Raw genomic sequence first — 72,089 nt, forward strand, 5'->3', positions numbered from 1 at the left:
TTATTGTGAGGTAAGTGATTTAGTGATTTGTGAAAGGTATAGTTTAATGTTAGTCAGGGCCATTCTTTTGTAGGGATTTTTGAAAGTCAGATTGCGTTGCGCTAAAAATATTGTGTGTCAGTTTAAGCACAGTCGTGTATAATTGTTCAAAGGGGACGTTTCATATGTCGACCCTTAGCCTAGGATACCTCACTGGAATCTTCTGATTTTTCTTGTAGTTTGTGTAATTAGTGTAGATTTTGTTTATTGCTAGCGCGTAACTGTAGAGAGAATCTCCTTTGTAGTTGCAGTCTTTCATTGTTGTACAGTAAAACAGGTGTGGCATGCATGTAGATTTGCACCAAGTATTTCGCAGCTGCAATTAACTAGATATTATTTTCAGTGCTATGTTAATGTGTTCCCCTATTTTTGCTCTTCAAATTGTGTTCTTCTGTGTTGTCGTGTGAAATACTGTGACAATAATGGCGTGTGAAAAACGTAATACTAGGCTCCAATGTAAACTGAGAAATGACAGTGAAAACGAAAGCAGTGTGTTAGCGCCACCGAGTAATGAATTAACTGATGTTCAAAGTAGTAATTTGGTAATTGTGCATAGGGAAATGGAGCGGGCGGCAAACAATGGCGTGGACAGTGAAACAATTAGTGAAGAGGGACGCATTATCGATCGATCGGTCGGCAATAGCTCGCCTCAGGAAGCCGAAATGACACGACACGATCTCGCAAATATTGTAGATTCAGGTTTTGGATCCTCACCGTTTTCTCAAATAAGTCAAGACACATTTTCTGCTTGTCAAAATGTGAATGTTTCCGGTGTAAATTCACTGCCGAAAAGCACTGAGGAACATGTTTCAGACACCAATGCATTGTTATTACAATTAATACAACAAATGGGACAAACACAGCAAAAGCTTCAAAAGTTAGACACAATGGAACAAAATCAGAGACAAACACAGCAAAAGCTTCAAAAGTTAGACACAATGGAACAAAATCTTAAAAAGTTAGACGCAATGGAACAAAATCTTCAAAAGTTAGACTCATTGGAGCAAACTCTTGAACAAACATGTGAGGATTTAACTACTGAGTTACATCACATTGAATCGAAATGTCAAAAAGTCTGTAATGACGTAAAAACACAAATTTGTGAGCATTTCCAACCTATTTTTTCGCGTCACGAAAATGCACTACAGAATCACGAAGCAGCCATAAAAGAACTGCAAACTATTGTTCATGAAAATCATGAGACCTTGCAAGCAAAATTTGACTCAGTTGCATCTACCGATACGGTTATGCAACTTGCAAAAACTCAGGAAAACTTAAAGGACACAGTAGATACGATTTCAACACAAATGGACACTCTGAAACTTGGTTCAGAAAAACATACAGAGGAAATGATTTCAATATCGGATAAAGTAGCCGATCTTTCAGATCAGTTCACTAACTTATCTACAAAGGTAGATGATGATCTGAATGACACAACACCTGTAGCCTTCACGGACACTGAAGAGTATGAACAAATTAGAAAATTCAAACAAAATCAAAATCAAATCAATACACAGTACAAAAGACAAATCCGGGAAGTGCAAGATCAGTTGGCACAAGTAGTACAAGAATTACGTATTTCAGAGGACACTCGCGCCCCAATACGGGAAGAGGGACATAGAAATACGGAACAGACACAAAATAACAACACAGGGCACTTCGGAAATTGTGAAAGAAGTTGGCAAGGTACGCCGAATTTTGAGATGGAACCGCCGAAACGACGTAACAATGACCGACATGCGACTTGCCGACATGATGATTTTGACTATAAGCTGTTCATTACTACACGTGAATTCAAAATATTTAAGAATTCTGGCAACGACATTCATCCACAAGCATGGCTCCATCAATTCTCTCATTGTTTTCCTCCCAACTGGTCGTTAGAACACAGATTAGAATTTATGTGTGGCTACTTGGAGAATGAACCAGCTGTAAGAATGCGATCGGTAGTTCACGATTGCCACAGTGAAGGAGAGTTTTACCATGCCTTCCTCTCAGCATATTGGTCTCAAGCCACACAAGACCGAGTAAAACATAGCATCATAATGATGAAACGTTTCGAACAATCTGAGTTTTCCAGTCTTATGAAATATTTTGAAGACATGTTGCATAAGAATCAATATTTTTCAAACCCATACAGCCGCTCAGAACTCATCCGCATTTGCTTAATCAAACTGCCTGAACATTTACGACATATTATTTTGGTAGGACGTTGCAAAGACGACATTGAAGCATTTAAAGGACTCTTACAAGAACTGGAAATTGACACTGACAATCGCGGAACGCAGGAGCACAACAATTACAGATCACATCCGTCGCAATTCCGGGATGAAAGAAATAATAAGTGGACACGACAAGGCTATTCTTACAACGCAAATCGTGACCAAAACAGACACCACCCATATGACAACCACTGGCAGAGTAATAATAGTTACAGAGAAAGATCGCATTTCCGTAGTAATGAATATGACAGAGACAATCATAGAAATAGACAATATGACAACCAGAACTATTATTATCAAGGGAGACAGAATAACTTCAGACGCAACAGTTCAGCGCGCAGTTACGACTCAGGGAGAAATTCTCCACCACATGACCGACAAACAAGAAACTATGTAAACTACCGACAAAACGACAGACGTGAATTTCATCAGAACTGGCGGGATTCTAACAGAGCTGGGCCCTCTCGGCAAGGCGAATTCGTAGAAGTTAGGTCTCCTAATCCCAATAACAACGCGCGCCAACAAAGAGACAGACAATGACTCGCGCCGCAGGCACCCACGTGCGCCGGCTGGCTCAGAGAAAAATAACATAGACGCTAACCTTGTGAAAAATTCCAGTATTCTTTACTGACGTATACTGCATGATAATTGCGTTCAAGCTGAAATTCTGAGTACTTTGAAGAGTAAAAGATTGTACCACATTTCACATGTAAAACCGTTTATTGAAAGATAATCTGCCTTTTAACTTTGTCTTTCCCACAAAATTTTTCACTTCACATTTCTAGTATGCTTTGCCAGACTTAGAATCTGTTAACATGCAACAATGTTTGAAGTTAAATATCCAGTCAAGAACCAAGAGAACTTATTTAAACAGAAATTACGAATGCATTGTTATAGTGAACAGACGTCACAGTGTTATTGTGTGTGTACATTCTTGCTTGATAGTTGCACGACTACGTAATGACTATCAGGCTTACATACTTAGGACACATACTGGTACTGCTAATAAGATTTTAATGCAACATTTTGGTTTACTTGAAAATACATTCTGGGTTTAAAGTACTTTCTGTGAGATACCAAAGGACACAGTGGTTAGTTTATGTGACAGCTACACGATGTTATCACGACGCTACTAATGAGTGACAATTTACAATGTTGCTTTTGCAGTGTATCTGTTTTATATCTGCACAGTTTTCTGAATTCTTCTAGGAAGAAAAATATGTTTTAGTAGTAACTTTTGTGGTATAGCTACAATGAGACAGCCTTTTCGTAGCACCACAATACGTTACAGCACAGTACTTTCTTCATCACGCCAATAAGCATAATAACTACGATATCTATACGCAAAGCATTTCACTTTTGTTTATCATGTGGTAAGTACATTGACTTCTGCAGAACTTAGCTTTCGAGGACGATAACTACGACACTTCCACAGAGATTATGTTGCGACAAGATGCACAGTTTAGCGCTACAGTACACGCATTTGAGTGATTAATCTTATACTTAAAACACTTATTTTTCAAGATTTTTGAATTACAAAGAAAGTTTTCCGTGATACATTTCATTCCATTGCTGTAATTTGTAACACCTGGGAGTATAATTACATTTATCCTCAGGGGGGTACACGCTTACTTTGTGTACCATGTGTGTGGCAACCACAAGGAACCCTAGCTAATATGGTATTTGCTTATACAACTTTACACATCGGTACCATATTTCTCTAACACACAAATTACACAGCTATCTGATCATGTAACTGAGAGATAAACTTTTTTTATTACATCAGTGACAGATGTTTACGCATTTACACAGTTGGATAACTTCACACTTATGAAATTGTATTTTGTCTGTACTTTGTGAAATGCTCATATTTTTTCGGAACCATTGTGATACTATGAGAGCTTTGAATGATATATTTGGTAAGGGAGCATGATTTTAAAGTACGTTTGAGGCAGATGACACTTTTGACATGAGCAGAGAATTTTTTTAATTATTGGAGGAAGCTACGACGATTTTGAGAGTTGACTGAGGTGTTATGATGTTATTATTACGATGACTATGTGTATTATGCTGCTGAGGTATGTTTATGATCAATAAGCTGATACTATATGAGGAATTTGATTATACTACGTATGTTATGATGAAATATTGAAGAAGTGTCGACGAATAAGGTAAGGAATAATGAGTAGTGGTGACTCTTGACTTGTGACAAAGGATGTTGGAAACCAAGAATCGTACTTTAAGAGTTATGAAACGTGTGTAAATGCGTGAATGTATCACAATGCCGGCGAAAATTTTTTAGGACACTGTTATATTCATAGGATTTTGTTTCTGCACATTTGCAATGTAAATTCTCGACCTGTGAAATTTTTATATGAGACTGTCACTGTAGCGGAAACTACTGTCGTAAATACACTCCTGGAAATGGAAAAAAGAACACATTGACACCGGTGTGTCAGACCCACCATACTTGCTCCGGACACTGCGAGAGGGCTGTACAAGCAATAATCACACGCACGGCACAGCGGACACACCAGGAACTGCGGTGTTGGCCGTCGAATGCGCTAGCTGCGCAGCATTTGTGCACCGCCGCCGTCAGTGTCAGCCAGTTTGCCGTGGCATACGGAGCTCCATCGCAGTCTTTAACACTGGTAGCATGCCGCGACAGCGTGGACATGAACCATATGTGCAGTTGACGGACTTTGAGCGAGGGCGTATAGTGGGCATGCGGGAGGCCGGGTGGACGTACCGCCGAATTGCTCAACACGTGGGGCGTGAGGTCTCCACAGTACATCGATGTTGTCGCCAGTGGTCGGCGGAAGGTGCACGTGCCCGTCGACCTGGGACCGGACCACAGCGACGCACGGATGCACGCCAAGACCGTAGGATCCTACGCAGTGCCGTAGGGGACCGCACCGCCACTTCCCAGCAAATTAGGGACACTGTTGCTCCTGGGGTATCGGCGAGGACCATTCGCAACCGTCTCCATGAAGTTGGGCTACGGTCCTGCACGCTGTTAGGCCGTCTTCCGCTCACGCCCCAACATCGTGCAGCCCGCCTCCAGTGGTGTCGCGACAGGCGTGAATGGAGGGACGAATGGAGACGTGTCGTCTTCAGCGATGAGAGTCGCTTCTGCCTTGGTGCCAATGATGGTCGTATGCGTGTTTGGCGCCGTGCAGGTGAGCGCCACAATCAGGTCTGCATACGACCGAGGCACACAGGGCCAACACCCGGCATCATGGTGTGGGGAGCGATCTCCTACACTGGCCGTACACCACTGGTGATCGTCGAGGGGACACTGAATAGTGCACGGTACATCCAAACCGTCATCGAACCCATCGTTCTACCATTCCTAGACCGGCAAGGGAACTTGCTGTTCCAACAGGACAATGCACGTCCGCATGTATCCTGTGCCACCCAACGTGCTCTAGAAGGTGTAAGTCAACTACCCTGGCCAGCAAGATCTCCGGATCTGTCCCCGATTGAGCATGTTTAGGACTGGATGAAGCGTCGTCTCACGCGGTCTGCATGTCCAGCACGAACGCTGGTCCAACTGAGGCGCCAGGTGGAAATGGCATGGCAAGCCGTTCCACAGGACTACATCCAGCATCTCTACGATCGTCTCCGTGGGAGAATAGCAGCCTGCATTGCTGCGAAAGGGTGATATACACTGTACTAGTGCCGACATTGTGCATGCTCTGTTGCCTGTGTCTATGTGCCTGTGGTTCTGTCAGTGTGATCATGTGATGTATCTGACCCCAGGAATGTGTCAATAAAGTTTCCCCTTCCTGGGACAATGAATTCACGGTGTTCTTATTTCAATTTCCAGGAGTGTATTTCCGTAAGAAAGTTAAGTGACCACCTGCACATGTGTCGTGGGCACACAGCTGTGTCAGACACCTGGAGAACAAGCCATTAGGGTGTGCCTTTCCGGAAGCAAAGGTACAAAAAAAAAAAAAAAAAGGGAGGTCATTACCCTCGCTATTGACATTTCCTTGTTGAAAGCATACTGTGGAGCTCGTAATTTATGATATTTACTGTAATGCCTAATTAAATGACGAGAAATATTTTTACATCTGCACACCTGATTACGACAAGCGTCTTTCTACGAGAGTTGAGAGAATTTCTACTAACTTATGAAATGCCACATAGCTATTGAATGATGTTTTTATGCTTTGGTTTGCGTAATTGCTTATTTCATTTGATACCTGTTTTCCAGCTGTGCTGCAGCATTAGTTTTATAAAATAAACTTAGATGCATTTGCTAATGTGAACACTTTCTGTCAACAGATCTATTAAATGATAATTTTGTAATCCACATTCTTTAAAAAAAGGAGCACTTGGAAAGGAAAGAACAATAAGAAGGAACTAGTAACAGTAACACATAATTTTCTTTTCAAGTACATGGTAATATTTTTTTTACAATAAGTTGTTGTGGTGCACCACTTTAATTACTTAGACATTAAGATGTGATTATACATTTCCCTTATCTGCATTGTTATCTTTACTGTAATATTTTTTCTGCTTGAGCTATGTCATGTTTAGATATAAGCTGCTGTTTGCCAGGCATAGTGCTTCTGAACTTTAATTTGTGTTACTCTGCTAAGCCAGATTTATTTTTTTGTTTGCTGTGCATTGCCTCATATTAGTTGTAATGTTGAATTGCTTGGTAATTTAGATTTACTGTAGCTTGCTTTGCAATTTTCCATTTTTTTGGTCATTGCTGTTTGTGTTACTTATTTTGTGCTGCTGCATTGCCTCGTCCCTTAGTTTAGCATCTGAGCTCAGTAGATTTAAGGTAGCTTAAGAGGGGTAGACTATATAAGAAACTGACTATGGAGAGTAGGTAAAGAATGCGTTGCGAAGTTATATAAAAAAGATTTGGGCCAAAATGAGTATTGTACACTGAGAAATAATTATATTGAAAGAAATATGAATAGAATACAGAAAGCAGGTATAGATAGAACTTTTTGGGAATAATGATGAATGAAGGGAGATCTCCAAGAAGTAAAGAAAGTTTTGTTTGCAAAATACTGCAGTACAACAAACCCTGTCCTTTCCTTTTGTATTATCCCACTATATGTTTGTGTACCCTTGTGTATTTGTTTTCTTCCTGTCTCTGTGTAGTTTCATAGAATTTTTTTTTCTTTTAATATTAAACTACATTCACTATGATGAGGAATACTGTTATCCTCGAATATAATTGGCATTAATAATATGTTATTTACTTTGTAAAGATGTTATACATTATTTATTCTGTTCTGTCTTAATGTTCATGTGTGAAGTTGGTGTTTCGAAAGTTATTCTGATCTTTTATGTATGTACTCATGTCATAATTCCTGTAACACTGACGTATATGTCTATTTCTATTCTTTTGTAACGCCTGTTTTACTACAAATGTTATCTGTATTGTTATGTTTTTAATGATGTATTCTGTACCTTTGTTATTGTATTCTTATGCTATAAAATTGTAATTGTGACCAGTTCATGATATTATTAACTTGTTAGTTACATTTCACTGCACACGTTTCTGTTGGTCATAGTATATGGACAATATGTGAGAAGTAGGGACTGTTAGTGTTTGCACGTGTGTTAATAATTCAGCAAGGGACTGGATAAGAGCATTGCTGGTTCTAAGGACAATTTCAAAAACTTTGTGAGTGCACAAGTGGTGGTTTATGGACTTGCTATATTATCCGCAAGACTCTTCAATGGTGATTGTGCACCTGCACAGTCACAACAGGTGGCTGCTGGCTATCTCTACAAGGACTACAGTGGGTCTGCATCTTTGATGACCCACCAGTACCATTATCTCTACAAGGACTACAGTGGGTCTACATCTTTGATGATCCATCAATACCATTATTTCTACAAGGACTGCAGTGGGTCTGCACCTCTGCTGGCCCAACAATACCGTAATCTCTACCAGGACTACAGTGGGTCTGCTCTGTGATGACCTACCTACCAATACTCTTCAAAATTTCGACTGACTCTACTGGGGGTTTGCTCTGTTGTGGCCCATTACCAGTATGCATGTCAAGAGTCAGCACTGTCTTTCCGTTGGAAGGACAACACTACTTCTTCAAGACTGCATGGAAATCCACTACTTCCGTGTGCATTTTCTTCTACTGCTCAGACTTTGAGAAAAACACAACTATTTTACCGTAATGAACGATCAGGACTGTCTTTATGGACTGTGAGAAAATTTGAGCTTTTGACCAACATTGTATCAACAAGTGTGTGCATTTGATTTCTTTGTTATTGTAACTATGAAAATTTTTTTCAAATCTGTATTGGCCACTGCCCAATCCAATTTGTAAAATTTTTTGTGGGGAGCATGGGGGCTATGTAAGTAGGCTGTTTAGGTTTTTTATTGGTAACGCCACCTCTGTATGAAAATCTGTGCTGTGTGCAGTCTGTGGCTGCTTTGCATTGTTGTAATACTCGCCATTGTAGTGTTAGGCAGCTGGCTGTCAACAGCGCGTAGCGTTGCGCAGTTGGAGGTGAGCCGCCAGCAGTGGTGGATGTGGGGAGAGAGATGGCGGAGTTCTGAAATTTGTCATGAACTCCTATATTTATATATGATGATATCAAGGTAAATACATTGTTTGTTCTCTATTAATATCTTTCATTTGATAACTATCCCTATCATTAGTTAGTGCCTTCCATAGTTTGAATCTTTTATTTAGCTGGCAGTAGTGGCGCTTGCTGTATTGCAGTAGTGGGAGAAACGAAGATTATTGTGAGGTAAGTGATTTAGTGATTTGTGAAAGGTATAGTTTAATGTTAGTCAGGGCCATTCTTTTGTAGGGATTTTTGAAAGTCAGATTGCGTTGCGCTAAAAATATTGTGTGTCAGTTTAAGCACAGTCGTGTATAATTGTTCAAAGGGGACGTTTCAGTTTAAAATCGTGGGAAATTCAAAAACTGTCGGCGAATTCAGATTTTGGCAGGGTTTTTCCCTCACTCCTACGATGTCACTGTGGACGTAGGGCTATAAATTGGTGGGAAATTCAGAAATCCAAGATGGCGCATTATAGTGCTAGCTTACCTGGAATATTGGCACAGGCTCTATGACGTCAGAATGCAAGAGAGCTGATCAGGGCATTCTGGTGCAGCTCAATAACGTTATTGAAAATCATTGCGAAGGCAGGGTTCCTACGACGGTGATATACAATGCCTGAAGCACATATGTATCGACTTTATTATGAAAGTAGTAGATGCGTATAAGACATAAACATGCATGACGAAATTACATAGTTTCATTCACAACACAAGTAACACAACAAGGCGTTTGCATTCCCTGGGTAGAAAGTGGTGTAAAGAAAATTGGAATAAAGATAATTTCTGTGATGTTGTGTTAGTGCATTGTCAGTACTTCGTTTAACCTCTGTTCTTCCTAATTACGTCAAAATTCGCTTCAGCATTGATTTTGTCAGGGTTTGTAGCTCTTGCAGTGACATTGTCTCCAAATCTTTTCGAATCGCTCTTTTCAGCTCACACACGGCCTCAGATAGTCTTCCATTGCGACAAACATGCGTTGTTAGCATTCCCCAAGGGTTTTCCAAGGGATCCAAATCTAGCTACGTGGAGGCCAGGGTAAGCCATCGATATCTTTATCTTAAAACATGTTTTTGTTGTGCGGAAACCTGGGCGGATGCATTATCTTGTTGAAACATTAGGCTTTCGTCCCCTGCATTCTCATAGATTCTAATTCATTCGGTCTGTAGAACCTCGGTGTACATATTAGAATTTATTCCAGTCATCACCCAAGCAATGCGTGATTCACCTTCAGTGCAGAATGCTGCCCAAAAGCTTCCACTACCAAAATTTCTGCTCATTTTTACCTGCTGTTCTGTCTGGAGATCATACCAGTCATATTGAAATCCATCTGGACCATCTAAATTAAACTTCTTTTCATCACTGAAGACCACTTTATCCTGTTCTCGAGTCCGTGATATATGTTTCTCAGTTAACTCCTGTCGGGCCTGTTTATGTCCGGATGTTAGAGCAGGTTTCTGCAGTCATTTCTTGAATGCAAGATGGTTTCATTTGACAAAATTTGTCGTACACGTCTGGCAGTTACTGGCAACTGCAAATCAGCAACAAGTTGAAAAAATAACGATTCATGGCCCTTGCTTTGTGAAAACGTCACCGTTTACGAGCCTCAGATAATTTTTTTATTTGCCTATATTTTCCGTTCTCTCCACATCGTGCGTGGACATAGCGAAATTATACGTCACTGTACTTGAACGGTTCAACTTCTTGGCGATTTGACAACTAGAGAGCCGCCTTTCCTTCTACGTTCCGGTTTTGTTTTTTCATCACATTATAAATGTTTTCCACGTGGTTATGTCACAGTCGTGGTCTATGTACACAATTCGCACTGTCACTAACGGTGTCTTGTTTCCTATCTGCAGGGAAGGCACGTACACACACACGTGGTTATGTCACAGTCGTGGTCTATGTACACAATTCGCACTGTCACTAACGGTGTCTTGTTTCCTATCTGCAGGGAAGGCACGTACACACACACTAACACCGCACAGGGCCGACTGCCTTTACGCCGATTTCCATTGCCTGCCAACTGAATTGTTGATTTCTTGTTATATGCTGAACTACTGACATCAAATGCGATGCCATTTGACTGCATTTGTCAGTATATTGAACCTAACGCTCTTGCATATACGAGATTTTCTCATAAATATCCATACCTTTATACTGATTTCCACTACTATAGCCGACCGCTGCGGCCGAGCGGTTCTAGGTGCTTCAGTCCGGAAGGGTGCTGCTGCTACGGTCGCAGGTTCGAATCCTACCTCGGATATGGATGTGTGTGATGTCCTTAGGTTGGTTAGGTTTAAGTAGTTCTAACTCTAGGGGACTGATGAGCTCAGATGTTAGTCCCATAGTCCCTAGAGCGAACCACTACTATACAGGGTATTACAAAATGGTACGGCCAAACTTTCAGGAAACATTCCTCTCACGAAAATAAAGAAAATATGTTATGTGGACATGTGTCCGGAAACGCTTAATTTCCATATTAGAGCTCATTTTAGTTTCGTGAGTATGTTCTTCCACCTACGCTCAATGGAGCACGTTATCATGATTTCATATGGGATACTCTACCTGTGCTGCTAGAACATGTGCCTTTACAAGTACGACACAACATGTGGTTCATGCACAATGGAGCTCCTGCACATTTCAGTCGAAGTGTTCGTACGCTCCTCAAGAACAGATTCGGTGACCGATGGATTGGTAGAGGCGGACCAATTCCATGGCCTCCACGCTCTCCTGACCTCAACCCTCTTGACTTTCATTTATGGGGGCATTTGAAAGCTCTTGTCTACGCAACCCCGGTACCAAATGTAGAGACTCTTCGTGCTCGTATTGTGGACGGCTGTGATACAATACGCCATCCTCGCTAACGGAAGACATTTTGAAAATTTCCCGTAACAAAGTGTTTGAAGTCACGCTGGTACGTTCTGTTGCTGTGTTTCCATTCCATGATTAATGTGATTTGAAGAGAAGTAATAAAATGAGCTCTAACATGGAAAGTAAGCGTTTCCGGACACATGTCCAGAAAACATATTTTCTTTCCTTGTGTGTGAGGAATCTTTCCTGAAAGTTTGGCCGTACATTTTTGTAACACCCTGTATATCGTCAGAGTATCGTGAGACAAAGAGAAGTGACTTACCTGTAGAGACCTGTAGGGCTATTTATAGCAGTCAGGTCAACGTGTAATTCCTGTACTACGGGAAATAATTCCCCTCTGACGTCACTATTGAAACAGTTGTTTATGTTTGGCCACCACGTAAGTCTTACAAGATTGTAAGCCTACGTATTCCCGTAAGTTACAGGTGAAACTGTACGCTATGTAGTAGGAACAATAGCATATTTATTCAAACAAACTCCGGGGAGGTGAAACTCAGCGCCGCCGCCCTCCACGCTGCCCCTGAAGTCGGTCACTGCACCATCTGCAGTAGCCCACTAGGGGCCTAGTCGTCGTGCACCACTGGCATCAGCAGAAGGATGTGCAGGGCTGAGCCATCAGCCGCAGGAGTCGCCGTGCCACATGAAACACACGTGGGCGTTAGCCACGAGTCAGTCCTCCGTCCACCAGTGACAGCTCTGGGCACAAAGACCCACGCGCGTACTGTCGATTCAACTGCCTAACGCGAAGTGGAGGATAGAAGATCAGTTCTTCACCAGTCGTATGCTGCCTATGATAGTGCTACAGCCTCAGCCCACATGACCCGAATTAAAATGGCAATAAACTTGAAAAATTAAGAGATGCATTATCCTCCTGAGGTGGAAAAGTGGTGCAGTGGCACTGAAAAAAAAAGAACACGGGTAAACTTCAAGGAGTGAAGCGAGCTATTCGAGATCCAGCCCGTTAAAGAGGCAAAGCTCTATTCAGCTGTTCATCAGACAAACTTATAGTGAGGGAGATGGGGGATCCCAATTGGAAATAAATGGGAGAGGCTTACTAGCTCCTGCGTATGCATTACAACCAAGGGAAACTTCCCAAAAACTTTAGTCGGAACTGAGGATTGGAACCTCATTAATTTATTTCTGGAACATCGTCCTTCGTTGAGTACGTTGTCCCAACCAAAAATCAAACGTTTTGTGTGTAAATAGTCCATTAAGTGCAATACGTTTAAGACACTCGCTTCCTAAGAAACTGCATTTAGCAAGAGACACACTGTAAGGTGGCTATAATTTCGCACCTTACAAGCACTCATCTACATACTTTGCCGTGATCTACAACCACAATTAGGTATCATTTGATAGGTTGTACATCGTATATATGACTATTTAAAGAGACTGTCATTGTCACGTACGCCTTATAAATAACTGTTAACGCTTTTGCATGAAAGGCGACGGAGTGTCTTTATTATCAAAACAGTGTAATGAATGATTGCCTATACTAGTAGAGGTTGGAACGCCAGTGAAGATGAAACGGCAGGTGGAACTCAAGCCCGGGGTGGAAGGCCCGTACAGGTGTGTTGGTCCTGCTTAAACACAGGAAGTAGCAAGACGGACGTTGGAGCGCCTGAGCACTGGAGCACAATAGATTCGCGGCCGGCCGGTGATGTAGTCAGACCGGAAAGATAACCGGGAACTTTGCAGATCTTGGACGCAGCTGAGAGGAACGAGGAAGCGTCATCTCGGAAGTCACGCAGGCTGTGTTATTTCCAAGGATTTTTACTCAGAGGCGTACCATTGTACGATTATAGGTATTTCCTCGCAAACTTTCCGCTCTGCACGACAAAAGACTTGGTTTCGAGAATATGATTCGCCTTCTGCAGTTACGAGGGAGGGGAGCCGAGTGTTGCTGGGAAGCCAGCGGTGGAGAGGAAGGCTCTTCCGTTTTTGAGCGCCCATTTGTGACGGTCGCTCAGTATCAGCTTTGTTGGTACGGGTGGTCTTGCTGTCTTTGCTCTCAGGAGAGTTTATAGTTAGAACGGTTAGGCACTGTACTGTTGTGAAATTATACGATTCTGGACTTCGCCTCTGGGTTCGAAGTCGTCGTTGAGTACGTAGCGTTCAGTGATTGAGAGCACTTCATCTGCCTATACTTACGTTGAGACGTTATTTTAACTCGGGCCTTGTGGCTAGGAGTTCGGGTTTCTCGTCTGTAGAACACAGAGAGGGGAAGACAGTATTAGAGTATATTAGTCAGAGGACCGCCTTCTGCCATCCTAGTGTTTTAAACAGTTTTATTTTGTGGCTGGACTTCTTCCATCGTCGCAGACGTGTACGAGAACCATCACTCAGACGAACCAGACGCAGTACATGCGGTGACATTGCTAACTTCTTCGGCTTATTAGGGCTATAAAGCTAAACAGCTGTGATCACGCTAGTTTGTTTCCACTGAGGTTCCACACCACCGTAGATCATCTTTGAAAGTAGTGTCTTCTAGTGTTTGGTACATAGATGATTGAGCTGTGGTGGCTCATGTCGATAGTGCCACTCTGGTGGTTTATCTTTCCTGCCACGGTCAGGGCGGTAAGCAGAACCCTCTGGGGCCTATGCGAGGAGTAACGAGGCGAAGTCCTGTGGGGGGTGGGGGCGGGGGGGGGTGGGAGGGGGCTGGGGGGGGGGGCTCCGGGACGTGGTGGAAGACGGTTGTCGGGTTGACGCAGCGAGTATGGGACCGGACCTGTCGCATGGCGGTATAAAAGTTGGCTCTGAACGGAAGGCGCCGTAGCAAGCAGCGGGAAGCGGGCGTGCTGTAATTTGTGTGAAGGAGTAACGATTTTTACATTGGATGTCCCAGTGGTTCCCGAGAGTTGCGGTGGCTGCTTTCGGAGAAGAGAATTGGTAAGAGCTTGTGTCTACGCTCTTTTCTGTACGATGTTGCTGCCTGCCGTTATAAACAGGTGAAAATCAGGCGCTTGTATTGGCTATACGGGAACTGGTGATGTAAAATTACACTTGTGATTGAGTCTCACTTGTACTGTGACAATTTAGAGGCGAAAACTGTGGTGGTTTCATTAGGTCTGGGTCTTTGCTGTGCAACTAAGGGAGTCAGTTATTTGGGGTAACTGAGGGAGCACCATTATTTTGGTCTAAGTGATATGTCCTCCACGTTTTGTCTATGGCTTTGCGAATAGAAATCGTGGAGGAGTACACGTGTGAGTAATTTGCTATTGTATTGATGGTTATGTTGTAAAGACTGTTCTCTGGTGTGTTAAATCACGCGCTAATTTGTAGCCAATCTAAGCAGAAGTTACCATTGCTACTTGCTTATGTGCTACTTTCCTTATGATTGGCGTTGTTTGTCTTTTGATTGTGGGTGTGCTCACGTTTAAAAAAAATTACAACTACTATTCATAAGGGTTGTCTAGTAAGGAAATTGCTTAAGCTTTTATCATGCTGGTCTGTTTGCCTATCACATTGGCTTTCTATGCAGTAACTGAAGGAATGTGTATGGTGGTTCAAGATTGTTGGCTGACTAGTATTTGAACTGGTGTTGAGGTTAAGGGCGAGATGAGCATCCCGCAAACCCGCACGCTGCGCGTGGTTAAATGTTCCGCTATTGGGGAGCCGGCTCTAAGTTCTTGGATTTTGTGGGGATGCGTGATGAGTGCATCGCTGTAGTTTTTCGCGTGCTAAATTGCGGGGTGTCGGTGCCGTCCTAGGGCTAGACTTGTGATGTATGTTAAGTTGAACGGGAATTAACTGTACCAAACTTACAAGAGCTTTTAGTTTGGTTTAGGTCTGTACATGGAATGATGTTGATATTTTGTCGATTGCGGCAATAACTTCCCGTGTGGGGAGATCCTCTGAGGGACTTGTATTGTACTGTTGCAGTGCAGTCCATCTGAAATGTCCTGCTTAAAACTTGGGATTGCAGCTCTCTGTTGTTATATATTACTGTTTAATCTTAAATGTCTTGGATGTAATATGGTTGTTGAGGATTATGTAATTAATTTTGATGGCTGGTTCCTTAAAGGAAGTATTTCGTTTTAAAATATGTGCTCGGACAGAGCCCATTTAAACATGATTTTTACTCATCATTCAAATTTTCTAGTCTTGCTTTCTTAAAAGGCTTTCAGTTAAATGTTTGCTATTTGCCTGTTGAAATGTTTGAGTGACTTAAAGGAAAAGAATGTTATTTTGTAATTTGTACTGATTGTTCCTTTTGGGTAATACCTGACTTACGTGTTCAATAAATGAGTGTCTAGTCAATGGTGATGCACTGTTCTATTGCTACCCTACCCCTTCCACTCCACAGCCTAGTGAGCTGCTTTGTGTCGAAATTGTGTTCAGAACACCCCTCTGACCTGGCACCTCAATGGTGTCAGTCATTTCGCGTTATTTATGTCAGATCTCGTGGCCATAAAAAGCGGCAGAGTTGGACAATTGATCAGCAATATTTAGTCACGAAAGATAGACAACTGTAACATAAAGGGTTGTTTTTTTAATCTACAATACGTGTATAATGAGAAACAACGATTTAGTAGTATTAGCTGCCTTAATCATTAATTTATGTTAAGGTTGTAATTTATATGTTAAGGAGCATTGAGATCCTAAGAGCTCCTTAGGGAGTAGTCAGATAGAGCCAAATCATCATTTTAGCGTTCAATATTTTCCGTTGCGCACATGCATTTTACACTCGCCTGGAGTAGTATCTGCGTGCCGTTTTCAGTGAGAGCCAGAGATGCTCCGAAGTGCTTGACATCATCAACCTCCAGCCAACCGTCCTTCCTTGCCACCTAAAAAAAGATGGGAACTGACGAGAAACAATATGGAGAAATCGCAGCCCATCAATTGACTGAGTATGTCCTCTTTACTGTATAAAAGACTTATTAAATTCAAAAAGTATAGACAAAGAGAGTCTGTCTTCCATCTAATCATTTGGGGGGATTTTTTACTCTTTTCAGTTCAACAGTTAATATAAAAACGGTCTTAAAGGAAAGAATAAAATGGAAGGAGGTGCTGCCTCCTGACTAGCTTACATCAACGTAGGTTCTAAGAGCCCACCTAGAGACAAGAGAAGTCAGAAAGCGATACTTGTTATGTGTCCTCATGAGCAGCAGCCTTGCAGATTCTTCGTCAGTGATAAGTTTGCGTGTAGTGAAGAGCAGCTTTGGTGAGATGCTTCACATCCATTACTTTGCTCGAAGGCGATGTGTCTCCGTATCAGTCTGTTGCGCAGTCATTTTAACTAAAGGAATTACACTGAAGCGCCAAAGAAACTGGTATACGCATGCGTATTCATATACAGAAATATATAAACAGGCAGAATACGGCGCTGCGGTCGGCAACGTCTATATAAGACAACAAGTGTCTCGCGCAGTTGTTAAATCGGTTACTGCTGCGACAATGGCAGGTTATCAACATTTAAATGAGTTTGAACGTGGTGTTGTAGTCGTCGCACGACCGATGGGACATAGCATCTCCGAAGCAGCGACGAAAAGGGGATTTTCCATTACGACCATTTCACGAGTGTGCCATGAATATCAGGAATCTGGTAAAACATCAAATCTCCGATATCTCTGCGGCCAGAAAAAAAATTCTGCAAGAACGAGTCCAACGACATCTGAAGAGAATCGTTCAGCGTGGCAGAAGTGCAACACTTCCGCATATTGCTGCAGACTTCAACACTGGGCCCATCACCCAAGTGCCAGCGTGCGAACCATTCAATGAAACATCATCGATATGGGCTTTTGGAGCCGAAGGCCCACTCGTGTACCCTTGATGACTGCACGACACAAAGCTTTATGCCCCGCCTGGGCCCGTCAGCACCGACATTGGGCTGTTGATGACTGGCAACATGTTGCTGGTCGGACGGATGGACGTGTATGGGTATGGAGACAACCTCATGAATCCATGGACCCTGCATGTCAGCAGGGGACTCTTCAAGTTAATGGAGGCTCTGTAATGGTGTGGGACATGTGTAGTTGGACTGATATGGGACCCCTGATACGTCTGGATATGGCTCTGACAGGTGACACGTACGTAAGCATTCTGTCAGATAACCTGCATCCATTCATGTCCATTGTGCTTGCCGACGGACTTGGGCAATTCCAGTACGACACTGCAACACCATACACGTCCAATATTGCTACAGAGTGGCTCCGGGAACACTCTTCTGAATTTAAACACTTCCGCTTGCCACTAAACCCTCCAGATACGAAGATTATCTGTGAAGCCTTGCAACGTACTGTTCAGGAGAGATCTCCACCCCCACATGCTCTTACGGATTTATGGACAGCCCTGCAGAATTCATGGTGCCAATTCCCTCCAGCACTACTACAGACATTATTGGGGTCCATGCCACGTCATGTTGCGGCACTTCTGCTTGCTCGCGGGGGGAGGGGAGGGGGCACTACACGATGTTAGGCAGGTGTGCCAGTTTCTGGGCTCTTCAGTGTAGTATAGTATTTCAATTGTACTTCAACACAGCAGTTCTTTTTTGAGACGCTACACCAAAGTCATTGAGATGTTAGGAAGAAGAGCGACTGGACTGGTGAGTGTCTTGACAGCCAGGAAGATGGGCGCCCGAGCCAGACAGACGTCAGTAAGGCGCACAAGCTTAGCGGTTTCATCAGTAGGTGGCGACTCCCTTTGAGCCTTAGTGTTTGGTGGACACTCAGAGTATGAGAATTATCACGACCGCAGGACAGACAAAAACAGGCTCTGGCCGCGCGGTCGGGAAAACCAGACCGTTGGTATGAAGCATGGAGGGATAGCCGCTATGGCTGAATTCCATGCATAGAACAAACGTCAAATAAGACTAAATCCAATGAAACCCTAACCCTATTACTAACACTGAAGCCAGTAACACGGCTGCAAAGAAAAAATTAAAATGAGTGTGCGTTTGAAAAGGCGCCTTCGATACGCATTGTAATTTTTAAGTTACTTCATGTTAAATGTTTTACGTATTAAATGAATTTTAAAAATTAATATCTCGAAAATGCCTTAATGATTGTTACAAACGCATTGTCTATGGATAGGTCTCCTCGAGCACAATCGTACTATTACAGTAGGGCTTTTTGAAGTATTACCTGTTTTGCATTACAGGTCGGACTGTAAATTCTGCGTGTAAAAACACGAAATTTTACGTAAATAGTAAACGAAGCGTTAAAAGTAGCGTCAGAGTTACGATGTATACCACAAATACGGAAGTGTCAATGTATTCCGTGGTAACTGTTTATGTTTATTAGTTGGGTTGGGTTGTTTGGGGGAAGAGACCAAACAGCGAGGCCATCGGTCTCGTCGGATTAGGGAAAGACGGGGAAGGAAGTCGGCCGTGCCCTTTCAAAGGAACCATCCCGGCATTTGCCTGGAACGATTTAGGGAAATCACGGAAAATCTAAATCAGGGTGGCCGGACGCGGGATTGAACCGTCATCCTCCCGAATGCGAGTCCAGTGTGCTAACCACTGCGCCACCTCGCTCGGTTATTTATTAGTAACAAAACAATGTCAAAACCATTATTTGTAAAATAAGCTATTTCAGTTCGAGAAACACTAAGAACAGAGATTGAAAGCAATGGAAATTCATGTGCAAATTCATATATGATACATGTATATAACATTAAATTATAGTTTTTAAGTATGTTTCGGTAGTCGGAAGTGTGTGCACTTGACTCACATCAAGCAAGGGCTTAAATAGTGACAGCCATCTTGACATGGGACGCTTGGAATTAGTGCTGCTGTTGGGATTGAGATCTGGAACAGGGAGTCCATAGCAGCAGCAGTAGGTTGACTGTTGAGTGTGTCAAAGTTATTCTGAAAATTGAGTCATAGACTTGTATTATTTGTGTGTATCGCTAGCAAGTACTTAGATAATTTCACATCAGGCCAACTAGTCTCAACTCTAAAACTTCGTTGCAGTTATTTTTGTGAGCGATGCACACTCATAGTTCATAATTGTGGAACATTAACGTTCATCTTGCGCAGAAGGAACACTAATTACTTTCCATCATTTACCGAAAGTTTACACGAGCGTGAGATACTGTTTTGTTTTGTTTAAGTTCTCATTCAGACGTACATTAAGTCTACGAAAAACGATTACGTAACTTTTGATGTATGTATGGTATAGCGAATGAATAAAATAAATTTTGTTGAAATTGAAAATGCTGTGAGTAGCGAACATTATTTTCGCTGGATTTTTTAGGGTTAATGTGGCGTTTACGTTGGCTGACCCCTGGACTGTAGCCAACACTTAAAAATGCAACCATGCGTTCTGAGGCCCTATAAACAGTGACTTATTAATTTACAATTTATCATTCACGCAGATGCTTGTGGGGGCTCACGAGCTAGAAGTTTGTTGGCCAATATTTTGTGGAATCAGAAAGAAAGACTCAAGTGAGGCTGCTTCAGTGATGTAGGTTTCGATATTATTCCATTCTGTATCAATGTCTTCATTGACTGGTAACGAAGCAAGCTTTTCTTGGAGTCTGTACTGATGAAGTTTCCTAATACTATATTCCGACAGGAGATGTACTTTGAACAACTCTTGTTGTGGCTTCTTTAGGCGTTTGCCTTCTTTCACCTTGCTAGTAACCTTATCTTACTGCCTAGAAGGAAGTGGTCACTACCTATATGACTTCCTCTAGAAACACTTATATCTTGCATAAGATTCTTCATTTTATCATTATGTAATCAGTCATAGACCTTAATCCTCGTGCAGTCCATACAATCTTCTGACTGTCTTTCTTTCTTTAAAATGTGTTAGTAATTTTAAAATTGTTGAAGGAGGCCTATTATTATTATTGGAACATTAGCGCATTTTTATATTGCAATAAAAAACTCCACAAAAGTGGAAATGTAAAAAGAAATATTTAACAGTAACACTATACTGGGATGCGCATGTTCCAGTAATGCTGCTAACTGAAAAATGCTCCATTCAATATACAGCAAACAGCACTATTTAATCTGCAAACATCTAGCAGCCCTTAGATTTATATCATCTGATCATTCATACAACATAGTATTAATGTTTTCGTTCCCGGGTTCTTGTGCGCACGTACTGTTATGTGCCCGTATTGTTATGCGCTCTGATATTAATAAATCTGCAACTACATGCATACTGAATATCTGTAGTGGCGGTGTTAATGTGGTGTTCAGTATGTCAGTGAATATAAAGTGCTAAATATAAGTAAAGTAAAGGCACAGTATAACCAGAAATTTCGTGCTGAATGGCGACGCTATTGTAAATTCGCAAACTGGCTAGAAAGAATACAAGGCGATGACACAAAAGCATGATGTAAATTAATTGTAGTACTTTGTTAGCACGTTATGCCGACGTGGTAAGCCACACTGACACATAAAAACACTATTTCCTAGATAAGACAAACAAAAATACCTTCGAGAACCGTGAAAGAATCTTCAAAAGTGAATCAAGCTGTGGGTTCCCTTGCGTTGTTTCTTTCCAACTACTGTGCGATCATATCATGTGATCTCTTAAGTGATTTTTGCAAGAGTAAATTCATAGCCAGGGATATTGCCAGAAAACTTCAAATGCATAGGACAAGGTGTAGTGCAATTATACCGTACAACATGTACTAAGGCCTTATTTTGTGGAAAATTTGTGGCAAGATATCGGTTACAGCATGTACAGCATTCTAACAGATGAATCAACAGACATTAGCGTGACCAAATTATTAGGAATAACACTGTATATTGCAGTTCATTCCAACATTTCTGAAATCAGCCGACCTCAAGCTTTATAATCCACAGTCCATTGTAACAGCAATTAATGCCAAGCTTCAGGAATTCGTATTGGATCTAACACAGTGCACGGCATAGGCACAGACAATGAGAATGTAGTGGTAGGCGTTAACAATGGTATCCATCAAATTTTGAAAAAAGAGACATTCCGCGTTTGATCCTTGTAAAATGTGTATGTCACTCAGTTCAGCTCGCTACTTCTGCTGCGGGTGAAACGCTGCCAAGAAATCTTGACTTCTTAGTTAGTGAAACATGTAATTGGGTTGCACATTCATCAACTGGCCAACAGTTGTATCGCGATGATTATCAGACAATCAATGAAGGAGCAAAACTCCCAAAGTTCCAAACACATGTGACACGGGATGGTTTTTCATACAGCCTGCGGTAACCAAGAATTGCAGACCAGTGGTCAGAACTTGGAATGTACTTTGAAATAATGCGAATGAAAGACAAGTGTTACACTGGAGAAATGTTTCATGCAATGTTTTCTGGTAAATACAGGTTGGTGTATTTAATATTTTTAAACGCGATTCTTTCAGATTTGTAGATGGTTAATAAACATTTTGTATCCAACACAGGGGATCTGTACAAGCTGTTAAATGACCACCCTGTGCTGATAGAGTCATTAAAAAAAGTAGTTGCCCCACGTATCCTGTGCAAGGAAAATTAAATTTAGACTTTGAAAAGCACTCAGATCCCAGACCATATCTAGGATATGAATTAGGAAAAAACGTTGATGAACTGAAAAAATCTCAATTACACCTAGAACAAGAACACGACATTCGTCAGAGATGCTGCCAGTTTGTCTGCGAATTAATAATTCAGTTGTTCCAAAGACTTCCATACAACACTGACATTTTTAGAAGAACGAGAAAGAAGAAACAAAGTTGCCGCAATTATGAACTGTCAACAGGAGTGCTGAAGCAGATAGGAATTTTATGGCGTATAAAGCACCTGAATGTACTTCATCCGCTACTGTCTCTGCCTCCGGTTCTGGCGTTGATGATTCCGAGCTGTTTGTCTCATATTTTTGGTTACTCAGCGTACTCAATGCTTAAAAAATAACAGTCTAAAGGTTTAGTTAAGCAAACGACAAAAAGTCAAGTGGTTTTTGATGGTTTTGAATAAGCTTTTTAATAAGAAATCCCATTTGATTGTTGGCAACACAGACTGCTAGTGAGTGTATCTCTACGTGCGAAAAGATTAGTTGCAATCTCAAATAAAAAAAGTGCTGCCACTCTTAGAAATAGTAAAAAGAGAAATGAGTGGTGCATACAGTATCCCACCATAGTATTCCAGGGTTGAAAGTACTGTACAATCATGGTCACTTGGTTCGAAGTAATATTATTATTTTGAATTCAAAAGCGCTAACGGTTAATTTTCCCACGAAAAAGCCGGCCGCTGGTGGCCGAGCGGTTCTAGGCGCTTCGGTGTGGAACCGCACGACTGCTACGATCGCAGGTTCGAATCCTGCCTCGAGCATGGATGTGTGTGATGTCCTTAGGTTAGTTAGGTGTAAGTAGTTCTAAGTTCTAGGGCACTGATGACCTTATATGCTAAGTCTCATAGAGCTCAAAGCCATTCGAACCCACGAAAAATGATATGGTAGTTGCGGGGCTCTTGACAGTGAGTGGCCCATAGCGTATGCTACGTGACCTATATTGAGAAAGCGACTGATTTGCACAGAAATATCATCTTTACAGCTGAACTCCAAGTGCCGGACCTTCAGCTACCACCTCGACTCACAAAAATCATGTAATCTGATGAAATCTGTGGTGCATTTATGATGCTGTGTTTCATTTACAATGAGGTGACAAAAGAACATAAGAACGTATTATGATGGCGTTAGTACCGCGCACACAAGGTATAAAAGGGCAGTGCACTGGCGGAACTGACCTTTTGTACTCAGGTGATTCATGTGAAAAGGTTTCCAATATGATTATGGCCGCACGACGGTAATCAGACTTTGAGCGCGGAATTGTAGTTGGGGGCAGTTAGAGCTGGAAGAATGGGACATTCCATTTCGGAAATCGATAGGGAATTCGATATTCCGAGATCTACAGAGTCAAGAGGGTGCCGAGAATACCAAGTTTCACACATTGTAGTGGGCCGCGAAATTGAAGCGTCACACATCCATTAGTGTCAGCCCAGTTTCCAGGTGAATATAAATTTAATTTAGTGGTTTTCTATGAATTTTTGTAATCTTTGTAATTGTTGTGAATTATCTAAAGTTTTGTATTTATTTTTTATGTTTCACGTACGGGAGAGGGCGTCGCAACGAACGGAGACAGCATCTTCACTGCCGGGGCCAGAGAGAAAATTGCTGGCCACTATACGTCGCGGGTCGACAGCCAGAGAGCAACAGAAGATCCTGAAACCGAGTTGTTGCGTCGCGCTTCTAAAATCTGAAAAAATAAGAATTTGTAATGTTTCTACAACAATGACGCCACAGAAAGTTTAATCATGTTGTAAATGTTCAGTCCTATCTCGTCAAGGCTCAGGTTCACGTCTATATGTAGGAAGATAATAAACTAGTGGATGCTACTAAAGTTTAAATACGTGTTCCGAGAATTTATTTATGAAGAATTATCTTAATGAATTACGAATTTATTTGACAAGATTATTAATTTTGACAGCGTTCATCGCGAGTTTGAGTCTTGAAAGTTTATTCAATGTGGTTCTAATATTTATTAAAGCAGATAACTTGCATTAATATAATTTCTGAGAAGAAACAAACGACATCTAAATTGAAAAAAGTTAGCGCAAACCAATTCGACTGATTGACGTAATTCTGCGCATACGACTCAAATGATGATGTTTTACAGTTTCGTTCAAGAACCATTCAGAGACAATTTAAAAAGAATTTAAATAAGTTTGAAGTGTGTTGTAACTAACGTATGTGACGAAGTCTGCACACGGTCATATGTCAAAAGAGAATCATTTATACAAGACATTGACGTCGTTACACTACAACATTACCTCTCACCAACGACACGGCAGTGGCCGACGGCCTTCACTTAACGACCGGGAGCAGTGGCATTTGCGTGGTGTTGTCAGTGGTAACAGAGAAGCAACACTGCGTGAAATAACCGCACAGACCAATGTGGGACGTAACCACGAACGTATGCGTTACAACAAGGCGGCGAAATTTGGCGTTAATGGGCTATGGCAGCAGATGACATTGCCTGCAGCGCTTCTCCTGGGATCGTGGCCATATCGGTTGGTCCCTAGAGGACTGGAAAAACCGTGATCTGGTCAGATGAGTCTCGATTTCAGTAGGTAAGAGCTGATGATAGGTTTCGAGTGTGGCACAGACCCCACGAAGTCATGGACCCAAGTTGTCAACAATGCACTGTGCAAGGTGGTGGTGGATCCTTAATGGTGTGAGCTGTGTTTACATGGAATGGACTGGGTCCACTAGTCCAACTGAATCAAGTAAAACCATTTGCAGTTATTCAAGGGCTTCATGTCACTGAACAACGATAGAATTTTTATGGATGACGATGTGCCGTGTTATTGGGCCGCAGTTTGCTCGCGATTGGTTTTGAAGAACAGTCTGGACATTTCGAGCGGTTGATTTGGCCACCCAGATCGCCCAACACGAATTCCATCGAACATTTATGGGGTCGAGAGGCCAGTTCGTGCACAAACCCTGCACCGGCTATAGAGGCGTGCTCCGTCGAGTTGCTGCAATACGCAGGGTGAAAGGAAGTCCGACACGATATTACCAGCTTTCCCATGACTTTTGTCACTTCAGTGTATAAATTGTTTATTTATTTGCTTATTTAGCATGACCAGATTAGGGCCTTAAGGCCCTCTCTTACATCTGAGCAGGAATAACACATACAGATATATTACCAAAACATTCATGAAAATGATAACAATCTTAGAGATGATAATAAGCATATTAATAGTAATAACAATGATAATAGTTATAATAAGAAAGGATGAAGAACAAGAAAATTGGAATGGCTGTTAGGAGAGGAATTGATTTAAGTAAATACTCTGTAAGCGAGGAAAAGGGAAAAATTGTAGGGGTAGGGGGGATTGAAGAGTGTGGGCTGCAGACTGGTATGTGGGTGAGATAGCTATTGCGAGAGGTGAGCCATTAGCTGCTTTTTGAAGCCTGGAAGTGATTTAATTTCTCTGATATTTTGAGGAAGATTGTTCCAAAGTCGAGTTCCGGATACAGAAAACGATTTAGAAATCATGACGGTGTTTTGTGGTGGTACTGAGAGGATCTTACTTAGTTGGGAACGAGTATTTCTGTTGTGCTGTTCAGATAGTAAAGTAATGGCCAAAGATAAGCAAGAGGGAGTCTGATGAATGAGAAGACGATGGAGTAAACATAAAGTATGGTAGTCCCTACGTTTATCAGCACGTAGCGACGATAATTGTTCATAGGCTGGAGTTATATGATCGAAAAAACGAACGTCACAAATATATCGTAGGCAAGGATTCATCGCCAGTTCAAGCCTGCGAGAGTTTTCGTACGAAAGTCCTTGAAGAATGGCATCGCCATAGTCGAGAATAGGGAATGTTAGAGGTTCTAAGAGCATCTTCTTAAGCTAGGATGGAAATGCTTTTTTATATTTCTGTAGACAATGAAGGGATGCAGAAACTTTTTGTTATAGACTGCAGTAGTGTGTTCAGTCCAGTCTAAGTGGTGGTCCAGGATTATCCCCAAGTTCTTTGCAGAAGGAGAAAAGGTTATTTCGGCGCCATTTAAAATCAAGCATGGAAGAGATTCTCTGTGCTGTCTTGTAATAAGTCTTTTGTGGGCGACTAAGATTGGTTGCTTTTTGGAAGGATTTAGTTTCAGACCTAAGTTCTGCGACCATTCTGATAAAGCAAGTAAGTCAGCATTTACATGATCGATGGCTGTGTGCAGTTTTGTTGGACTTGCTCTGACATATAACTGAAGGTCATTAGCGTATAGCCGGCCGAAGTGGCCGTGCGGTTAAAGGCGCTGCAGTCTGGAACCGCAAGACCGCTACGGTCGCAGGTTCGAATCCAGCCTCGGGCATGGATGTTTGTGATGTCCTTAGGTTAGTTAGGTTTAACTAGTTCTAAGTTCTAGGGGACTAATGACCTCAGCAGTTGAGTCCCATAGTGCTCAGAGCCATTTGAACCATCATTAGCGTATAGGTGGTATCTGAAGTGGGAGAGAATAGTTGGCATATCATTAAATACACTACTGGCCATTAAAATTGCTACACCACGAAGATGACATGCTACAGACGCGAAATTTAATCGACAGGAAGAAGATACTGTCATACTCAAATGATTCAGAGCATTCACACAAGGTTGGCGCCAGTGGCGACACCTACAACGTGCTGACATGAGGAAAGTTTCCAACCGATTTCTCTTACTCAAACAGCAGTTCACCGGCGTTGCCTGGTGAAACGTTGTTGTGATGCCTCGTGTAAGGAGGAGAAATGCGTACCATCACGTTTCCGACTTTGATAAAGATCGGATTGTAGCCTGCGGGGATTGCGGTTTATCGTATCGCGACATTGCTGCTCGCGTTGGTCGAGATCCAATGACTGTTAGCAGAATATAGAATCGGTGGGTTCAGAAGGGTAATACGGAACGCCGTGCTGGATCCCAGGGCCTCGTATCACTAGCCGTCGAGATGACAGGCATCTTATCTGCATGGCTGTAACGGATCGTGCAGCCACGTCTCGATCCCTGAGTCAACAGATGGGGACGTTTGAAAGACAACAACCATTTGCACGAACAGTTCGACGACGTTTCCAGCAGCTCGGAGACCATGGCTGCGGTTACCCTTGACGCTGCATCACAGATAGGAGCGCCTACGATGGTGTACTCAACGACGAACCTGCGTGCACGAATGGCAAAAGGTCAGTTTTTCGGATGAATACAGGTTCTGTTTACAGCATCAATGGTTACACGTCTCGGTCACCTCTTGCGGCACTTTGAACAGTGGAATTTACATTTCAGATGTGTTACGACCCGTAGCTCCACCCTTCATTCAATCCCTGCGAAACCCTACATTTCAGCATGATAATGCACGACCGCATGTTGCAGGTCGTGTACGGGCCTTTCTGGATAAAGAAAATGTTCGACTGTTGCCCTGGCCAGCACATTCTCCAAATCTCTCGCCAACTGAAAACGTCTGGTCAATGGTGGCCGAGCAACTGGCACGTCACAATACGCCAGTTACTACTCTTGATGAACTGTGGTATCGTGTTGAAGCTGCATGGGCAGCTGTACCTGTACACGCCGTCCAAGCTTTGTTTGACTCAATGTCCAGGCGTATCAAGGCCGTTATTACGGCCTGATGTGGTTGTTCTGGGTACTCCTTTCTCAGGATCTATGCACCCAAATTGTGTGAAAATGTAATCACATGTCAGTTCTAGTATAATATATTTGTCCAATGAATACCCGTTTATCATCTGCATTTCTTCTTGGTATAGCAATTTTAATGGCCAGTAGTGTATAATGGGAAAAGTAATGGGCCCAATATTGATCCTTGTGTGACCCCTGATACAACATCCTTCCACGCGATCTTTTAGTACCTACCATTACACACTGCTGGCGGGATGTCAGGTATGAGTGGAACCACTGTACAGCGCTTGATGAAAAATTTTGACGTGTCATTTCAGCAAACAGAATGTCAATGTCAACAGCGTCGAAAGCTTTGCTGAAGTCCAGGAAGCATGTAATAGTAGCCTGCTGTTTGTCCATGGCATTAATTCGTCAGTCTCTTTTATTGGAGCAGTCGTTGTGCTGCGATTTTGCTGGAAACGACATTAGTATATGTCTAAGAGGTTATTCAGTGTTAAATAATTGGTAACCTTGACGTGGACTATGCATTCTAACGCCTTGGACAGTGCTGGTGTCAGTAATGTAGGACGGATACTTTCCATGCTGGCGAATGCCTCGGCACGTTTGTCACCTCAACGTCTGGTTGCGTGGCACTCCTTTGTTTACGGCGGAAGCTGTTAACAGACAGGTGCGCGCGGTGTGATCGGATCGCGCCAACACGTGGCTCGGCCACCTCACGCTCCGCATTGCTCCATGGGGCTGCGTGCCGGTGCAGATTCGGAAGCGTCAGCACGTGGCCGGCGCTTTGGCGCGTCTGTCGTGCGCATGCGCCGGGCGAACAAAAGAGAAGGGGAGGGCGGCGCGAAGCCAGTCCGACAGCGGCTTTCAGCGCGCGCACTCATACACGCAACGCAGCCACGGGCCCGCGATTTTCCACGCAAGGTAAGCCATCACCTCTACTACTCCCTCTCTAGGAACGGTACTCCACAATTCTAACAAATTTTTTTCCTGTTCTGTGTGCAAAAATGGTGTTAATTTGCAGCTTCTGTGCCACAGGAAGAAAATCTTATGATTCAGCGTAACGAACGCATTAACATCGAGCCAAAACGAATCGGATGGTGAAGAAATCGACTGTGGCCTCGTTATCCCCAAGGTCTTTGCAGAAGTAGAAAAGGTTATGTCGGTGCCATATAAAACCAAGCATGGCACAGGAAGGAAATCTTATGATTTAGCATAACGAACGCATTAAGATCGAGCCAAAACGAAGAAGACCTCGCTCCGAATATCAGTAACTACCATTTCGAGATTCATAACCGCAGTTTGGAAGACGATCTCACGTTCATTCAGTGGACATTCGTGGATGTGCCAACGTTAGTGTCAACAGTTAGTGATTATGCACCGTCTCTAGTCGCAACAACGTTTACATTTTTTTACGATTTCCAATCAATTTCATAATTAAAACTTTTCAGTCAAGGACCCAACATCACCAATTCCTCGTCTTCAATGAAGACTGCCTTTAACCGTCGTGAATAAAGCTGAACACGAACCACGTCAACCGCCGTGGAGACTTAAATTCATTCGTCTCAATGTTCTCCGGAAGCCCGCAAGTGTTTCTTTACTGATTTATATAATAAATATACTTTTATACTTAGCACGAGATGTTTCAGGAGTTAATTCGCTGTCTGAAACGCCAATATTTATGTTGGTATTGTACGTGATTTGTACGCAGTCAAGGAGGCGCACATCTTAAAACCACAGTTCGAGAAGGTAATCAGAGCAGCACACACGCGGGCATCACATATAATATCAATGTAAGTAACTGAACCTGAAACTGGGAATTAAATCCTGAAAACGCGTCGTTCCGTGAATGAAGAAACTTAACTGGCGCAGTGTATTATTACATGGCACAGAAAATAAGCGTTTCCTAGGGCGTCGTATGGCATCAGAACCTTAATTTAATATTTACTGCGTTATTCATTAATAATCAACAGTTTTTGTAGCCTCTCTATAATGCTTGTTTTGCGTCTAAGAAATGGTTCAAATGGCTCTGAGCACTATGGGACTCAACTGCTGAGGTCATTAGTCCCCTAGAACTTAGAACTAGTTAAACCTAACTGATCTAAGGACATCACAAACATCCATGCCCGAGGCAGGATTCGAACCTGCGACCGCAGCGGTCTTGCGGTTCCAGACTGCAGCGCCTTTAACCGCACGGCCACTTCGGCCGGCGTCTAAGAAATGTTTCGCAGCGTAGAATATTACAGAATTATTCATTCGCTTTGATACTACAAAACTGAAAATAAACAGTTTTCTTTCTTTTTTCTGTGCAATCACTATAAGCCGTTTGTTCAGAAAGGCAGCATTTTCTGAACTATTTTTCTCAGTTTGCCATCTTGAGTACATTATACGAGGCTGTGTGATTGTCATCTAGGATATAACAAAACATGTATGCTACTATCGTCATCTACAGGCGTAATCTGCAAACCCTTTGAAGTACATGACGGAGGGTACTTGCTATTACACCAGTTATTAGGGCTTTTACCCGTTCCATTCATAATATTTGGGGTGCGGAAAGGATGGATGCTTAAACACCTCCGTGCGCGCTGTACTTGATCTAGAATTCTCGAACCCTATAGAAGCGATTCGTAGGGGAGTGTAGTTATTTCGAGATCCATCACTTAAAGTTGGTCCTTGAAACTTACGAAGTAATCTTCCACGGGATAGTTACGTCAAGCTTCAAGCGTTTGCCTGTCCACGTTTATCGGCATCACCGTGACGTTTTTCCCGTGGGTCAAACAAATCTGTGATCAACTGTGTTGCCCTTATCTGTATAATTTACGTTCAATAAGTATGCTCTGTTAGTTCTATATTGTACGGGTCCTACACCTCTTGAGCGTTATACTAGGATCGGTCACAACGAGTCGCTTGAAGCAATTTCCTTTGTAAACCATTCTACTGTTTTACCTACGGCTGAGGCTATGTTATCGTTCTGTTTAACATCCGTAAAAATTGTCACACTCGGGTATTTGCAAGAGATGACCGATTTCAACTGTGACTTATTGATATAGTCACAGGATGCTATGTTTTTTCGTTTTGTGAAGTCCAAAATTTTACATTTCTGAACATTTAAAGCAAGTTGGCTATCTTTGTAGCATCGTTTTGTTCGCTCATTAATCTTAAAGTTGGTCTGATGCAGTTTTCTAGGCATAAGTTTCCCTAACCATCCTCTTCAATTCGGCAAAACTGCTGAACCCCTCACCATCGACGGTCTGCCTAATATCTAGGCCTGGTCTTCTGATTCTTTCCTTCCAATAACCCTTCAAGAACTGGTTTCAAGAACATCTCATATAATTCTACATGCCCATTCACTGTATCTCTTAGTTTAATTATGCTCTTTGTAAACCATATTTTTCTCATTGGTTCGTTACAGGATGTAGTCATTCCTTACTTCATCGGTCTACCTGATCTTTAACAGTCCCTGTACAGCCACATTACTATGGTTTCTAGTCGTCTTATCCCCCGTCTTCCACCTTCGTCGATGTTCCGCACTCATACAGATCTGTGCTACGAACATAGCTTTTCATGACTTTTAGTGTATCGAAATCCAAATTTCACGCGCAAAGCAATCTTAGACCTGTCTTTTATTTATGAAATAATTTTTACTTCTTCAGTCATTTTTTGCTAATATTTAGTAGCACGACACGTTTTGGCAGCACAGTGCGATCATCACTTGCATCGCATAAAATCTGCGGAAAAACGGTCTAGATCGCGATGGTTATTTTATTTAAAATGACCGGTTTAGTCTTAGGCAACCTTCAGAATAGCACCGTCAGCTGAAGTTGAGGATGTCCAGGACAGACAGTAGACCTCAGTCAGCGGTTTTAGCGACTGTGTTCTACAGACAGTTGACAACCTCAAGTTCAGCTGATGGTGCTGTTCTGAAGACGGCCTAAGACTAGGCCGAAACCGGTCATTTTAAATAAAATAACCAACGCGATCTAGACTGTTTTTTTTCAGTGATGTTATACAACTTACAAGATCGCTGACTCGCAAAAATTTTAATGCATTAATGTGAAGTATGATGAGATTTATTTGTTGGATGCGCAAGTGAGGTTATGTACAGAAATTTAACCCTGTACAGAAAGGATAATTTATTTCTGTGTATACCTGAAGAGGGTTGTATGTTTAGATCATTTCATTGCTGACTTTGATTGCATTCTGCTGGTAATTTATTTGTCTGGCACACAAAGCACAGTAATAAACACTTCATCACTTCATACTTTCACATTAAGATGTTTGTATTCCAAAGACTATTAAATGCTAAGATCAGCTTATTTCAGTTGCTATCATAATACAGACAATGAAAACACATTCGTTTTTACAAAAGCATATTTATGTCTTGGCACATATTAAACATTGTGATTATTTGGTTTATCTTGGTTATGAAAACAATAGGTTTTTTTTTAGTTTTTAGATGATCATTCGCAGTATTTTGGAATGGGTGGCCAGTATCCTTAATGTAGGTGTAGTAAACACTTACATGTTTGTTGAATCTTCCTTCGGAAGTATCTCCCAGTTCGGTACTACACATAATTTTGTAATTGCCTGATTGTGTGTGTTCATCTGTTTATCAGTAAAAAATGATTGAAGCAATGAAAATTAAGTTACAAATTTATGATACAGTCGCTGACCTCAAGCAATTTCAGAAAACATGAATCAATTGTAACTGTCTAATTTTCTTGTTGTGGATTTTGTGTTCGTCTTCTTCTTCTTTTCTAATTTATGTACAAAATTGCACGGCTAGTTATAGTTCCATTCAAGCTCCACTGTAGTGGGCTGGTTTCTATTTACGTAAAAGAAAAGAAAATACAAAAGCGCAGCACTTTGGGATGTATCATGTGAGGTTCCTTCCAAAATAGCCCGAGCACTCGACAGTCATAAACAGCTGACGCTGGCTGGACCCGTTTTAACGCACCGATCTGATTATAACTTGTTTTATGGCGCTTCAGCCAAACGCAGCAGGGCAAAATAGCCGCTAACAGGCAGATCTCTGCAATCGGCAAATGACAGCCCATTGGAATAATGCTGCCATTTCAGAAATCTATCCGTCTGCTGATGTAGGACTAAGAGGCACATAATGAATGCTCCATGATAAATGCGTTTGGTAGTTTCTTTTCCTAGCATTATCCCATAAAGTTGATTTCTTTTTTAGACGGTAATACGACTACTAAATACAGATGTTCGATGGTTGAATTCTCAAGCTACAAGAAACGATATACATCACTGCAAAATAACTGTGATAAAATATCAGGATTTCGAGATAAGAGCAGTTGAAACAGTGGTAAAGCGGAGCAAGTTATACAAATTTTTAATGAGCTCTGGTGTGAGCCCGTCACAGTAAGAAAGAGAGAGAGAGAGAGAGACGACAGGTTGAAATTTTAAGTTGTGCATGCGAGGTACAACTACACATGTTCGCGTGCAGACGCGGAAAATACCCGCATGTTATCATTCTGACATTAAATGCAATTGTTGAAGAAATGTACATTTGTAGTTTCTCCTCTGGTAACGTTTCTTACAAACCACGTCTCTTTACTCCTTAAATTGTCTGCTCATTTCATCTTCGCACAAAAATCCGTCTCGGACACATTGCCTGTGTGTATCATTTTTGAAAAGATTCCCTGTCAGACTGTCGGACATAGTGTTGTGATACAATACATACTTTCATTTCCCAACCTACTACAGTATCAATATGGAAAAAGTATTTTTCTAGTGACAATGTGTTAGTCCAAATTGGCTAAGACGACGAGAACGGGTTTACTGAATGACGAAAGGTAATTCTTGGAAAACAGGTAATGGCGTGATGTTTAAAAGATTTTATTTCCTTAGTAATACTGGCATAGGTGAATCGTAATGTTTATTACGCGACAAGATGAAACCTTACCGTCGTCCTGCTAGACCTTCAGTCGAGTAAAGCAGTTTTTTTTATTTTTCCAAAACCAAATTAAGATCACCGTATTTATTATGAGTTGCCGAAAAGAAATTAGCTCAGCATTAAATTAATTTTATTTTCTGCATTGTAAGCGTGACCTCTTCAAACGCTATTAGTGTGTTGATGTGAGTCAATCCACCATCGTACATACGACAGCAGATGAGTCACACTGTAGAGGGTGAGCCGCACATGCTGTACTGTTCTCTACACTCACACAGCATGGACTCTACATTGTAGTTCAACTTCCCATCTTGTGACGCCGAAGCGCTGTCTGTTAAGGACCTTCCAGACCGTCAGATCCTTTATGTGTCCGAGAGAAATATCCGGTTTCAGCCACTTGTCTTATTCTGGAGGACGACTGTTCACAACCCCGATCGACAATTCACATTTAGCTTTCCCCTGATTTTCATGCGCTGCTTCAGGCAAACGACGGGATGGTTCCTTTTAAAAGACCACCGTCCGATTACATTCTCCATCCTCCCCCCAGTCCGAGTTTGTGCGCCGTCTCTAATGATGTTGTTGTCGACGGGACGTTAAATTCTAAATCGTCATCATCATCGTCGTCTTTTTCAAGATTAGGCCCTTTGGCTTGTTCTGCATCAGAATTGTTCGCGCGGTCTCTTTAACGGGCCTCTTACATTTCTGTTTCCTATTGGCTTGTAAAGCATTGCACTCGTAGCTTTAAATGTCCTAACAGACATACGTTGGACATGGTCTTTCCATTTGTCTGTATTTTTCAGTTATAGTTTTAATCGGTTCTACATTCAGTTCTTGTTTCTTTCATGGTCCAGAATGACTGTCCCGCAACAAAGCGAAGAAAGTTTGTCTCTGATGATTCGATTTGTCGTAATTGATCTGTCAGTACAGTCCAACATTCACTACCATACATCAGTAAAGGCAACGCTATAGATTTGTAAAGTTTAATTAATGTTTCTATCCATGTTGTAATGTACATTGTATGGTATTGCAACAAATTCTGAATCTGTCCAGTGTTAGCTCTGCATCATCTAATGTGAGAAATTTACAACGGCGACCACACTAAAGTTTTCCCTGACTAGCTCTAGTGCGATGTGTCACCAAGGAAAAACCTTTTTTCGTGGAACTTGAGAATCGCTGAACTTCTGAACACGACTTCAGCAGTTTAAAATGCATGCTGCAATTAAGTTTTGTATTTAAGTTGTGCGCCCAGATGAGCTTCGTCTAATTTACAAAGCATTTTTAGCGGACGCCAGATCACCGTCTAATTAATTATTTGTAAGCCAAGCAGCTTTCCCTCATGTAGCAAACTGGATTAAAACCTACAATTCTTCTCGTTCTTACTGTTTTCGAAATACGGTACTGTAATTGTCATTTTCAGAAAAGAGAATTTACAGCGCTGTATTTCAACACCACTGACCACGAGGAAAACTGCAAGCTTCCAACCAGTTTTCTGCATGAGAGAATGCTGTTTGGCTTACAAATATTGAATTAAACCCTGATCTGACACCCACTGAAGATGCCTTGTAAATAAGGCGAAACGCATCTAGGTGCAAAAGTTGAAGAGAGAAACTTAATGTGCAGCATGCAAAAGAAATTTTACTTTTAAACTACTGTAATTTATATGCAGCTGCTGCGGCTCCCAGGTTGATGCCACATTTCTCGACTTTCGAAAGGCTCAGTTTCGCACTGTCGCTTGCTACAAAAAGTGCGCGCTTACGGTCTATCCGATTACATATGCGATTGGATAGAAAGTTTTCTAACAGACGGAGAGCAGTATGTCGTCCTGAACGGGGTGACTTCAACAGAAACAAACGTAGGTGTGCCCAGGGCAGCGTAATAGGTCCTCTGCTTTTTACGATTTACATAAACGATCTGGATGATGGTATTGACAGCGGCCTTAGACTGTTTGCCGATGATGCTGTAGTGTACGGGAAAACAGTATCACACGAAAGTTGTGAACAAATCAATGAGGATTTGTAGAAAATAAATGCGTGGTTTAATGACTGGCAGTTATCTCTCAATATTAGTAAGTGTAACCTACTGCGTATAACAAGACGAAAGTCCCCATTAATGTACGAGTACAAAATAAATGACCAGTCTTTGGAAGCGGCAACGTCCGTCAAGTATGTGGGTGTGACTATTCGAAATGATTTCAAATGGAATGATCAGATTACACAAGTAACCGGTAAGGCGAACTCTAGATTGCGGTTTATTGGTAGAATCCTGAAGCGATGCAATCCTTCAACAAAGGAAATAGCTTACAATACGTTAGTTTGGCCAGTCTTAGAGTATTGTTCGTCTGTATGGGACCCCTACCAGTTGGGTCTGATTCAAGAGATTGAGAAGGTCCAAAGAAGAGCGGCAAGGTTCGTACTGGCCCATTTAGCCATCGCGAGAGCGTTACAAGTCTCATAGAAAGTTTGAAGTGGGACACACTTGCAGATAGACGGCGCGCTAAACAGAAGGGGCTGCTCACTAAATTGCGAAATCCGATCTTCACCGAGGATGTAGAGCATATATTATTACCACCAACTTTCAAATCGGGCAATGATCACCATTCAAAGATAAGGGAAATAAGAGCTCGTACTGAGGCGTTCAGACAGTCGTTTTTCCCTCGCGCGATCCGCGAGTGGAACAGAGGGGGGCATATATGACTTTGGCGCGAATTGTGCCCTCCGCCACACACCGCTTGGTGGCTAGGGGAGTATATATGTACATGTAGATGTAGAAAATGGCCACCAGAGAAACTTGTTCTGGACATGAGTTTATTACCTGGAACAGCACCAACATCTTGCCCAGAGAATGTCACAGGCGCAGTATCCATTGCATGCTCGACACCAGTATAGAAAGCGTCTAGAAGGAATCTTCTGGTAATTAAAACACCGTCTAAAAAGGGAGAGACAGCAGTATTTCCTTCTCTCTGTTGAGAAAAGAAGCCCTTCCAGAAGTTAACTCCCGGATCAGAATAGGTGTAGACCACATGAAGTGTCCCAGACTACATCGTCCCCCAGTGGTGCAGACAACAAGGGGGGGAAAAGGAAGGAATTCGGCTGTGTCCTTTTCAAAATGAACCATCTTGGCGTTTGCCTCAAGTGGAAACAACAGAAAATCTAAATATGGACGACCGGAGGGGGACTCGAACCCCTGTCCCGAATCGAGTCGAGTGTGTGAACCAATGTGCCACCTCGCTCGGCTCGCGAGGAGGTCAACTCCGCTCGGACATGTTGGGCTTGTATGGTGAGCTACAGGATGTCAAACGTTTAATTATCTTCAGTATCTACACTGGCGCCCAAAACTTAAGGACGAAAGTAACTTTCTCATGTGTTCATGCCAAGTAACATAGCTCGAAGAAACTTGGACCATACGTAGAAAGAGCTTCCACATCATAGTACAGAAGGTTAACAGATAGAAATACTCAGTGAGACGAATAGAAACGACACTTTTAATCAAAGACAGTATATATACTGAAGTCACCGCGATTTATGATGGTCTCCTGGATATTACAAAAGCATGGACCTGGTTCTTAATGGGCTGTGTGATCACTACCGACGGTAATGCCGCTCTGCAACGTGCTCCCATGCTGGCCACAAGATTGACAAGGAGTTCATGCCGTAGGGCGTTCCATTCCTCCACCAGCACTTGACATCTGCCGTATGGACGGTGGACATGCTGCAATATCTCTCCCCAATTCATCCCACCCGTACCCAACGGGATTTAAGTTGGAGGAACGAGCAGGTCAGTCCATTCGCCGAGAATCATCTCTTTCCGCGAGTCCCTCCAACCGCGTCGTTCGATGCGATCGTGCAGTGTCTAACAACCCTGCCACAACAAAGGTCAAAAATTACTTATGATTGTATTGTTGCTCACGCTGCTAAATATTGCATTTTCGGGCGACAACAAAGTTATATTATGTGTCAGGTGTCATTAGATCACAGTTAATAAAGTCATTTCTTGAAATAATGGATAAACTAGGCACTCATCTTTTCGTGTTTCCCACTTTGGTCTCGTTGTGAACTCATGGCTCAATCGTCGAAAATCTAGGTAGTAATGATTCCAAGCTCGGATGCAAAGAGGCCTATTTGTTATTCTGCGATATTTAAAAGTTTTATAGATGTGTTTCATAAACCATTCTTCAAGATTAAACTTTTGCAAGTTAGGACAATGGTGATGTAAAAAAGTAATCAACACTCCGAATTTAAGTTAGCCTATACTTCTTTTTTATTACTTTTGTTGCAATATCACGTAACTCGTTCCAAAACATCACTTCACAATAGAAAACATACTTGAAAATATCTTCCTCACTGTTAAAGTTCACATTTCACAAACATGACGACCAAAGCTTGACTCTCTAATAACCGCTTACGCGCCCAAAAATCAGAGTTACAAGTACGTCAAAGATCATAGTGACAAGAGAAAGAATACACATAAGAATAATATCATCGCAATTTATACATATCGAAGTATCAAAGTACCTCTACATTAATGAAATCAAATCTGAATGTTGTCACAGAAATATTTCGCAGAAACACAGAAGAATATTGCTGGTATCGAGAGGTTGAGTTGAGGTGCCGTAATGGTTACGTAATTCAAGTACCATTACAAGTGGCATTCATGAAAATGAAGTCATACCGAAAAGACGCACATGACGAAGTGCAGTGTCACAATAATGCTAGCCAGTGTGTGAGTGTACAGTGTTCAAAGATTTGGAGGGCAGTAGGCCCATGCAAAGTTATGCCTTCCCACACCGTATCACCTGGACTACCAAAACGATCATGTTCGACAATGCTGTGGTGTTATTACGTGTTTCCATGTATCGCCATACGAGGTGGTATGTCCAGAAGCGCTACTCAGACTCAATCCGGGCAAAGAACCCCCCCTCCTACCCCTCTCCTCTTTTCCCACAGATGCAGTACCACTGTGGACCTTGAGATTGCGTTCCTTGCAGTCCTGTTACTTGTGGTTGCAATTCACCCGCTATGGATACCTCCTTGCCCGTTGCACAATGTACCGGTCATCTGCTGCTGTAGTTGACAGTGGCCGATCACATTATCTCCTTCGGGGAGCAGTGTCTGCAGTTCGGAACGCTCTCCATGCACATGAAACAAAGCTGTGAGCAGTACTAAACTCCAGGGCTACACTCGTCACACATCATCCTTCTTCCAGTTTTGCGATACTTCTTACACATGTGAAGTAACCGAAATGTCTCTGTGCCATTGTCTTACGAAGAACACCACAGTGCACCGTAATTGCTTGCTGGTTGACGCGCACTATCTTTTCCTGTTCCTTCAGCTGTCTCGTGTTGCTGATCCAGTCCGATTTGGCGCTGCTGACCACACGCTATGTGACGTCCAGCTTTCTGTGCACGATCGGGAGACCTCTGGCGACAGGCTCCCACAGTTTCATTCATTTCACAGAGTAGTTAGGTTGGTTTGTTGGGGGAAGGAGACCAGACAGCGAGGTCATCGGTCTCATCAGATTAGGGAAGGATGGGGAAGGAAGTCGGCCGTGCCCTTTTTGAAAGGAACCATCCCGGCATTTGCCTGGAGCGATTTAGGGAAATCATGGAAAACCTAAATCAGGATGGCCGGACGCGGGATTGAACCGTCGTCCTCCCGAATGCGAGTCCAGTGTCTAACCATTGCGCCACCTCGCTCGGTACAGAGTAGTTAATATGGTATGTTACTTTATCTAGGTCTTATTCTAATTTTACGGAACAGTGCGTCGTTTTGTAATTAGGATGGCGCAGTCTCCCCAAAACCACTCGCACCACTTCGTAGCTACTGCAGATTTCTACATAGTTTATCCATTTACGAGGATGGTTTGAAAAGTTCTCGGAATCACCGCGAGAGGTCAGCGGTAACGCAACGAGTTGTTCACGTGATATTCGTTGGACTGTTGCCTGTAAACACGTGCCACGTCAGTGCGCTTGAAGAGAGCTGTGGCGGTGACGTGGCTCTGTTGTTCCCGCATAATGATTTGCAAAGATGGATAAAATCGAGATTCGAGCAGTGATTAAGTACTTCGTAAAGAAAGGTATGAAAGTAAAGGACATTCATGCCAATTTCCAGAATACACTGGGGGCTCTGCTCCTTCATATTCAACTGTTGCTAAGTGGACAAATAAATTTAAATTTGGTCGGGAGAGTTTAGATGATGATCCGCGCAATAGTCGGACAAGATGTGTCATTACTCCAGAAATCATTGCGAAAGTGCACAATATGGTCATGATGGATTGCCGATTGAAAGTGCGTGAAATTGCTCACGCTTGCTAGATGTCATCTGAAAGGGTATATCACATTTTAACTAAAGAATTAGAAATGAAAAAATTATCTGTAAGATGGGTGCCGCGACAAGACAACGCACGCCCGCACACACGTGCCGTCGCCATGGCAAAATTACACGAACTAAGGTGTGAATTGTTGCCACACACGCCTTATTCACTTCATTTGGCTCCTTCAGACTTCCATCTCTTCCCAGAACTGAAAATTTTTTTTGGCGGACGAAGATTCACTTCAAATGAAGAATTGATGGCCGGAGTTGACAACTATTTTGCAGACCTGGAGGAAATTCATTTTCGAGATGGGATAAGGCACTGGAACATCGTTGGACCAAGTGCATTAATCTACAAGGAGACTAAATTGAAAAATAAAATAAAGTTTCAGTGCTGTAAGAAATTTTTCTATTCCATTCCGAGAACTTTTCAAACCACCCTAGTAATAACACTGTCCCTATTCGCATGTCAAAACTTGCGCTCTCTAAATTACTGTAATTATGTTCTGCCTCTGACGAAAGAAATAAACGTAAAACTAATGACGAAAGCAATAAACGTAAAACTTATGTCAGCTGAACGGGAGTCTGGCCTCTCTCCTAAGGGCTACGACTCTAGGGCGAAGCTGTATAGTGAAAATTTCGATCATGTAGAAGTTAGTCGTCCAAAATAAGATTATATGAGGTATAAAACGAAATTTGAGGATTTCTTGGTAGGAAAGATGTAGCGTGTTGGAGGAGAATCAAACCGCAGGTGTAGAAGTAACTTCATGTGGGCCAACGGAAGTGTGTTAGGATCCTCGCTGTTCGTCTGGTGTATTAATGCCATGGCAGACAATATCTATAGCAACCTTGTACTTTTGCAGATCCCGCTGTCATCTACAAGGGCCTGCTGAAAAGTACTACCATCGATTTTTTTATGCGGAAACTCTTAAAGCCTTTTAAATATTCTTCATGTCTACGTATTTGCAGGCCTCTGCCGCTAGAGGCCTCCGAACTCCAGCGTGTAACATACTGGTGTGTCACGTGACCATATCGGCTGGTGAGAAACAGCCTCCCGCGATCGTGTTTCGAACAATCCGATGCCCAGAGTTCACTGTCATCGATCATCCTCCATTTACTCCTGCGTTGGCCCCGTCCGATTTTTATCTATTTGATGTACTTAAAGAACGCCTTCGAGGACTTTACTCTGATAGTGATGAGGCGCTGTACGCATATGTGAGTTCGCGGCTCCGTCAACAGAGTCATCCATTCTACAGTGGCAGTATCAACAAACTAGTCTCTCGTTAAGAGAAATGCGTTCGTCGCCAGGATGACTATGTTGAGAAATATATGTCTAACAAATGGTTCAAATGGCACAGAGCACTATGGGACTTAACTTCTGAGGTCATCAGGGCCCTAGAACTTAGAACTACTTAAACCTAAGTAACCTAAGGACATCACACACATCCATGCCCGTGGCAGGATTCGAACCTGCGACCGTAGCGGTCGCGCGGTTCCAGACTGTAGCGCCTAGAACCGCTCGGCCACCCCGGCCGGATATGTGTAACTTACAGAATAAAGATGTAGAACGTTAAGGACGTTTATTTTCTTTAAAAAGCTTTAAAAGTTTTCACATAAAAATTCGGAGCATTCGCTTGCATATTGAAATACTGTCCGACCAAAGCTAAACAAAAATTCAATCTCGTCTTGATAAGTTTTCAAAGACTGCTTTGAAAATATGTTGGTAACTTGGTATAAATGCTCAGAAATGTAAAATTTTGCAGTTCACAAAGCGAACAAAACGTTGTATCCCGTGACTACAGTATCGATGAGCCACAACTGGTATCGGTCAACTCATTCAAATACCCGGGTGAGCACTTTATAAGGAACTGAAGTACAATGATCACATAGGCTCAGTTTTAGCTAAAGCAGACGGTGGACTTGGATTCATTGGTAGGACACTGGTAAACTTCAATGAGTCTACCAAGGAGATTCGTTACAAAACACTTTTACGATCCATCCTAGAATAAGAATGTCGAACCCATACCAAACAGGACTAATAGAGGATGTTGGACGTATACAAAGAAAAGCAGACTGAATGATCACAAGTTCGTTTGGCCGAGGGGAAAGCTTGACGGAAAATGCTGGAAAGCATGAACTGCCGGACATCTGAATGCCGATGCCAATTGTTCCGCGAAAGCCTACTTACAAAGTTTCAGGAAACAATACTAATGAGGAATATAGGGATATACAACAGCCCTCTATGTCTCTCTCTGGTAGGAACGACAAAGACAATTAGAAGTACTGCAGCGCTAACAGAAGCGTTGAAGCAGTCATTCTTCCCACGCTCCTTACGTAAGTGGGACAGGAATAAACTCGCGTGATACAATTTTATGCATCCCCTGCCACGCACTTCACAGAGGTGTACAGAGTGTACATGTAGAAGTATGTCCCACGATTTAGTCAGTACTCCGGTAGGTAATGAGACACGCCACGTTACTGAGTCAAGGAAGTCGCTAAAGGTGTATCTGAGTCGATCGCCGCAGCTAAACGCACTGCCTGCGGAAGGCTCTGGCGCCGTTTCCCGCTTGCAGCGGCGTGTTCGAGAGCAGCCTTGTCAACAGCTCAACGAAGGTCACTAGACGAGAGTAGCGCGCCAGTCGTCATCTGCTGCGCCCTGGGTGCACCGAGTGACGGTAGAGTTCTGTTTCTTGTGCTTCATTCCCAACTACTGGCGGCACATAACGACAACATTGCTACAAACTGCGAGTTTCGCAGTTGACTCCTATGTCAGTAGAGCCAAGGGAACGCAAGTCACATGTACTTTGTTTCAGTAAACACAACACGTTCATCTTAAAGTTTTATAATCCGTCGGCATAATGTCCTTTCTTCAAAGGTGATCAAAAAAGAAAATGAGCATCAGGGGAAATTCGAGAATCCCACACTACATCTACATCTACATATATACTCCGCTAGCCACCAAGCGGCGTGTGGCGGAGGGCACAATTCGCGCCAAAGTCATATTTCCCCCCCTCTGTTCCACTCGCGGATCGCACGAGGGAAAAACGAGTGTCTGAACGCCTCAGTACGAGCTCTTATTTCCCTTATCTTTGAATGATGATCATTACGCGATTTGAAAGTTGGTGGTAATAATATATGCTCTACATCCTCGGTGAAGATTGGATTTCGGAATTTAGTGAGCAGCCCCTTCTGTTTAGCGCGTCGTCTATCTGCAAGTGTGTCCCACTTCAAACTTTCTATGAGATTTGTAACGCTCTAGCGATTAAATGAACCAGTCACGAATCTTGCCGCTCTTCTTTCGACCTTCTCAATTTCTTGAATCAGACCCAACTGGTAAGGGTCCCATACAGACGAACAATACTCTAAGACTGGACGAACTAACGTATTGTAAACTATTTCCTTTGTTGAAGGACTGCATCGCTTCAGGATTCTACCAATAAACCGCAATCTAGAGGTCGCCTTACCCGTTTCTTGTGTAATCTGATCATTTCGAATAAGCACACCCAGTTACCTGACTGATGTTACCGGCCGGCCGGAGTGGCCGAGCGGTTCTAGGCGCTACGGTATGGAACCTCGCCACCGCTACGGTTGCAGGTTTGAATCTTGCCTCGGGCATTGATGTGTGTGATGTCCTTGGGTTAGTTAGGTTTAAGTAATTCTAAGTTCTAGGGGAATTATGACCTCAGACGTTAAGTCCAATAGTGCTCGGAGCCATTTGAACCGTTTGATGTTACCGCTTCCAACGATTGATCATTTATTTTGTACTCATACATGAATGGGGATTTTCGCTTTGTTATACGCAGTAGGTTACACTTACTAATATTGAGAGATAACTGCCAGTCATTACACCACGCATTTATTTTCTGCAAATCCTCATTGATTTGTTCACAACTTTCGTGTGATACTACTTTCCTGTAGACCACAGCATCATCGGGAAACAGTCTAAGGCCGCTGTCAATACCATCAACCAGATCGTTTATGTAAATCGTAAAAAGCAGAGGACCTATTACGCTGCCCTGGGGCACACCTGAAGTTACTCTCGTTTCTGTTGAAGTTACCCCGTTCCGGACGACATAGTGCTCCCTGTCTGTTAGAAAACCTTCTGTCCAACCGCATATGTCACTGGATAGAACGTAAGCGCGCACTTTTTGTAGCAAGCGACAGTCCGGAACTGAGTCTAACGCCTTTCGAAAGTCGAGAAATATGGCATCAACCTGGGAGCCGGTATCTAGAGCCTGTTGTATATCATGCACAAAGAGGGCCAGCTGTGTCTCGCATGACCCCTGTTTCCTAAAACCGTGCTGGTTTCTGCAGATGAGCTTCTCAGGGTCTAGAAAGGTCATTATGTCTGAACACAAAATATGTTCCATGATTCTACAACAAATCGATGTCAGTGAAATTGGCCGGTAATTGTGTGCATCCGATTTTCTACCCTTTTTATAGATTGCTATGACCTGGGCCTTCTTCCAGTCCCGTGGAACTTTCCGCCGTTCCAACTGCGGTCTTGGGCAACGTTACGCTGGCAGTATGTGTCGTTGCCTTTTTTTTCTTCGTCAGTTGTCATCAGTCCTATTACCGGTTTGACGCTGTCCACCACGATTTCCTCTTCTGTGTCAACCTCTTCACCTCAGAGTAACACTTGCACCCAACTTACTCAATTACTTGATGCATGTATTTAAGTTTCTGTCCTCCCCTATAATTTTTACACTCTACAGTTCCCTCCAGTAACAAGGAAGCTGTACCCGATGCCTTAACACACATCCTATCATCCTGTCCTTTCTTGTTTCCATCGTTTTCAACATAATTCTTTCCTGACGGATTCTGCGGAGAACCTTCCAATTTATTATCAGTCTACTTAATTTTCTACATCCATCTATAACACCAAATCCCAAATGCTTTGGTTCTCGTCTTTTTCAGTTACCCCACAGTCCGTGATTCACTAACATGTTTCTTTCTCTATATGAGACCAATGTTTGATACTAGTAGACTTCTTGTGGTCAGGAAGGCCCTCTTTATCTGTGCTTGTCTGCTGGCGATATAGCATCAGACTTCCGAAAACTCACTGTTCCGAAGATTGCAAGAGCCGACAAATGTAAGAATTATCGTACAATCAGCTGAATACACTACTGGCCATTAAAATTGCTACACCAATAAGAAATGCAGATGATAAATGGGTATTCATTGGACAAATATATTATACTAGAACTGACATGTGATTACATTTTCACGCAATTTGGGTGCATAGATCCTGAGAAATCAGTACCCAGAACAAGCACCTCTGGCCGTAATAACGGCCTTGATACGCCTGGGAATTGAGTCAAACAGAGCTTGGATGGCGTGTAGAAGGTACGGCTGCCCATGCAGCTTCAACACGATACCACAGTTCATCAAGACTAGTGACTGGCGTATTGTGACGAGCCATTTGCTCGGCCACCATTGACCAGACGTTTTCAATTCGTGAGAGATCTGGATAATGTGCTGGCCAGGGCAGCAATCGAACATTTTCTGTATCCAGAAACGCCCGTACACGACCTGCAACATGCGGTCGTGCATTTTCCTGCTGAAATGTAGGGTTTAGCAGGGAACGAATGAAGAGTAGAGCCACGGGTCGTAACACATCTGAAATGAACGTCCACTGTTCAAAGTGCCGTCAATGCGAAAAGAGGTGACCGAGACGTGTAACCAATGGCACCCCATACTATCACGCTGGGTGGTAAGCCAGAATGGCGATGACTAATACACGCTTCCAGTGTGCGTTCACCGCGATGTCGCCAAACACGGATGCGACCATCATGATGCTGTAAACAGAACATGGATTCAACCGAAAAAATGATGTTTTGCCATTCGTGCAGCCAGGTTCGTAGTTGAGTACACTATCGCAGGCGCTCCTGTCTGTGATGCAGCGTCAAGAGTAACCGCAGCCGTGGTCTCCGAGCTGATAGTCCATGCTGCTGCAAACGTCGACGAACTGTTGGTGCAGATGGTTGTTGCCTTGCAAACGTCCCCAGCTGTTGACTCAGGGATCGAGACGTTGCTGCACGATCCGTTACAGCCATGCAGATAAGATGCCTGTCATCTCGACTGCTAGTGAAACGAGGCCGTTGGGATCCAGCACGGCGTTCCGTATTACCCTCCTGAACCCACCGATTCCATATTCTGCTAACAGTCATTGGATCTCGACCAATGCGAGCAGCAATGTCGCGATACGATAAACCGCAATCGGGATAGGCTACAATCCTACCTTTATGAAAGTCAGAAACGTGATGATGCGTATTTCTCCTCCTTACACTAGGCATCGCAACAACATTTCACCAGGCAACGCGGTTAACTGCTGTTTGTGTATGAGAAATCGATTGGAAACTTTCCTCAAGTCAGCACGTTGTAGGTGACCGAGACGTGTAACCAATGGCACCCCATACCATCACGCCGGGTGGTAAGCCAGAATGGCGATGACTAATACACGCTTCCAGTGTGCGTTCACCGCGATGTCGCCAAACACGGATGCGACCATCATGATGCTGTAAACAGAACCTGGATTCAACCGAAAAAATTACGTTTTGCCATTCGTGCAGCCAGGTTCGTAGTTGAGTCGCCACCGGCGCCAGCCTTCCGTGTTTGGTCTGAAAAACTAATCATTTGCATATCACAGCATCTTCTTCCTGTCGGTTAAATTTCGCGTCTGTAGCACGTCATGTTTGTGGTGTAGCAATTTCAATGACCAGTAGCGTAACTCATGCATCCAAGTTGAGGACAAGAAAAATGTACAGAAGACTGGAAAAAAAAATTGAGCAGCTCTGATTGACGGTTAGATTGTCTTCAGGAAAGGTAAAGGCACCAGAGAGGCAATTCTAACGTTACGTTTGATGATGGAAGCAACACTCAAGAAAAATCAAGGCAGATTCATAGGATTTGTCGACCAGGAAAAACCTCCCGACAATGTAAAATGGTGCAAGATGTTCGAAATGCTGAGAAAATTCGGGGGGGTTACAAAGATATGGTGAGATACAATATGTGCAAGAATCAAGACGGAAGAATAAAAGTGCAAGACCAAGTTCGAAGTTCTCGGATTAAAAAGGATGTAAGACACGGGTGTAGTCTTTCACCCCTACTGTTCAGTCTATACATCGAAGGGGCAGTGACGGAAATGAAAGAAAGATTCAAGAGTGGAGTTAAAATTCAAGGTGAAAAGTTGTCAATGATAAGATTTGGTGATGACGGGGCTACGCCCAGTGAAAGTGAAGAAGAATTACAGGATTTGTTGAATGGAATGAACTGTCTAATAAGTACAGAATATGGAGTGAGAGTAAATCGAAGAAAGACGATAAATAGTAATGAGAAGTGGCAGAAATGAGAATAGTGAGAAACTTAACATCAAAATCAGTGATTACGAAGTAGACGAAGTTAAGGAATTCTGCTACCTAGGCAGCAAAATAACCCATGGTTGACAGAGCGAGGAGGGCATAAAAAGCAGACTAGTACTGGCAAAAAGGGCATTCGTGACCAAGTGAAGTCAGTCACTATGTTTGGCGCACAGCATTGCATGGTTGTGAAAAATGGCCTGTGGCAAAATGAGAACAGGACAGGATCGAAGCATTTGGGATACAGAAGAATGTTGAAAATTAGGTGGACTGATAGAGTAAGGAATGAGGAGCTTCTCCGCAGAATAGGAGAGGGAAGGAATATATGGGAAACACAGACAAGAAGACGGGACAGAATTGTAGGCCATCAGTTAGGTCATCAGGGAATAACTTTTATGGCACTAGAGGTAGCTGTAGAAAGTAAAAACTGTAGAGGAAGACAGAGACTGGAATACATCCAGCAAATAACTAAGGCCTTAGGTTGCAAGTGCTACTCAGAGATGGGAAGGTTGACAGAGGAATTCGTGGAGGGCTGCATCAAACCAGTCGGAAGGGTGATGAATCGCAAAGAGGTCTCATTTTTTATGTCCTCTTTGCTTCGTCTTGCTTTCAAGACAGCATAATTGCTTCACTTCTTGTGCTTCGTGGCCCCCAAATTTTGGTGGTAAGTTTCTCACTAATCTGATTTCTGCTACTCCTCATTAATTTGTCCGTCTTAGTGGCTCAGCAGTCAGCGTGTCTGAATGCTAGGGCGGACACTCGGGTTTAATTCCGGTGCTGCCACGGATTTCTCCTTGGTGGAAGGATTAGAATGGGGGTTCAGTCAGCCTCGTGATGCCAATTGAGGAGCTACTTTAGCGGGGATTAGTGGCTCCAGCGTCTGAGAAACTGACAACGGACAGGATAGTGGGATGCTAAACCCATGATCCTCCACATCGCACCTGAATGACGCCATTGGCAGAGGATAAAACGATGGCCTGTCACCACTAAATGGCCCGACAGGGGCAGTAGACAGAACTTTAGCTTTAACAGTAGCTCATTACTTTCGTCTTTCTCCAGTTTATTCTCAGTCCATACTCTGTGTTCATTAGATTGTTTATTCCATTCGAAAGGTCCTGTAATTCTTCCCCGCTTCCACTGAGGATAGCAATTTCAGCGAACCCTCAATTGATCCTGTTTTTCATTTCCGTCATAGCGTTTTTGTTATCAGATTGAATAGAAGGAGAGAAAGACTGTTTCCCAGCCTTACACCCTTTTTAATCCGAACACTTCGTTCTTTGTCTTCCTTGCTACGGAGCGTCAAATATGTGTCTGTGTTGAGTGGATGATGTGAAGCTTCCTTGTACAGTGTGATGTTGCGTTTGTATTGTTATGTATGAAGGGAAGGGAGAGGGTGAAACCCCGATGCCCGCACACTGTCCTACTCCTGTCCAATCGCGCTGATGGGACCACCGAACTTCACAACTCCATAGGATTTATGGGTCACCATTAACACCCCCCCCCACCGCCCCCCCCCCCTCCTTCCCACTGTCGGAGGTTCGAGTCCTCCCTTGGGGATGGGAAAGTCTGGTAAAGAACTGTATGCCAGCACTTCTCATATCATTGCCTGGCGGTGATATTTCTTCCAGCAAAAAGTTTCGAACAGGCTGCCTCACAAGTCGTGCGCCACAGCACAAACGGTTACAGAAGCAGATTTGGTCTTTAGCACTGTTAACCAAATCGGTTGGGTGACGGCGAGGAAGAGAATCCACCGCTGCGTAGGTGAAACTGCAGTTCCAGCTGTCTCCAGTAGTTATTTCTACAGGGATAAGTCAATAAGTATCTGCAAGCAGTTTTTGTAATTTATTACAGCAAAACTACAGGATTTTTATTGATATCACTTTTCAACATAGTCACCCTGCCTTTCAACGCATTTAGTCCGCCGTTGCACAGGCTTTCAAATACCCTCTGCAAAAGAGGGTTCTTATTAGCGAAGGAAGCCACGTATGCACTGCTTATTTCTACATGGTAAACAGACGGGGCGAGATCTGAACTGTGAGCAGGATGCGCTAACACCTCGAAAAACAGCGTGTGAAGAGTTTGAGCGGCGTGGGCGGCATTATGTGGACGCGCATTGTCACCCAACAAAGTAACTCCTGCGACAATCGACCTCTGCTTTTATTGCGGTTTGCAAGCTTCCATGTTGTTTGGTAGCATATCGCAGCAAAGTTCACTGTTTACCGTTGGCCTGTTTTTCGGGTTATGTTCCGGGACTGGCCCTTGTGAATCCTAAAAAAGCTGTGAGCATCACTTTCCCTGCAGAAAGTTGACTCTTGGATTCCTTTTTGACTGAGATTCGTGGTGCTTCCGCTCCATGCTCTGGCGTTTGCTCCCTGGTTACGAAGTGATGATTCGTTTCAGAAACGTTCCACCTTCGTTAGCAAGACAGCGCAGTAGATGTTAATGGAGTTCCACATGGTTACGCTTGTCCTCTTCGTCGACTTGTTTCGGAACCCATCCCGCACAGACTTTGCGAAAATTCTGCATCTAAATCTACATGGATACTCTGCAAATCACATTTAAGTGCCTGGCAAAGGGTTCATCGAACCACCTTCATTCACAATGCTGTATTATTCCCATCTCGTATAGCGCGCGGAAAGAATGAACACCTATATCTTTCCGTACGAGCTCTGATTTCCCTTATTTTATCGTGGTGATCGTTCCTCCCTATGTAGGTCGGTGTCAACAAAATATTTTTGCATTCGGAGGAGAAAGTTGGTGATTGGAACTTCGTGAGAAGATTCCGTAGCAACGAAAAACGCCTTTCTTTTAATAATATCCAGCCCAAATCCTGTATCATTTCTGTGACACTCTCTCCCATATTTCGCGATAATACAAAAAGTGCTGCCTTTCTTTGAACTTTTTCAATGTACTCGGTCAGACCCATCTGGAAAGGATCCCACACCCTGTAGCAGTATCCTAAAAGAGGACGGACAAGCGTAGTGTAGGCAGTCTCCTTAGTAGGTCTGTTACATTTTCTAAGTGTGCTGCCAATAAAACGCAGCCTTTGGTTACCCCTCCCCACAACATTTTCTATGTGTTCTTTCCAAGTTAAGTTGACGTAATTGTAATACCTAGGTATTTAGTTGAATTTACGGATTTTAGATTAGACTGATTTATCGTGTAACCGAAGTTTAACGAGTTCCTTTTAGCACTCCTGTGGATGACCTCACACTTTTCGTTGTTTAGGGTCAACTGACACTCTTCGCACCATTCACATATCTTTTCTAAATCGTTTTGCAGTTTGTTTTGATCTTCTGATGACTTTATTAGTCGATAAACGACAGCGTCATCTGCAAACAACCGAAGACGGCTGCTCAGATTGTTTCCCAAATCGTTTATATAGATAAGGAGCAGCAAAAGGCCTATAACACTACCTTGGGGAACGCCAGAAATCACTTCTGTTTTACTCGATGACTTCCCGTCAGTTACTACGAACTGTCACTTCTCTGACACGAAATCATAAATCCAGTCACATAACTGCGGACGATATTCCATAAGCACGCAATTTCACTACGAGCCGCTTGTGTGGTACAGTGTCAAAAGCCTTCCGGAAATCCAGAAATACGGAATCGATCTGAAATCGCTTGTCAATAGTACTCAACACTTCGTGTGAATAAAGAGCTAGTTGTATTTCACAGGAACGATGTTTTCTAAATCCATTTTGACTGTGTGTCAATGGACTGTTTTCTTCGAGGTAATTCATAATTCTCTAACAGAATATATGTTCTAAAATTCTGCTGCATATCAACGTTAACGATATGGGCCTGTAATTTAGTGGATTACTCCTACTACCTTTCTTGAATATTGGTGTGACCTGTGCAACTTTCCAGTCTTTGGGGACGGATCTTTCGTCGAGCGAACGGTTGTATATGATTGTTAAGTATGGAGCTAATGCATCAGCATACTCCGAAAGGAACCTAATCGGTATACAGTCTGAACCAGAAGACTTGCTTTTATTAAATGATTTAATTTGCTTCACTACTCCGAGGATATTTACTTCTACGTAACTCATGTTGGCAGCTGTTCTAGATTCGAATTCTGGAATATTTAGTTCGCGTTCTTTTGTGAAGGCGTTTCGGAAGGCTATGTTTAGTAACTCTGCTTTGGCAGCACTGTCTTCGATAGTATCTCCATTGCTATCGCGCAGAGAAGGCATTGATTGTTTCTTACCGCTAACATCTTTCACATACGACCAGAATCTCTTTGGATTTTCTGCTAGGTTTCGAGACAAAGTTTCGTTGTGGAAACTGTTATAGGCATCTCGCAATGAAGTCCGCGCTAAATTTCGAGCTTCTGTAGAAGATCGCCAATCTTGGGGATTTTGCGTATGTTTAAATTTGGCATGACTAATCTGCATGTGGTTTGCTGCATCATCAAGAGTCACTCGCCTGTTACTAAGAATCAAGGCAAGAAGTTGTTCAGTATTGGCATCATTTGTGGCTGTAGCTGGACACCCCGCTTTTTCCTCATTTTTCACAGTCGTTCACTTTTGAACACTTCAGCCCACTCGGAAATAGTGATATGTTATTACTTCATGCAGGCCGTAGTGTTCCACAGACCTCTCTACCGGCGCGCAGCAAAATTATGCTACGCAGCAGAGGCCACGGGCATTGTCGTCCGGGCAGCACCCTGTGGAGGTGAGGCTGCTTGGAATTTTTGGTCTACACTTTGGTGTTATCTTTCATTTATTTTTAGCAATTGCACTTGTTTTTTAAAGAAAAATACATTAATTTGTAAATGGAAATGACCGTATGGCATTGCTGGCCGGGAGGCCTCATTGGGGGAGTTCGGCCGCCCTATTGAAAGTCCTTTTGAGGTGACGCCACATCGGCGACTTGCGAGTCAATGGTGGTGAAAATGATGGTGAAGGACACACAACACTCAGTCCCCTGCCGGGAATGGAACCCGGGTCTCCGGCGTGGTAGGCGTAACGCTACCGCTACGCTGCGGAGGCAGAAACATGAATTTGGAAACAGCAGATTATAAATTTATGGCATAATTTTTAAAAAATAAAAAGAAAACAGGAAAGAGTAGATCTAAATGTACCCTGGCGGACACCAACCGGTAAAGGGACTTGGTATTGAGCTTCAAGTCTAGCGTCCCCGTGTCATGCTACCCATTTTAGTTCATGTGTGTAATAACAACTACTACTAACACAGCATCGCACACGGACGCTGGATTTGAAGTTCAATACCAAGTGCCGTTCCCCGGTTGGTGTTGGTGAAGGGCCGGCCTTGGTGGCCGAGCGGTTCTAGGCGCTACAGTCTGGAACCGCGCGACCGCTACGGTCGCAGGTTCGAATCCTGCCTCGGGCATGGATGTGTGTGATGTCCTTAGGTTAGTTAGGTTTAAGTAGTTCTAAGTTATGGGGGACTGATGACCTTAGAAGTTAAGTCCCATAGTGCTCAGAGCCATTTGAACCGTTTGTTGGTGAAGGGACGTCTACATCTACTCTTTCCTGTTTTCTTTTTATTCTCGTCTTAAATTATGCCATGAGTGTATAATTTCCTATTTTCAAATTCATGCATGTTTCTTCAAAAAATATGTGTAATTGCTGTAAGTAAATAAAAGAGCAGACAAAAGAATTCCGCGGAGCTCCACCTCCCCGTGGTGGTGCATGGGCAACAGTGCCCGTGACTTCAATTGCGTTGCATAATTGTGCTGCGCGGTTGGTAGCCATGGGTACTGGCTAAGAGGTCTGTGTGGAACACTACGGCCTGCATAAAATAATAAGATGGCCTGCATAAAGTAATAAGACGGCAGCATGAGAAAAAAAAATGCAGCGAAAACACTTCGCTGAGACAAAACATTGTCTCCGCGAGTCTTCTATGAATTGCTCCTTCAGACCACAAAAACACATTACGGAACGCTGTTCGCCTATGGTACAAACCGAGAGTGGTGCGGCCGTCTTTAGCTCTCAACAGAGCAAAGCGGAGTGACGTAATAATTTTGCAACCTACCACAACCGAAGACAATGGTGCCATCTAGCTGCTGGTGAGCACAAAAAGCCGTCGAGCCAACTTAAAGACAGTTAGAGTAAAACTGAATATAGTGATTGACTGACCCCGTAGGAACTGTGGAAATGCACGTGTCATGATGTTTTTGGAAACAGAAAATTTCCACACCGGTAGGAATTAACATACATTCCGCAAACAGGGTACTCTGAAATTTTCAGGTCCCTTGTGTTCTTAGATAGGCTCAGGATTTTCCTCGAGATGTGTCTTTCTCTTCTCGATTACATCCTTTTTATTCATAGCAAGGAATTCTGCGGTATATAAGGCCTCCGGTAGTATTACTGTGCAGTGATGTCGTACCTTGGCATTAACTAACATGTCCGGCCCGATAGAGCCGGCACGGTAGCTCAGCGTGTTCAGTCACAGGGTTAGCTGCCCTCTGTAATAAAAAAACTGAGTTAATCGATCAACAACGAAATTAAATGGATGTCGTAAGACATCCGCCCAGAGCAGATGCAACGAGCCAAAGCGAACAAAATAAATAAATAAATAAATAAAAAATTTAAAAAAAAGAAAAAAAGATGGCTGAGTGGTCAGCGTGTCGGATTCCCGTCCTACGGGCCCGGGTTCGATTCCAGGCTACGTCGGCGACTTTCTCCACTCAGGGACTGGATGTGGTGTTGTTTTCATCATCATTTTATCTCCATCCGGCGCGCAGGTCGCCCAGTGTGGCGCTGAATATAATAAGACCCACACCGACGCGGCCGGACCTGCCCCGTAAGGGGCCTGCCGGCCAATGACGCCAAACGCTCATTTCATTTACATTAATTAATTTTACATTTTGTTTATTATTTCTCGTATGACTTAGATCATAATACATGTAAATTGATATCAGAATAAAATCAACATGGTTCAAGGGCACACGTACAATTTATGTACCAAACTTAGCTACAAATTAACATCCAAACACCGGATGTAATTAATCGCCTCATCCGTTGCTGCAAAGAAATATGCGAAGGGCCCCTTGCAGGCTCGATCTGAACATTCTTCCACTATGTGGCAGGTTATTTGCTTTTCGGGTCCACAGACACATTTTGGATCGACATCCTCTCCCGTTTACGGAGGACGCCGGCACCTCTCCAATGGCCACTGCGTATTCGGTTTAACGTCTTCCACACTTACGTGATTGGTTGAGGCTAGGAGGCTTTTCTGTGATGGTGAAACTTTGACGGTTTGGCGGGCAGTGCCATTGCTAGTGTTATTTCCACAGACTGTGAGCGTCAAAGTTAAGAGTTCATCAGTTCTTTAGCAGCGACTAGCATTGGTCTGCTTGATTTCAGGTCAGCAATGTCATTATGTATGGTTGGCTGAGGGTTGTTCCTGATCTTCTGGTACTCTCTAATATGAGTCTTTTAACACATTATCTGAGTTGGCCGGCCGGAGTGGCCGAGCGGTTCTAGGCGCTACAGTCTGGAACCGCGTGACCGCTACGTCGCAGGTTCGAATCCTGCCCCGGGCATGGATGTGTGTGATGTCCTTAGGTTAGTTAGGTTTAAGTAGTTCTAAGTTCTATGGGACTGATGACCTTAGAAGTTAAGTCCCATAGTGCTCAGAGCCATTTGAACCACTTTTTTATCTGCGTTGATGGTATGTGGTTGAAGGAGGGCAGCCATGCAGTAGCGGTGGACTTCATTATGCCACTGACGTCTCCTTAAGATCGCTTAGTACTATGTCAAATCTTGTTCGCATGCGATCTGTGATGGGGCACATATCCCGTCACCGAATAAATGGGTCCAATTGCTGTGTGAAGCATATTTGCTTTGCAGCCCCAAGAAGTGCCGCACAGTTTGTGGATGATGTCAGTCATCCATCTCATTTTACCTGCGCCCTACGTTTACATCTGCATTTAGATGCATACCCCGCAAGCCACCGTACGTTGCGTGGCGAAGGGTACGTTGTACCACTGCTAGTCACTTCCCCTCCCGTTCAAAAAATGGCTCTGAGCGCTATGCGACTTAACTTCTAAGGTCATCAGTCGCCTAGAACTTAGAACTACTTAAAGCTAATTAACCTAAGGACATCACACACATCCATGCCCGAGGCAGGATTCGAACCTGCGACCGGAGGGGTCGCTCGGCTCCAGACTGTAGCGCCTAGAACCGCACGGCCACTCCGGCCGGCCCCTCCCGTTCCACTCGCAAGCAGAGCGAGGGAAAAACGAACGTCAATATGCCTCCGCAGACAGCCTAATTTATATTATGTTCGCGGTCCTTACGCGAAATGTGCGTTGGCGGCAGTAGAATCGTGCTGCAGTCAGCTTCAGATACCGGTTCCCTAAATTTCCTCAGTAGCGTTCCTCGAAAAGAACGACGCCTTCCCTCCAGGGATTTCCATTCAAGTTCCCGAAGCATATCCATAATACTTGCGTGTTCACCGAACCTACCAGTAACAAATCTAGGAGACCGTCTCTAAATTGCTTCGATTCCTTTAATACGACCTAGTGGGATCCCACCAGTATTCAAGAATGGGTCGCACAAGTGATCTATATGTGATCTCCTTTACAGATGAAGCACACTTTCTTTTTGTCAGGTGCTCCTAGTAAAATCGCGTCCTGTTCAGCAGGACTTCTAGATATTAAAGGTTACTATTCACGTTATACGTTGACATGATGACGACACAGAGTTTCAAGGATGACGGGCAAGAGTAGACGTACAAATTTGAGATAATGAACAGTGGTACTGAAACGATTCAGCGGAATTATTGTTGGTCTTATGAAAGGTCAATTACTGTAATAACTTTATTTATTTGAATGGCATGTAAAAGCTGTTGCGTTCACAACAATTACAAAAAGCGGCGTCACCCAACTTTAAACAAGGCTTTTTACTCGATCCCAGAGGGAGAAGTGAAGGGAAAAAGATAAAATGACCAAGAAACGGAATCGTGTATTGCTGTCCATCGTTCGCTGAACGCCTGGAGCAGCTGAAAAGTGAGTAAAATGTATAACGTAAACTGGAGTTGTATCATACTACAAATACACACGTGGACAAAAATTAAGTCGGATATATGCCGACAACGTGGGGAGTACGTATGTCTCTCAGGCGGTGTGCAATGGTGCATTTGTGCGAGGAGGAAGTAGACAGTGGGCTGTGGATCCCACAAGTTTATGCCCACTTACAGTCTCACTGCAGAACTTTACTGGTGATTCTTAATCTGTGTAGTGTGAAAATTCTAGCGTCTAATACATTATGACCGCAGTAGTACATACGCAGTCAAGCGAATATCGACCATACTGTTCTGCAGAGCCCATTGACGCAACGCGACACGAGGTCTAAAGTCAGCAGTCAGCATTCTGTGAATGGTAGATATACTACCGCCTCAGCGCAATTGATCGAGTGAGTGGAAACTCCTCATCTACACGCGCGATCACAGCTTATTCCAACTCAGGTATCCGTACAGTTGGCTTTCCACCTCGGTCGCTGTTTTATGGTGGCATGGACACTGTTTCCCTCAGCCGATGGAACTGTCTTGGAAAGATCGTGTCCTTAAAGGCGCTACAGTCTGGAACCGCGCGACCGCTACGGTCGCAGGTTCGAATCCTGCCTCGGGCATGGATGTGTGTGATGTCCTTAGGTTAGTTAGGTTTAAGTAGTTCTAAGTTCTAGGGGACTGATGACCTTAGAAGTTAAGTCCCATAGTGCTCAGAGCCATTTGGACCATTTTGAGAACGTGTCCCTCAGGTGTCTCCATCGTGTGTCCCAATACAACCTTCCATCTTCCCTACAGTTCCTATTTGCTTTCTCGTACACGAAAATCACATCCGGTAATTCCGTAATCGTGTACGTTCAAGAAGTGTAGAATTTTTTTCTTTTATGACAGTCCGTGATCACAAAACTGGCCTGAGACTATCGATTCCAGTCAGTGGTGATCATCTCCAGATCTGCTTCAGACGTGTCATAGTACAATAAAGCTGTATCAGATGAAGTGAGCTGGTCACGGAACAGGACCGCCTCATCTCGTTTTACTGTGTGAGGGTATGTTTTAAACGGATCTGAGGAGAATGATCGAAATCTGTAGTCTGAGGGCAATTTTTGTGATCATAGACTAGAATAAAAGGAACAAATTCAACACTGCACTAGAGCTGATTCACTTTTCACTTGAAGTTTGAAGACTGACCAATCTTGTAGATCTTGTAGGATTGACCAAGTCACTGCGCACATAAGACCACCTCGAGTGCGTTAGTGGAGTTCACAGCGTACACCGCTGATGGCATATAGTTTAGCTTACAATGTTAGCAGATACGCATACACAGTTGCATGGGGGCTTAATTAAATAAAATGCAAATTTTTTGTTTTTTGTTTTGTTTTTGGTAGCTGTAAGTCCGATTACGCTGTTTCGTAAACGGTTGGCCCTGACTAGTCTTAGCACGCAATCTGACTGCATAGAACAACAACAAAGAATGAAATGAAAATTTTCTGTTAACACAATTAATTAATTAAGTCCCCAGCAACTATAAAACCTACGAAGCCAAAGCACAAGTATAACTGTTCTGTGTGTGGAAGTATAACTCAACGTACACATCTGGCACGGTTCTCCTTCAATAAGACAAGAAATTTTAAATATCATTTATACTGAAGTAATTAAAAATTGAAATACTATAATTGCGTAAGGAAAGCAGAATTACACTCTAATACAAGAACACAAGCCAGATGCTTTGTTGACTAAACCTGTAATGACGCATTATTCAGGACACTGAAATAACGAGAGAGAAAAGAAATTTTTTTTTTTTTTTACCTTCGTTTATCTTGATGAAAGGCACTCTAAACATTACAATCTCTCCACACCGACTCGGTACTACCACATCTCAACCAGAACTCTCCAATATCACATCTCAGCAAGCACTGCCTACTAGCACATCTCAACAACACTCTCCCACGAGTTCTCCCCCAGCACTCTTCACTAGCACATCTCAACAAGCACTGACTACTACAAGTTCTGCCCAAGCACTGTGGAGGCGGCTGAATAATACTCTTTGGCGCAATCTCTGGCCCAGTGGTTCAGTGTAGCCACCTTTCACAGTGTAAGATAATTAGTAGTGAAAACTGGCAAGTGTAGAAGTGTACGATAATAGAACCAAAACCGGTCTATTATGCTCCGATCCGCAAGCGAGCCGTTTGAGGGATGACTGCGAATGTGTAGTTATAAGTTGCTACCGACGTCACTATCAAATATTGTCCTATTTAGTACAAACGTATTTGAAAAATAAACTTTTCGGTTAAGACACCATTTAGTTGGGCTCATATTACATCTCAGTCCCATGGCAACAGATAATCACAGATGTATGACGGGGCACATTTTGCTGCTGATATAAGCCGACATCGAGCGCGTCAGTAAGGTCCAGGATGGAGGTCGACGAGGGCCTGTACCTTGGCCTCCAAGATAACCTGACCTCAAGCCTCTGGGTTTTTTGTCTGGTGTCATTTCTAAAGTGAGGTGTACAGCACTCCCGTTGATAAGGTCGAAGAGCTGGAACAACGAATTGTACAGTCTTGTCAAGATTTAGAGATGATCCGGACACCTGGAACACTTCCTTTGACAAATACGAGTGTACAGGAAATTGTAACTCGTCACATGCAGCAGTACTGATTTCCTGTTCAAGTAGGCCATGGATAAAATTTGAGCTCTATTTCAGGGGAACTTGATCGAACAGTTTACATTTCAAATACCGTTTGTAGTAAATAGGATAGTGCTTTATACTCAAGTGAGTGGCAGCTTGTAACCAGTTATTCGGATCCATCTCCTCTGGGATCTTTTTCTTGTATTACCACAACTTTCATCCGTGTCAGATTTTGCTAGGGTCATTCCATGTCAAATCGCCTAATTTCGGAACATTTTCCTGCTCATCCATGACGGATTTCGAGGAATTTTATTCAAATATTCGCATATGTCCCCAGTGAATACTAATTAAGTTTAATTGGTCGAGATATACAGTGGTCACATAGAAATAATGCATGCTGATCATGAAACTTAATACGCAATAGCTCGGCAGCACGAGGATGTGGAATAAAAAAATTTATTCACCCACTATTTTCCACTAATCTACAAATTCGTCGAAGAGGTGATGATTTTTGTGAAAAGGTGAAAATGGGGTATATTCGACAAAATATTTTACAAATACCGTTTTCTCTTAAAGTTTCAAAATCAGTCTCATTGGGAACAACATGTCTCACTCCCTCTCTCCCCCCCACCCCCTTTCCCCAGAAATAATTTTCAACATGAGCTAACAATGCTACATAAACTGAAGCAAAGTAGCCAGAAAAATCGCACTGCCAAGAAAGTTTTAACTTTAGATTCTTATACCTCGTTGATTAAAGACATTATAAACTTGAAACTTTGGACACAACGACTTAGTAACATAAGATTTTCCATTATAAAATGTCGTTCGCGTACTGCTCTCCAGATTTCTACAAACTCCAGGAAATACACTATGGCCTCAAGGAGCAGCTAGTAGTAAATGAGGGAAAGTGTGTTTGGGAGAGGAGGGAGTGGGGTTGGTTGAGGGGGACAAAGGCTCGAGTACAGAGATGAAAAGAGCTGCACTGAATAGACCAGCGTGGAGTGCTGCATCAAACCAGTCTTTGTACTGAAGGTTTACAACAACGTATCTCGCGAAATCTTAAAAATTCGACCTCATGCAAAGGTTTACTTGCCGACAGTCTACCAACGAACCTTGCGCGGATGTAACAGTGTAGGGGAGGGAGGGGGAGGGGGGTGGGAGCGGATGATTGTGGTGGTACACTAAGAACCTTACGAGAAAAGGTAAGGTGGATTGCACTGTGTAGATACAGAAAAGGTCACAACGGAAAGACCAAGAGCTTAATACGGCTTCCTACGGTTATGAACCCCATTTTACAACTGCAGTCTCTCGTTCCGTGCTTTGCCATTTTTGTTGGGATCTGACTGGGCTACCTTTTTCGTTTATAGTTCTTAGTGAACGCACCTGGTCTTGTTTTTCATTTAAAATTTAACACAAAGGCAAAGTAACAATAAAAACGAAAGCAGACACAGTGATGGGGATGAAATTTATCTGTGAACGTCATTTAAAAATAGTCAACTAGGTGATATCATTAACATAATCACATAACTGACAATGGAATTTTACGTGACCGACGATGTCGCGTATCCTGAAGATGATTGTTCCTTTGTTTCTTCGCTCAATCTGTTTCTTCCGCTGTATCAGACGTCGGTCCTAGTTCGTGGACTTGCCCTGCTAAGTGACGGAATTACCACACGCTGTGATATGATCTCGTGATTAGGGGCTGCGGGATACGAGCGAGCTGCAGGAGAGAGGACAAGCTCCGAGTAAACTCATGGTACCGTTCCTCTGAAAAGACTTCATTCAAGGAACAAAACCACTGGAAAACAAAAGCAGTATACTCATCCTGAATGCAATGATGTTTACTTTCCACGACGAAGAGGCAGCGGAGGAAGTTTACTTAAAGGGCGGGAATAAACCTGCAAGGGAGAGGTTGGCAAGAGACATAGATCTCCTTATCTAAGCAAAGGTGATATGATTAATAAAGTGGACCACAAATTTGGAATAGTATGCTGACGGAAAAATTTGCAACACCTGGAAGAAGTTGGTTGGCGTATTTCTACATCTGAAGGGTGGTGTCTGTACAGATTTCGCGCCAGTCACATGAAAGTGGCTCTAGTAGCGCCACTATGAGGATGCAAAGCCGATTTTATGTAAATATACGCTGTAACGGTCGTGAGCGTTAGTTACCTTTGAGACTGAACGTGTCGAGTTGATGTTTGACAAGAATGCCTTTAAGGCGACAACAACGCTAGTGTCAACACCTCACTGAGTTTGAACGAGGTCGTATAATAGGCCTACGAGAAGCGGGATGTACCTTCTGCGCTGATGCAGTAAGATCTGGCAGGAGTGCAGCCACTGTACATGATAGCTGGCAGCGGTGATCACGGGAATGTCCGCCGACAAGACGACCGGGCTCGCGCATCGTGCTGCACCTGCAGTAGCAATATGAGAAGCAGTTGGCACCACAGTGACACAGCGAACTGTACAAATCGGTTACTTCAAGGACAGCTCCGAGCCAGACGCCCTACAGCGTGCATTCCACTGACGACAAAACCGTCGCTATTTGTGACTTCAGTTGTGTCAAGCGAGAACTCATTAGAAGGAATGGTGGAGGTCTGTTGTGTTTTCTGATAAAAGCTGGTTCTGTTACGGTACCAGTGATGGCCGTATTTTGGTTAGGAGGAGCTCAGTTGAGGGCGTGCAACCAACCCGCATGCCAGACACACTGGATCTACTGCTGGAGTTATGCTCTGGGGTGCGAGTTCGTATGGCAGCAGGGGCACTCTCGTAGTTATCCCACGCATCCTGACTGCAAATTTGCACGTCAGTCCCGGTGAGTCGACCTGTCGCGCTGAACATTCCAGGGTCACACGTGACACCATATCTCATGAAGTCTAATTACGTTAACTACCGAGAGTTACACTGATCTCCTGTTCCCATAAAGAATTTATCAAATATTAAAGACACATTTTTTCTGTATTTGTTTGAATATTTCAAGTGAAACCGCTGTTCTCATACTGAATAATCATTTAAGATCTTTTCAAATTGCATTTGATTGCTGCCACAGTATGATACTTTACTTCGGCGAGTGACGCTGGCGATATCGATTAGTTTACAAAATTAATTGTGGTTTGTTTGCGTCTCCCTCCATGAAGAGCACATCTGGCAATTAGTATGGTCATCTGTTATTCTCCGACCCTTGGTTGCTCTTTGCCGCAGTGATGGGTCATCCCCTGAGCGCTGGTATCTCCGCGTCGCTCCAGGGTCATTACTGTATATTTCTCCGTTTAATTTTACTTTAGTACTGAAAGAGAGGAAAGTAAAATATATTTCACTTTACGGATACTGTTTTACGCACACACACACACAAACACACACACACACACACACACACACACACACACACACACAGGCCTCAGGTAATAGTTCCGTTATCTCTGCGTCACAGCCATACGGTTCCAGAGTCCTTACACGTTTATTTGTAGCCTTTTATCGCAACAGATAAACTTTTTTCCCCTAAAGCAGCTCCTTCCTTGCACTCCTTGTCGTCCTAAGCTATTTCATTGCTCCCTTTATAATCAAAAAATGGCTCTGAGCACTATGGGACTTAACATCTGAAGCCATCAATCCCCTAGAACTTAGAACTACTTAAACCTAACTAACCTAAGGACTTGTGTGAGGACGGGGCGTGAGTCGTGCTTGGGTAGCTCAGTTGGTAGAGCACTTGCCCGCGAAAGGCAAAGGTCCCGAGTTCGAGTCTCGGTCCGTCACACAGTTTTAATCTGCCAGTAAGTTTCATATCAGCGCACACTCCGCTGCAGAGTGGAAATCTCATTCTAAGGACATCACACACATCCATGGCCGAGGCAGGATTCGAACCTGCGACCGTAGCGGTCGCGCGGTTCCAGACTGAAGCGCCTAGAACCGCTCGGTCACACCAGCCGGCTCCCTTTATAATCATTTCTTTGCTTTCAAGAGCAGAGTTTTCCGCTGCTTCTATTAAAGCTGTAGGATAATCTTTGGGCAATATTACTTACATCCTTTCACACTGTCAATTTCAATTATTGCCTGCTAGTACTTTCATTATTAGACGTTTATCGTTCTGTTCGTAACTGTAACGCGTTCTCTTTGCCTTGCTTTTCATAGATAGCTTGTTCAATCATGATTCTATTGGGAAACCTACGTTTCCCTCTTATAGCTGACTTTTTCATTTGCTTCGACCACCTTCTGCAAGTCTGAATTGTTGTCACGCTACATTACTTCTCTAGCTTCACCTCACTTTTTTTTCGATCATGCATATCCTTCTTGTTTGGCAGCTACGTTGCTCTTAATTCTGCTCATTAACGTCTAGCCTTCGTTATTGATTTCTAGTACCTTTTCATGCAGTGGGACGTTTATCCTGCGAGGGGAATCTCGTGATTACCAGTTCTCTTCATACGAAATATTCTATGTTTCATATTTATTAGTGCCAGACAGCATCGTCTAAGTATGTTCCCTCTGTTTTATTCGCATCTATATTCATTTAACATTTTACGGTCTTATGCTCTCATTATTGTTGATCAGGGTGTGTTTTCCAACAGGATAACGCTCGTCCACATACGGCTGTTCTAGCTCAACATGCTCTACGGAGTGTCGGAATGTTGCCTTGGCCTGCTCGATCACCAGATCTGTGTCCAGTCAGCACATATGCGACATAATCGGATAACAACTCCAGCGTCATCTTCAAACAGCATTAAGTCTCCCTGTATTTACTGACCAAGTGCAACAGGCATGGAACTCCATACCACAAAGTGACATCCAGTACCAGAACAACACAACGTGCTATCAATGTACCAGCATTTCAAGTTTGCAGTGACTTATCTCACGCTTACATTAACCAGTGATCTTGCAAAGCCAATCACTTAAATATGTTACACAGACAGATGTATTCCCGAAATGTCATTACTGTACATTTATTATCATTTGGTGTTGCGTTTTTTCCCCGACAGTGTTTATGTGTTGTCGACAAAGAAAGCTGAGGAGAAAGAGACGACGAGTAATATTAAAGAGTACAGCAAGTTGCTGAACAACAGTACTGGATCCAGAATGAGATATTCACTCTGCAGCGGAGTGTGCGCTGATATGAAACTTCCTGGCAGATTAAAACTGTGTGTCGGACCGTGACTCGAACTCGGGACCTTTGCCTTTCTCGGGCAAGGTTCGCAGCAGAGCTTCTGCAAAGTTTGGAAGGTAGGAGACGAGGTACTGGCAGAAGTGAAGCTGTGAGGATGGGGCGTGAGTCGTGCTTGGGTAGCTTAGTTGGTAGAGCACTTGCAGGCGAAAGGCAAAGGTCCCGAGTTCGAGTCACGGTCCGGCACACAGTTTTAATCTGCCAGGAAGTTTCAACAGTACTGGATGTTGCACAACACTAGCGGAAGTAAAAGATTTTCTCTGTCTGAGTTTAAAGTCGGTGGGAGTAAGGACGACGTCAGAAACTGTTTGCGCCAAATAAAATCTTCAATAGAAATACTCTATTGAATTCAAAGTTTCCTTCCTCAAATATGATAGCACTGTATGAACTGAATACGAAGACAGTAGGATTCCAGAGAAGGACAACTGAAAGCATTTAAAATCTCACGTAGCGGAAGTATGTTAACAATTAAATAGCGAGATACAGAAGTGGCCCACTTGTAGTAGTAAGCTGGGAGAAGTCTAGAGGAAGCCTGTATGAGAAAGGGAATAGGTTAGCGGAACTTCCGCTGAGGCATCCAGGAAACTGTGGACGATACCACACACAGAAGCATTGAGAATAGGAAACGTTCAGAAATGAAGTGAGACTTAAGAAAGCATTAGCTTTACCACTATCACTATACGTAAGCGTAACGAGAGTTGGCTGGCTTCGAAGAATACGTTTATATTGCTTCATAGCGCAAAATTGAAACGTTAAAGAGAGATAATAGGATACAGAAGAGAGTACAAGAGATTTAACGACAGTATAATAGTAAACTAAATCTGAAGGACGTAAATATAATAGACCAAGTCTTAAGAAGAAACTTTGCCAACACGATGAATCAACGGAAGATTCCAGACCAGGAAATAATCTGCCATTATCGATCAGCTGTATGAAGGCATTTAGGAAGACGATACAAGGGTGACGGAAATGCTGTGGACTCGAAACAAGCAAACACCTAAAGCATCAAGTGATAGAGAAGAAGTAGTGTTATAAGACGTGTGAGACGATGGCTAGTATTATAACTTACAGGATGTTCAGTCCTCATTTTATCCATCTCATTATCAGTGAAGAAGTTCTCACTTCAGCGATAGATGTGTCCTTGACACAATCTATGTATTTATTTTTATTTTTCAATTGTTGGCGTACGACGCACCAATTCCACTGTATGGCAATATATAGCACGTCTGTGCTACCATACGTCATACGTCACTATGTTTATTTTATCAATTAGAAATGATTGGTGAAAGCTTGGGCTTGTTTTGTTTGTTGTGGAAGAGTATATATTGCTGCCAGTCACGATTTTCATGTCTCTGTTTTCTGCACGACGCATTTCGGGAAGTGAGTCCAAGTATCAAGATGATTTTTGAACACTGGTGCATTGCCTGGAATGCAGGGTGTTCAGAAATTCTCGTTACAAACTTCTAGGACTTGTAGAGGGGAGTGAGTACACAGTATTTTGAATGGGAACTCATGTCCGGAAATGTACCTATTTCCATGCTACGACGGTTTCAATTCAGATGTTTAACTTATCCACTTCTGCTTGAGGAATTGAAATACGTGTGACGCAGTACAATTATCACGAAACAATTCGAAAGGAAACGTAATGAAACATCCATTTCTCACTTAAGCACATTTGTTTGTACTGACATTTAAACATTATGTTTACATTATTCCAAAACAGTAAGCACTATGGGACTTAACATCTATGGTCATCAGTCCCCTAGAACTTAGAACTACTTAAACCTAACTAACCTAAGGACATCACACAACACCCAGTCATCACGAGGTAGAGAAGAACCCAGCATACTGTGCGTACAGAACAGTACCGATGTATTAACATCAGGTGACCGCCTGACGTAGTACACGTCATCCTGCCTACCCCACTGCATACCAGGATAAGCAAATCAGAGACTTTTCTCTTCCCTTCAGAGGACGCGGGCGCTTCACACATCTGAACTGAAACCGTCGTAGAACGGAAACGGTACGTTTCCGCAGATGGGTTCCTAGTCAAAATATTGTGTACTCACTCCCCTCCGCAAGTCATAGAAGTTTGCAATAAGAATTTCCGAGTATCCTGTATAAACATGCGCGATTTGTTATTACTGATTTATTTTTCGTTATAGATACTGGTGAATTTGGAAATAGCTTTTATTTACGATTTCTTATTGTGTTCTTACACAGAAATACACACATGTTATACGTCACTTACACAAATGATTCGAATGGCTCTGAGCACTATGAGACTTAACTTCTAAGGTCATCAGTCCCCTAAAACATAAACCTAACTAACCTAAGGACACCACAGAAATCCATGCCCGAGGCTGGATTCAAACCTGCGACCGTAGCAGTCGCGTGGTTCCAGACTGTAGTGCCTAGAACCGCTCGGCTACCTCGGCCGGCTCACTTACACAGCTGGCAGCCCATGTTACAAGTTAAAAAAAAACATGCAATGACAAACTGTCTCAAAGACAAGGTGCACATTGTAAACAGAGACATGATGCTACACATCGTCATCAGGGTGTATGTACTATTGTTTAGTCCAGAGAGTATTATCCGTAAATACTCTACACCAACTGTACAAATGATGTATTCTATATACGAGTTTTTGTATACGATGACAACAATGAATACATATGCAAAGATTACTTCCAAATTAGCTCCTATTTATATTATAGTAAAGGTACCTGGCTCGTGCGACAATTCACGCAAGGAGAACACTACAGCTATAAATGTAACATAAGAAAAACGTCCTTAATAATTGAAATTATTTTCTGAAATGCATCCTGCAGAAAGTAAAGAAATGAAAATCTTGACTGGTTGCAGCGAATGTTAACAACAAGGAAAACGTTGATGTGTTATTGCGTAAAATATAACTGATTTGAAACATATTCATGCAAATGTGTTAGAAGCGTGACTGGTAACCTACAAATAGTGATTTTTGAATTAAAGTACACAATACATTGTAACTAAGGCTCCAGTATCACTGCTTAAAACATTTATTGATTACTACGACAGCTGTTTCGGAAGATTTCCATTTTCAAGTATGTGTACGTTGTCATATTTATATATGTATATATACTATTTACATAGACCATGTAAACATAAAGCATCTATGGTGTAAATTGTCAAAAAATTACGGGAATTATCTACAACATTATATCAAAATATTACGCCACACTGCATAAAACAGCACAAAATCGACGTGAAATATATATTTTAGAATTTCACATGAAATTTGAGAACAGTCTCGAGACACAGCCACACTAGATGTTATATATACGCCAGGGTAACGTAGACGTGTTTTAAAATGGAAATCTTCCGAAACAGCTGTCGTAATAATCAATAAATGTTTTAAGGAGCAATACTGGAACCGTACTTACAATGTCCTTTCAAGACATATATTAAATGCAGGCCCAATCATCGAGAAACTAATGGGAAAACAATACGTTGTCATGGACGGCGGTCTTCATGAAAGACAAAGTTATCGTCAGTAGTGCCCCAGGGAAGTGTGATAGGACCGATCTTGTTCTCTGTACATGTAAACGACATGACGGAGAATACGGGCAGCAGTCCGCGACTGTTTGCTAATGACGCTGTAGCGTACGGCAAAGTGACTTCTTTGAGTGAATGCAGGAGGATACAGAGTGACGTACGCATAACTTCTATTTCGAGAGATGAATGGCAGCTTGTTCTAAATGCGGGATAGTTTAAGTTAATGCAGGCAAGTAAGACAAACAATCCTAAATGTTCTGATACAGTATTAATAGTGTCCTTATTGACACAGTGTCGTAGATTAAATATTAAATATCAAAAATGGCTCTGAGCACCATGGGACTCAACTGCTGTGGTCATAAGTCCCCTAGAACTTAGAACTACTTAAACCTAACTAACCTAAGGACATCACACACATCCATGCCCGAGGCAGGATTCGAACCTGCGACCGTAGCAGTCGCACGGTTCCGGACTGCGCGCCTAGAACCGCGAGACCACCGCGGCCGGCTATGAAATATCCAGGCTTAACGCTGCATAGCTGTGTGAAGTGGAAAGAACACGGAAGGTCGGTTGTGAGAAGGCCAATGGTCAATTTCGGTTTACTGGGAGACTTCTACGAAACTGTAGTTCATATATAAAGGAGACCGCGCACAGTATATTGTATGACCCATACTTCGGTACTACACGAGTGTCTGGGATCCTCACCAGTTCAGATTAAAAAGGAAGACATGGAAGAAATTCAGAGGAATGCGGTTAGATTTTTCAGCGATAGATTCGACCAACGCGGAAATGTTCCGTTAACTCAAATGGAAATTCCTGGAATGAAGAAGGTGTTTCCCATTCGTGCTTCACAAGAACGGTACGTTCGATCAGCACGCGAGTGCTGCGGAAATGCTTCTTGAAAGCAAATGGGAATCCCCGAAGGGAAGAAGACGTTCTTTCGCAAAACAGTATTGGGAAAGTTTAGAAAACCGGCATTTGCGACAGCCTGCGGTACGATCCTACTGACGTCAACACACATCTCGCGAAATGACCGCAAAGACGAGGTGAGAGAAATCAGGGCTCGTACGGAAGCATATAGGTAGTCGTTTTCCCGAGCTCCATTTGCGAGTGGAACGGGAAGGAGAATTACTAGCATGGTACAAGGTACCCTCGGCCATGCTCTAAATGGTGGCTTGCGGTCTATCTATTTAAATACAGGTGTAGGTGCGAATGTTATCTGTACAACATGTGACTTATACAAGGAAAGAACCCGAGACTGTCTTCGTTGTTTATTTTCTTAAATTTCGTTATCTTGTGGTGGTTTTAGCGTCGAAGCTTTCAGTTCGATCAGCATGGAAGAAGAAGCGTTGTGCGGTGTTCAGTGGTGGGTGAAAGTAACGACCACATCTGCGACACGTGGCTTGTTGCTTTTCTTTTCCGTTAAAACGCAGCGCGACCGGCCAAATCCCATTTGCTCGGCGCTCTATCGCGTTAAGAGAGCCGCCACGGGTGTCTGGCGTGGTTATTTCGTTACACTACTCCGGCAGGGCTGCGAAACGGTGCGTGATTTTATCACGCCTTCTACGCAGATTCAGCGTCTCTGACTCTCAGCGTGTGCACGTATGGTGGGCAAAGGGGTGGGAGAGAGAGAGAAAGAGAGAGAGAGAGAATGAAAGAGGTGTAGGCCGAAAGTTATTCGGTGCTATTTATCACAAAAATCAGCACTGGCAAGTGCTCCTTCACATGTGGACACGAACCGGTACGTATTTCAAATGATATGATGGTTCAGCCGTCTTTATGTAAATCAGGTACATCATGTTTAAACTGTGATTACATTATGGTAATTTTTTGTAAAGGGTAGGAAAAATAAAACTGGCCCGGAAAATAAATCATGCACCTTAAGATAGGCAACATAACTTACATTATTGTCGTGTGTTGTAAGTTGGGTTCTGGTGTGCAAAACTTAAGGACGAAAGAAACTTTCATTTGATTTGTCACTGCTGGGTAACATACTTTGATCAAACTTAGTCCATACTTACAGGGCTTGCTGAAAAGGAATGTCTCCGAATGTTTTATGTGAAAATTTTTGAAACTTTTTAAATAAAATAAACGTTATTTACATTCTGTATATTTATTCTTCATGTCTACATATTTATTTCTCAGCAAGACGCCGTGGCAACGAACACATTTCTCCCAACGAGAGACCAGTTTGTTGATACTGTCTCCTGGATTGATACCGTCTCCTGGATTTCCGGAAGGCTTTTGACACTGTACCACACAAGCAGCTCGTAGTAAAATTGCGTGCTTATGGAATATAGTCTCAGTTATGTGACTGGATTTGTGATTTCCCGTCATAGAGGTCACAGTTCGTAGTAACTGACGGAAAGTCATCGAGTAAAACAGAAGTGATTTCTGGCGTTCCCCAAGGTAGTGTTATAGGCCTTTTGCTGCTCCTTATCTACATAAACGATTTGGAAGACAATCTGAGCAGCCGTCTTCGGTTGTTTGCGGATGACACTGTCGTTTATCGAGTAATAAAACCATCAGAAGATCAAAACAAACTTCAAAACGATTTAGAAAAAATATCTGAATAGTACAAGTACTGGCAGTTGACCCTAAATGACGAAAAGTGTGAGGTCATCCACAGGAGTGCTAAAAGGAACTCGTTAAACTTCGGTTACACGATAAATCACAGGATTTGAGCTGGAAATCATTAAAAGAAAGACGTTTTTCGTTGCGAAGGAATCTTCTCACGCAATTCCAATCACCAACTTTCTTCTCCGAATGCGAAAATATTTTGTTGACACCGACCTACATAGGGCAGAACGATCACTACGATAAAATAGGGGAAATCAGAGCTCGTACGGAAAGATATAGGTGTTCATTCTTTCCGCTCGCTATACGAGATTGGAATAATAGATAATTGTGAAGGTGGTTCGATGAACCCTCTGCCAGGCACTTAAATGTGATTTGCAGAGTATCCATGTAGATGTAGATGTAGAATGTTTGACTTTGTTGACGGAACCACATCAATTCTGCTTCCGTCGCTTCATCACTATCAACGTGAAATCCTCGAAAGAGTTGATAATTTTAGGAAACAGATGAAAATCGGACGGAGCCAAGGCGGGACTGGATGGACGATGGTGATGCCAGGGAACGCAGGGCGTCGGAGTGTCGCAGATGTCGCAGCGCTCGTGTTTGGGTTGGCATTGTCGTGCTGAAAGAGAGGATGTTCCATATGTGGACGAACTCTTAGAATTCAAAAACTCGATTACAGTACGCTGTTTCTCACGAACCGACATAGTTACTTTACGTACCACCATGTTGTTGTTGTGGTCTTTAGTCCGAAGACTGGTTTGATGGAGCTCTCCATGCCACTCTATCTTGTGTGAGCCTCTTCATGTGCGAAAAATTACTGCCCTGATAGTCCCCACCCTGGGATACGAATAGGGGGACTATTTTACCCGGTTCTTTCTCTTTGTTCTTTCTTTTACTTAAGAGGATGCCATGCCATCATCATTAACCATAGAGTAGAGCTTGATGCCCTCGGGAAAAATCGAGGCTGTAATTTCCTCTTGCTTTCAGGCATTCAGAGTAGCAGCACAGCAAAGCCATTTTGATTGATGCTGCGAGGCCAGATCAGTTGATCATCCAGACCTTTGTCCTGCAACTACTAAAAAGGCTGCTGCCTCTCTTCAGGAACCTCATGTTTGTCCGGCCTCTCAACAGATAGCCCTCCGTTGTGGTTGAACCTACGGTATGTACGAGGGTTGAAACTTTAATAGCGGTAACTATTTATTTACAGCTCGTACAAAACAGATACGTGTTTCAAAGTTTTACTGACTATCAAAGTAGTCACCAGCATTGTGTACATCGCGTTGTCAGCGATGTGGAAGTCGTAGGATGCTCTTAACAGTGCCAGTTGTGTTGACAGTTCGAGCGGCGCGGTTTATTGCGCTACGAATTTGTAGCAGTTCTGAAGCGAATGCAGTTAAGTGTTTCCTTCAGTTTATAAATCGAGTTGAACTCACGAGGGCTTAAGTCAGGGGAGTGCAGTAGGTGGTATAGCACTTAGCAGCCCCTATCAGTCAAACAAATCAGTGACAGCTTGCACTGTACCACTGTCCGTGCTTGAGCATTGCCCTGCAAAATGATGGTCAGGTCCTGCAGAAAGTATCGTCACTTCTGTTCTATGCTGTTCATTTTTGGAACACAACCTACGACCAGCTTAGACAGATGTGATGACACTTTCTGCAGGACCTGACCATCATTTTGAAGGACAATGCTCAAGCACGTACAGTGCAAGCTGTTACTGATTTGTTTGACTGATGGGGCTGCTAAATGCTATACCACCTACTGCACTCCGCTGACTTAAGCCCTCGTGAGTTCAACTCGAAGGAGGCACTTCACCGCATTCGCTTCAGAACTGCTACAAATTCGTCGGGCAATAGACCGCGCCGCTCGAACTGTCAACAC

The sequence above is a fragment of the Schistocerca americana genome, chromosome 2 (assembly GCF_021461395.2).
Source record: "Schistocerca americana isolate TAMUIC-IGC-003095 chromosome 2, iqSchAmer2.1, whole genome shotgun sequence".
NCBI lineage: Eukaryota > Metazoa > Arthropoda > Insecta > Orthoptera > Acrididae > Schistocerca > Schistocerca americana.